Below are 72089 nucleotides of genomic sequence, written 5' to 3' on the forward strand. Positions count from 1 at the left end.
AGGAGGTGGGTGTTCACAAGTGGAGGGAGGGAAGGAAGTGGGAGGGTATGCACGAGGTTATGAAGAGGAGGAAGGCGACAATGCACAGACCCACTGAAAGGTTTGAATTGACAACCATATGCTGACCAGGAGAACAACGGTCTAAAAGGAGGCCATTCAGCCCATCAAGTCCATGTTGGTGCTCTATAATGAAATAATTCAGTCCCATTCCCCCACTTGATCCCCATTATCCCTGCCAGTTTATTTCCCTATAGTGTTAATCCAATTTCCTTTGAAATTATTGATTGTCTCCACTTAACCTTGTGAGCAGCAAGTTCCAGGTCATTACCATTCGGTGCGTTCGAAACTTCTTCCTTACAGCACCCCCTGTATCTCTTGCACTAAACCTTCAATCTGTGTCCCAAAGTTGCCCAACAAACGGCCCATGGGCCAGAATCCGCTCTAGGTTTTCATCCAGCATGCCAGTCCTCTGTGACGGATAGCAGGCTGCCTGTGGTTCTTCTGTACGTGTACGTCAGGTGGAGGGGTAGGCGGGACTCTGTCTGAAGGATGGTGCAAGCCTGTCTGTGATTGGTCACTGTCAATGACTGACAGTGGGCTGCCTGGGTGGGTGAGCATTGATTGGCGGCTCACGGCACAGGCAAGTTGAGATCGGCCACCCCTGCTATTTTAGCGCAGTTCAGGAAGTGGGCGAGAATGGGAGCGAGGAGCGGTGAACCACGTACAGGGAGTGGGCAGCAGTGAACTATGTGCTGGGAGTGGGGAACCATGAGTGGGGAGCAAGAGAGACACAGAGAGAGAGGGGGGAGGGTGACACGGGGAGGGAGGTCCCTCTGTCCCTGCACATTCTTTAGAATTGTGCCATTAAGTCCCCAAGACAAGGCTGAAGCATTCGCAACCATCATCAACCAGAAGTGCCAAGTGGATGATCCATCTCGGCGCCATCTTGGGGTCCCCAGCATCACAGATGCCAATCTGCATAGAATGTAGTCTGGGTGGGGAACTTCAAAGTCCACCACCATGAGTGGCTCGGTAGCACCAATACTGAATGAGCTGGACAAGACCTAAAGAACATATCTGCCAGACTGGGTATGCAGCAGGTGGTGAGAGAACCAATAAGGGGAACAAACTACTTGACCTCACCGTCACCAATCTGCCTGTCACAGACACATCTGTCCATGACAGTATTGGTAGGAGTGACCATCGCACAGTCCTTGTGGAGACAAAGTCCATTGGATACCCTCCATTGTGTTGTGAGGCACTACCACCGTGCTAAATGGGATAGATTTCGAACAGATCTAGCAATGCAAAACTGGGCATCCATGAGGCGCTGTGGGCCATCAGCAGTAGCAGAATTGTACTCAACCATAATCTGTAACCTCATGACCCAACATATCCCCCACTCTACCATACAGCCGTGGGATCAACTCTAGTTCACTAAGGTGTGGGAGAACATGCCAGGAGCAGCACCAGGCATTCCTACAAATCAGATGCCAGTCTGGTGAAGCTACAACACAAGACTACATGTATGTTAAACAGCAGAAATAGCATGTGATAGACAGAGCTAAGCAATCACAAAACCAACGGATCAGATCTAAGCTCTGCAGTATTGTCAAATCCAGTGAATGGTGGTGGACAATTAAACAACTAACTAGAGGAGGAGGCTCCACAAATATCCCCATCCTCAACGATGGGGGAGCCCAGCACATCAGTGAAAAGAAAAGGCTGAAGCATTTGCAACAATCTTCAGCCAGAAGTGTCGAGTTGATCCATCGCGGCCTCCTCCTGAAGTCCAAATGGATTTTTTTAATATTCATTTGTGGGATGTGGGGTCATTGGCTAGCCCAGCATTTATTGCCCATCCATATTTGCCCTTGAACTGAGTGGCTTGCTAGGCCATTTCAGAGAGCATTTAAGAGTCATCCGCGTTGCTGTGGGTCTGGTCCAAACATGGACAAAAGAGCTGAACTCCAGAGGTGAGGTGAGAGTGACTGCCCTTGACATCAAGGCAGCATTTGACCGAGTATGGCATCAAGGAGCCCGAGCAATACTAGAGTCAATGGGAATCAGGGGGAAATCTCTCCTCTGGTTGAAGTCATCCCTAGCACAAAGGAAGATGGTTATGGTTGTTGGAGTCAATTATCTCAGCTCCAGGACATCACTGCAGGAGTTCCTCAGGGTAGTGTCCGAGGCCCAACCATCTTCAGCTGCTTCATCAATGACCTTCCTTCAATCATAAGGTCAGAAGTGGGGATGTTCTCTGATGATTGCACAATGTTCAGCACCATTCACGACTCCTCAGATACTGAAGCTGCCCATGCCTGCATGCAGCAAGACCTGGACAACGTTTAGGCTTGGGCTAGAACACAGAACAAAGAACAAAGAAAATTACAGCACAGGAACAGGCCCTTCGGCCCTCCAAGCCTGCGCCGATCCAGATCCTCTATCTAAACATGTCGCCTATTTAATAAGGGTCTGTATCTCTTTTCTTCCTGCCCATTCATGTATCTGTCCAGATACATCTTAAAAGACGCCATCGTGCCCGCATCTACCACCTCCGCTGGCAACGCGTTCCATGCATCCACCACCCTCTGCGTAAAGAACTTTGCACGCATATCCCCCCTAAACTTTTCCCCTTTCACTTTGAACTCGTGTCCTCTAGTAATTGAATCCCCCACTCTGGGGGGGAAAAAGCCTCTTGCTATCCACCCTGTCTATACCTCTCATGATTTTGTACACCTCAATCAGGTCCCCCCTCAACCTCCGTCTTTCTAATGAAAATAATCCTAATCTGCTCAACCTCTCTTCATAGCTAGCGCCCTCCATACCAGGCAACATCCTGGTGAACCTCCTCTGCACCCTCTCCAAAGCATCCACATCCTTTTGGTAATGTGGCGACCAGAACTGTACGCAGTATTCCAAATGTGGCCGAACCAAAGTCTTATACAACTGTAACATGACCTGCCAACTCTTGTACTCAATACCCCGTCCGATGAAGGAAAGCATGCCGTATGCCTTCTTGACCACTCTATTGACCTGCGTTGCCACCTTCAGGGAACAGTGGACCTGAACACCCAAATCTCTATGGACATCAATTTTCCCCAGGACTTTTCCATTTACTGTATAGTTCACTCTTGAATTGGATCTTCCAAAATGCATCACCTCGCATTTGCCCTGATTGAACTCCATCTGCCATTTCTCTGCCCAACTCTCCAATCTATCTATATTCTGCTGTATTCTCTGACAGTCCCCTTCACTATCTGCTACTCCACCAATCTTAGTGTCGTCTGCAAACTTGCTAATCAGTCCACCTATACTTTCCTCCAAATCATTAATGTATATCACAAACAACAGTGGTCCCAGCACGGATCCCTGTGGAACACCACTGGTCACACGTCTCCATTTTGAAAAACTCCCTTCTACTGCTACTCTCTGTCTCCTGTTGCCCAGCCAGTTCTTTATCCATCTAGCTAGTACACCTTGGACCCCAAGCGCCTTCACTTTCTCCATCAGCCTGCCATGGGGAACCTTATCAAACGCCTTACTGAAGTCCATGTATATGACATCGACAGCCCTTCCCTCATCAATCAACTTTGTCACTTCCTCAAAGAATTCTATTAAGCTGATAAATGGCAAGTAACATTTGTGCCACACAAGTGCCAGGCAATGACCATCTCCAACAAGAGGGCGGCACAGTGGCCTCACAGCTCCAGGGACCCGGGTTTGATTCTGGGTACTGCCTGTGCGGACTTTGCAAGTTCTCCCTGTGATCGCGTGGGTTTTCACCAGGTGCTCCGGTTTCCTCCCACAGCCAAAGGCTTGCAGGTTGATAGGTAAATTGGCCGTTGTAAATTGCCCCTAGTGTAGGTAGGTGGTAGGGAATATGGGATTACTGCAGGGTTAGTATAAATGGGTGGTTGTTGGTCAGCACAGACTCGGTGGGCCAAAGGGCCTGTTTCAGTGCTGTATCTCGAAATAAAATAAGAGAGAATCTAACCATCTCCCCTTGACATTCAACGGCATTACGATCACTGAATCCCCCAATATCAACATCCTAGGGGCTACCATTGACCAGAAACTGAACTGGAATAGTCATATAAATACCGTGGCTACAAGAGCAGGTCAGAGGTTAGGAATCCGGCGGTGAGTAACGCACCTCCTGACTCCCCAAAGCCTGTCCACCATCTACAAGGCACAAGTCAGGAGTGTGATGGATTACTCTCCACTTGCTTGGATAAGTGCAGCTCCAACAACAGTCAGGAAGTTCAACACTGTCCAGGACAAAGCAGCCCACTTGATTGGCACTCCATCCATCAGCATTCACTCCCTTCACCACCGACGCACAGTGACAGCAGTGTGTACCATCTACAAGATGCACTGCAGCAACGCACCAAGGCTCTTTCGACAGCACCTTCCAAACCCGCGACCTCCACCAACCAGATGGACAAGGGCAGCAGATGCATGGGAACACCCCCACCTGCAAGTTCCCCTCCAAGTCACACACCATCCTGACTTGGAACTATATCGCCGTTCCTTCACTGTCGCTGGGTCAAAATCCTGGAACTCCCTTCCTAACAGCACTGTGGGTGTACCTACCCCACATGGACTGCAGAGGTTCAAGAAGGCAGCTCACCACCACCTTCTCAAGGGCAATTAGGTTTGGACAATAAATACTGGCAATGCCAATGATGCCCACATTCCTTGAAGAAATAATAAAGTTACAAAGGCTGGGAACAGATTATTCAAAGATATTTGACATTTTGGAAGGATAGGAAGAAAGGAAGAGGAGTGGGTAGCTCTGTTAATAAAAGGTGAGATCAGTACAGTCATGAACAATGATCTTGGCTCAGAAGATCAGGATGTAGAATCTGTTTGGGGGGAGACAAGAAATAGCAATGGAAAGAAGTCACTGATGGGAGTAGTTTACAGGCCCCCGAACAGTATCTGCACTGTAGAATAGAGTATAAATCAAGAAATAATGAGGGCTTTTAAGAAATGCACTGTAATAATTGTGGGCAACTTTAATCTTATTTAGATTGGGCAAATCAAATTGGCAAAAGTAGCCTGGAGGACGAGTTCATCGAGTGTATTCGGGACAGTTCTTAGAACAGTACATTGCGGAACCAGGGAAGTCAGGAAACAGGCTATTTTAGATCTGGTGATGTGTACTGAGACACATGAGACCTGATAATAAAGGAACTACCAGGGAAGAGTGATCATAACATGAGAATTTCACATTCAGTTTGAGGGTGAGAAATCTGGATCTAAAACTAGTGGCTTAAACTTAAATAAAGCCAATTATGAAGACAGAGTTGGCTAAAGTAGACTGGGAAAATAGATTTAAAGCTAAGATGGTGGATAGGGATGGCCATTTGAAGGAAATAAACTTGCAGTGCAATGGAGATCAAATGGGGAGTGGGAGTGACTGGATAGCTATTTGAAGAGCCAGCATGGACTCGTTGGGCAGAATGGTCTCCTTCTGTGCCATAAATGACATTTGAAGAGATATTTCATAATTCTCGACAGAGATGTATTCCATTGAGATAGAAAGACTCTACAAGAAGGATAAAACAACCATAGTTAACCAAGGAAGTTAAGGGTGGTATCAGATTGAAAGAAAAGGCATACAATGTTACAAAGATTAGTGGTAGGCCAGAAGATTGGGAGAATTTTAGAAACCAGCAAAGGATGACTAAAAAGAATAAAGAGGGAGAAAGTAGATTATGAGAGTAAACTTGCAAGAAATATAAAACCGACAGAAAGAGTTTCTACAAGTATATAAAAAGGAAACGAGTAGAATTAGAATTAGAACATTACAGCGCAGTACAGGCCCTTCGGCCCTCGATGTTGCGCCGACCTGTGAAACCATCTGACCTACACTATTCCATTTTCATCCATATGTCTATCCAATGACCACTTAAATGCCCTTAAAGTTGGCGAATTTACTACTGCTGCAGGCAGGGCGTTCCACGCCCCTACTACTCTCTGAGTAAAGAAACTACCTCCCTCTGACATCTGTCCTATATCTATCACCCCTCAACTTAAAGCCATGTCCCCTCGTGTTTGCCATCACCATCCGAGGAAAAGGACTCTCACTATCCACCCTATCTAACCCTCTGATTATCTTATATGTCTCTATTAAGTCACCTCTCCTCCTCCTTCTCTCCAACGAAAACAAACTCAAGTCCCTCAGCCTTTCCTCGTAAGACCTTCCCTCCATACCAGGCAACATCCTAGTAAATCTCCTCTGCACCCTTTCCATAGCTTCCACATCCTTCCTATAATGCGGTGACCAGAACTGCACGCAATACTCCAGGTGCGGTCTCACCAGAGTTTTGTACAGCTGCAGTATGACCTCGTGGCTCCGAAACTCGATCCCCCTACTAATAAAAGCTAACACACCATATGCCTTCTTAACAGCCCTATTAACCTGGTTAGCAACCTTCAGGGATTTATGCACCTGGACACCAAGATCTCTCTGTTCATCTACACTACCAAGAATCTTCCCATTAGCCCAGTACTCTGCATTCCTGTTACTCCTTCCAAAGTGAATCACCTCACACTTTTCCGCATTAAACTCCATTTGCCATCTCTCAGCCCAGCTCTGCAGCCTATCTATGTCCCTCTGTACCCTACAACATCCTTCGGCACTATCCACAACTCCACCGACCTTAGTGTCATCTGCAAATTTACTAACCCACCCTTCTACACCCTCTTCCAGGTCATTTATAAAAATGACAAACAGCAGTGGCCCCAAAACAGATCCTTGCGGTACACCACTAGTAACTAAACTCCAGGATGAACATTTGCCATCAACCACCACCCTCTGTCTTCTTTCAGCTAGCCAATTTCTGATCCAAAGCTCTAAATCACCTTCAACCCCATACTTCCGTATTTTCTGCAATAGCCTACAGTGGGGAACCTTATCAAACGCCTTACTGAAATCCATATACACCACATCCACTGCTTTACCCTCATCCACCTGTTTGGTCACCTTCTCGAAAAACTCAATAAGGTTTGTGAGGCATGACCTACCCGTCACAAAACCGTGCTGACTATCTCTAATGAACTTATTCTTTTCAAGATAATTATAAATCCTGTCTCTTATAACCTTTTCCAACATTTTACCCACAACCGAAGTAAGGCTCACAGGTCTATAATTACCAGGGCTGTCTCTACTCCCCTTCTTGAACAAGGGGACAACATTTACTATCCTCCAGTCTTCCGGCACTATACCTGTCGACAATGACGACATAAAGATCAAGGACAAAGGCTCTGCAATCTCCTCCCTAGCTTCCCAGAGAATCCTAGGATAAATCCCATCTGGCCCAGGGGACTTATCTATTTTCACACTTTCCAAAATTGCTAACACCTCCTCCTTGTGAACCTCAATCCCATCTAGCCTAGTAGCCTGAATCTCAGTATTCTCAACAACATTTTCTTTCTCCACTGTAAATACTGACGAAAAATATTCATTTAACAAAAGTAGCTAAAGTAAATGTTGGTCCCTTACAGGATGAGACTGGGGAATTAATAATGGAAAATAAAGAAATGGCAGAGACTTTGAGCAAATATTTTGCATCTGTCTTCACAGTAGAAGGCACAAATAGCATCCCAATAATAGCAGAGAATTAGGGGTAAAAGGGAGCGAGGAACTTATACAATGGGACTAAAGGCTGACAAGTCTCCTGGACCCGATGGCCTGCATCCTTGGGTCTTAAAAGAAGTGGCTGCAGAGATAGTGCATGTATTGGTTGTAATCTTCTAAAATTCTCTTTGCTTGAAGAGCTGAAATTCTGATAGCAGGTCAGATGCTTTCCAGTTGATGGTCGGGAACTGTGCTGTCATTCTTGTAATGACTCATTGCTGTTGCTCTCAAGAAATCTCCTTCTGTATAGGCAAAGAGAAATAACTGCCTGCAGTTCCACTTGTGAACAGGCTTGGAGGGTATGGTGCTATCTCCTGCTATGCAGGCAGACAGAGAGCTGACTGCAATTCCACTTGAAGGATGTGGGGCTGTTGCCTGATCCACATGCTTTTGTTAGGCCCTGCCCACAAAGCAGTCAGCATGGGACGAGGCTCTGCAATGGCAGACACAGCTTTTTTACTTCTGGCTGGAGCAACTTGCAGCGAGCTTGGACAATGTGATCCTGGACCGACTTGCTTCTTGTTTTGACCACTGGTTCGACAATTTTAAAATCTGGTAGTCACAGTTTTAAGGAGACTGCCTTTTTCTGTGTGTGGCTGTTCCTGTCTTTGGGCTGGTTCCTCTCCACGCCCTTGTGCTATCCACTTTTCAACTTCAAATTTTTAAAGTTCTGCAACATGGTTTGATCATCAAATGCACGCCATTGCCACCATATTGCATTTTGTCTTAACCTTTGCATTAGCTGCTACTACACACAAAGTACTGACCACTCAAGACGGGATCAGTAATGTAGTAACATGGTCTCTTTATTTAAGGCTGGTTCTGCATGTACAGACAGATCTTCACTGTACAGATACTTTCTTAAGCCTGCCCTTAACCCAGAGGTCACATTGTGTGTTACATCACAGATCTTACACTGGCAAGATAACAAAGACACACCTCTTAAAGGTGTACACAGACAACAGTCACTGCACAAGATAAGAGAGATAAGATTGTTGGGGGGGATATATGAGGATTGGCCACGTCACAGGAAGAAGAGAGTCAGGATAAATGGGGCATATTCAGGTTGGCAAACTGTAACCAGTGGAGTGCCACAGGGATCAGTGCTGGGACCTCAACTATTTACCATCTATATTAATAACCTGGATGAAGGGACTGAGTGTATTGTAGACAAATTTGCATTTGATACAAAGATAGAACAAAGAACAAAGAACAGTACAGCACAGGAACAGGCCATTCGGCCCTCCAAGCCTGCGCCGATCTTGATGCCTGCCTAAACTAAAACCTTCTGCACTTCCGGGGACCATATCCCTCTATTCCCATCCTATTCATGGATTTGTCAAGATGCCTCTTAAACGTCTCTATGGTACCTGCTTTCACCACCTCCCCCGGCAGCAAGTTCCAGGCACTCACCACCCTCTGTGTAAAGAACTTGCCTCGCACATCCCCTCTAAACATTGCCCCTCTCACCTTAAACCTATGTCAGCTAGTAACTGACTCTTCCACCCTGGGAAAAAGCTTCTGACTATCCACTCTGTCCATGCCGCTTATAACTTTGTAAACCTCTATCATGTCACCCCTCCACCTCTGTCGTTCCAGTAAAAACAATCTGAGTTCATTCAACCACTCCTCATAGCTAATGCCCTCCAGACCAGGCAACATCCTGGTAAACCTCTTCTGTACCCTCTCCAAAGCCTCCAGGTCCTTCTGGTAGTGTGGCGACCAGAATTGCACACAATATTTTAAGTGCGGCCTAACTAAAGTTCTGTACAGCTGCAGCATGACTTGCCAATTTTTATACTCTATGCCCCGACCGATGAAGGCAAGCATGCTGTATGCCTTCTGACTACCTTATCCACCTGCGTTGTCACTTTCAGTGACCTGTGGGCCTGTACGCCCAGATCTCTCTGCCTGTCAATACTCCTAAGGGTTCTGCCATTTACTGTATACTTCCCACCTGCATTAGACCTTCCAAAATGCATTACATCACATTTGTCCGGATTAAACTCCATCTGCCATTTCTCCGCCCAAGTCTCCAACCGATTTATATCCTGCTGTATCCTCTGACAATCCTCATCACTGTCCGCAACTCCACCAACCTTTGTGTCGTCCGCAAACTTACTATCAGTCTGCCATGTGGGACCTTGTCAAAGGCTTTACTGAAGTCCATGCAGACAACATCCACTGCCCTTCCTTCACCAATCATCTTTGTCACTTCCTCAAAAAACGCAATCAAATTAGTGAGACACGACCTCCCCTTCACAAAACCATGCTGCCTCTCGCTAATAAGTCCATTTGTTTCCAAATGGGAGTAAATCCTGTCCCGAAGAATCCTCTCTAATAATTTCCCGACCACTGATGTAAGGCTCACCGGCCTATAATTTCTTGGATTATCCTTGCTACCCTTCTTAAACAAAGGAACAACATTGGCTATTCTCCAGTCCTCTGGGACCTCACCTGTAGCCAATGAGGATGCAATGATTTCTGTCAAGGACCCAGCAATTTCGTCCCTTGCCTCCCTCAGTGCCAGGGGACTTATCTACCTTAATGCTTTGCAAGACACCCAACACCTCCTCCTTTTTGATAATGAGATGACTGAGGCTATCTACACTCCCTTCCCTAGGCTCATCATCCACCAAGTCCTTCTCCTTGGTGAATACTGATGCAAAGTACTCATTTAGCACCTCGCCCATTTCCTCTGGCTCCACACATAGATTCCCTTCTCTGTCCTTGAGTGGGCCAACCCTTTCCCTGGTTACCCTCTTGCTCTTTATATACATATAAAAAGCCTTGGGATTTTCCTTAATCCTGTTTGCCAATGACTTTTCATGACCCCTTTTAGCCCTCCTGACTCCTTGCTTAAGTTCCTTCCTACTGTCTTTATATTCCTCAAGGGATTCGTCTGTTCCTAGCCTTCCAGCCCTTACAAATCCTTCCTTTTTCTTTTTGATGAGGCTCACAATATCCCGCATTATCCAAGGTTCCCTAAACTTGCCAAACCTATCCTTCTTCCTCACAGGAACGTGCTGGTCCTGAATTCTAATCAACTGACATTTGAAAGACTCCCACATGTCAGATGTTGATTTACCCTCAAACAGCCGCCCCCAATCTACATTCTTCAGTTCCTGCCTAATATTGTTATCATTAGCCTTCCCCCAATTTAGCACCTTCCCCCGAGGACTACTCTTATCCTTATCCACAAGTACCTTAAAACTTATGGAATTATGGTCACTGTTCCCGAAATGCTCCCCCACTGAAACTTCGACCACCTGACCGGGCTCATTCCCCAATACCAGGTCCAGTACGGCCCCATCTCTAGTTGGACTATCTACGTATTGTTTCAAGAAGCCCTCCTGGATGCTCCTTACAAATTCTGCCCCATCCAAGCGCCTAGCACTATGTGAGTCCCAGTCAATATAGGGGAAGTTAATATAGGTGGAAATGCAAGTTGTGACGAGGATATACAGAGTCTGTAAAGAAATACAGATAGGTTAAGTGAGTGTGCAAACATTTGTCAGCTGGAATATAATGTGGGAAAATGTGAGGTTACCCACTTCGGTCGTCCATGTCTCCGTTATAAAGACGTCTGCAAACGCGACATGAAATCGTGTGACATTGATCACAAGTCGTGGGAGTCAGTTGCCAGCATTCGCCAGAGCTGGCGGGCAGCCATAAAGACAGGGCTAAATTGTGGCGAGTCGAAGAGACTTAGTAGTTGGCAGGAAAAAAGACAGAGGCGCAAGGGGAGAGCCAACTGTGCAACAGCCCCAACAAACAAATTTCTCTGCAGCACCTGTGGAAGAGCCTGTCACTCCAGAATTGGCCTTTATAGCCACTCCAGGCGCTGCTTCACAAACCACTGACCACCTCCAGGCGCGTATCCATTGTCTCTCGAGATAAGGAGGCCCAAAAGAAAGAAAGACCCACTTCGGTAGGAAGAATAGAAAAGCATAATATTATTTAAATCAAGAGCGAGTGCAGAGTGCTGTGGTACAAAGGGATCTGGCAGTCCTCATACATGAATCACAAAAAGAATGCAGGTACAGCAAGTAATTAGGAAGGTAAATAGAAGGTTGGCCTTTATTGTAAGGGGGATGGAGTATAAAAGTAAGGAAGTATTTTCGTATGAAAAGTACTGTGCAAGTCATAGAATGATACAACTCAGAAGGAGGCCATTCGGCCCATCGTCCCTGTGCTGACTCTTTGAAAGAGCTTTCCAATTAGTCCCACTCCCCTGCCCTGCAAATTTCTCCTTTTCCAGAATTAATCCAATTTCCTTTTGAAAGTTGCTACAACTGTTCTGGACATTGGTGAGACCACACCCAGAATACTGTATACAGTTTTGCTTTCCTTATTTAAGGAGGGATATACTTGCTTTGGAAACAGTTCAGAGAGATTCACTAGGCTGATTCCTGCATGGGGATGGTGACGTAGTGGTAATATCACTGAGCTAGTAATCCAGAGACCCAGGCTAATTCCCTGGGGACACGGGTTCAAATCACACCATGGCAGCTGACGGAACTTAAATTCAATTAATTAATTAAAAATATGGAATTGGAAGCTGGTCTCAGTAATGGTGCCATGAAATTATTATTGATTGTTGTAAAAACCCATCTAGTTAACTAATGTCCTGCAGGGATGGAAATCTGCTGTCCTTACCTGGTCTGGCCTACATGTAACTCCAGACCCACAGCAAATGTGGTTGACTCTTAACTGCCCTCTGAAATGGCCTTGCAAGCCACTCAGTTGTCAAAGGCAATTAGGGATGGGCAATAAATGCTGACCTTGCCAGTGACGCCCAGATCCCATGAAAGAATAAAATAAAATGAAGGGGTTGTCTTATAAGGAAAGGTTGAGCAGGTTGGGCCTATACTCACTGGAGTTCAGAAGAACGAGAGGTGATCTTATTGAAACACGTAAGATTCTGAGGGGTCTTGACAGGATAGATGCTGAGAGGGTGTTTCCCCTCATGGGGGAATCTAGAACAAGGGGGCACAGCTTAAAAATAAGGAGTCTCCCTTTTAAGACAGAGATGAGGAGGAATTTCTTCTCTCAGAGGGTTGTTAATCTTTGGAATTCTCTACCCCAGAGAGCAGTGGAGGCTCGGTCATTGATTTTTGATTTATAGGAGAATCAAAGATTATGAAGAAGAGGCAGCAACGTGGAGTTGAGGCCAAGATCATATTCACCATGATTGTATTGAATGGTGGAGCAGGCTCGAGGGGCTGAATGGCCTACTCTTGCTCCTATTTCTTAGCTCTCCCACTCACATCTTTTTGTTTCTTCATTTCTCCCTGTTGCCTTCCCCATCATCCCTTTGTCATTTAATCTCTCCTGCCTTCCACTCTATTACAAACCTTTCCTTTTGTTTTCTCTCACCATTCCCTGCTTAAAATCTGTTAAATATCAAATTTTTCTTGTTCTGATGAAAAGCCATTGACCTGAAATGTTAACTCTGTTTCTCTCTTTACAGATGCTGCCAATCCTGCTGAGTGTTTCCAGAATTCTCTCTTCATAGTTCAAATTTTTAGTTTCTACAGCATTTTGCTCTTGCAATTGCAACCAACTTGAGCTGGTCATGATTCATGCTGTTAATTCCAGATGTCTTCATTTTCTGGTCAATACCCTCCTGCAAAAACTCAAGTGAGCATCAATCGTTGAGTGACTCTATCTGCATTACTGCCATCTTCTGCGGCCCACAATTTGCAAGTTTGTTTTTAACTCAAACCTTTGGTTGTGAGGTTTTAATTTTGCATTCCTTTTCTTGTTGTTGCTCTTTTTCCTGTCTGATCCCTATTTCTGTTCCCTGTGCTCGATGCTGTTTCATTGTGTGAGCAGGAGAGGGAACGCTTTACTGATGAAGACTTTGTTAAGTGGCACCCTGCCCAGAACTGTAATATGATCACACTGGCTAGGAGTCAAACACTCCCTTTGAACACTTTAAATAGAACAAACAAAGAACAAAGAACAGTACAGCACAGGAACAGGCATTTCGGCCCTCCAAGCCTGCGCCGATCTTGATGCCTGCCTAAACTAAAACCTTCTGCACTTGCGGGGACCGTATCCCTCTATTCCCATCCTATTCATGTATTTGTCAAGATGTCTCTTAAACGTCGCTATTGTATCTGCTTCCACCACCTCCCCCGGCAGCAAGTTCCAGGCACTCACCACCCTCTGTGTAAAGAACTTGCCTCGCACATCCCCTCTAAACTTTGCCCCTCTCACCTTAAACCTATGTCCCCTAGTAACTGACTCTTCCACCCTGGGAAAAAGCTTCTGACTATCCACTCTGTCCGTGCCGCTCATAACTTTGTAAACCTCTATCATGTCGCCCCTCCACCTCCGTCGTTCCAGTGAAAACAATCCGAGTTTATCCAACTTCTTTGGATTAACAGAACCAGGGAAAGACTGGAAGAAAGACAGAAACAGTTTGTTTGAAAATCTGTGTAAAGTTGCTGAGCGATAGAGGCAGAAAATAGTGAGGAATGTTGTGATTTTTTTATTGGTAACCAAGGGAGGCAACGAGGTCATAGTTCAGGACAGCCTTTTTCTTTTTGGCCTCCTTGTCTCAAGAGACAATGGGTAAGTGCCTGGAGGTGGTCACTGGTTTGTGGAGCAGCGTCTGGAGTGGCTATAAAGGCCAATTCTAGAGTGAAAGACTCTTCCACAGGCACTGCAGATAAAATTGGTTGTCGGGGCTGTTACACAGTTGGCTCTCTCCTTGCACTTCTGTCTATTTTCCTGCCAACTGCTAAATCTCTTCGACTCGCCACGCTTTAGCCCCGCCTTTATGGCTGCCCGCCAGCTCTGGCGATCGCTGGCAACTGACTCCCACGACTTGTGATCAATGTCACAGGACTTCATGTCGCGTTTGCAGACGTCTTTAAAGCGGAGACATGGACGGCCGGTGGGTCTGATACCAGTGACGAGCTCGCTGTACAATGTGTCTTTGGAGATCCTGCCATCTTCCATGCGGTTCACATGGCCAAGCCATCTCAAGCGCCGCTGACTCAGTAGGGTGTATATGGTGGGGATGTTGGCCGCCTCGAGGACTTCTGTGTTGGAGATATGGTCCTGCCACTTGATGCCAAGTATTCTCCGTAGACAGCGAAGATGGAATGAATTGAGACGTCGCTCTTGGCTGACATACGTTGTCTAGGCCTCGCTGCCGTAGAGCAAGGTACTGAGGACACAGGCTTGATACACTCGGACTTTTGTGTTCCGTGTCAGTGCGCCATTTTCCCACACTGGCCAGTCTGGACATAGCAGTGGAAGCCTTACCCATGCGCTTGTTGATTTCTGCATCTAGAGACAGGTTACTGGTGATAGTTGAGCCTAGGTAGGTGAACTCTTGAACCACTTCCAGAGCATGGTCGCCGATATTGATGGATGGAGCATTTCTGACGTCCTGCCCCATGATGTTCATTTTCTTGAGGCTGATGGTTAGGCCAAATTCGTTGCAGGCAGCCGCAATCCTGTCGATGAGTCTCTGCAGACACTCTTCAGTGTGAGATGTTAAAGCAGCATCGTCAGCAAAGAGGAGTTCCCTGATGAGGACTTTCTGTACTTTGGTCCACAAAATTATAAAAGGTGAGATAGAAACAAGGTTAACGGAGAGGGTCACATGACAGGAGTGGTTTACAAAGGTCTATGGATTGCAGTGTGAGGATTTTGTTTTCACAATGGTGAGTTCAGGTTTTGAAATGTTTTTGGCAAAGAAGAGTTGCAAGTCACAGAGTTCCAGTATCAACAAAGCAGAGAATTGCCAGACAGAATTTCCATAACACTTCCAGCTCAAAACAAATTCATTATATAAAAGGCTTTTCAATATTTTTATATGAAAGGTACTGTGCAAGTCATAGAATGATACAACTCAGAAGGAGGCCATTCGGCCCATCGTCCCTGTGCTGACTCTTTGAAAGAGCTTTCCAATTAGTCCCACTCCCCTGCCCTGCAAATTTCTCCTTTTCCAGAATTAATCCAATTCCCTTTTGAAAGTTACTATTGAATCTGCTTCCACCGCCCTTTCAGGCAGCGCGTTCCAGATCACAACAACTCACTGTGTGAAACAAATTTTCCTCATGTCACCTCTCGTTCTTTTGTCAATTACCTTAAATCTGTGTCCTCTGCTTATGTCCCATCTGCCACTGAAAACAGTTTCTCCTTATTCCCTCTAAAAACGGTCCTTGGTTTTGAGCATCTTTATCAAATCTGGTAGTGATTAGATTAGTGGTGTGTCCTGGGATCTGTACTGAAGCCTTAGCTCTTCACTCCATTTATAAAAGACTTTGATGAAGGAATAGACAGCGATTAAGCATCTGATTAGCAAAAAGCAAACACCACAAACAGCAATGGGATAATGACCAGTTAATCTGTTTTTTATGACATTGATTGAGGGATAATGATTGGCTGTGACACCAGAAATAAGTCCCCTGTTCTTAAAAAGTCATAGGATTATTACAGCACAGAAGGAGACCATTTGGTCCATCAAGTCCATACTGGCTCTCTGTAGAGCACGCCAGTCAGTCCCATTCCCCTGCTCTATCCCTGTAGCCCTGCAAGTTTATTTCCCTCAAGCGTCCAACCAATTTCCTTTCAAAGTCATTGATTGTCTCTGCTTCCAGCACCCTTGTGGGCAATGAGTTCCAGGTCATTACCACTTACAGCATAAAAAAAGTTCTTCCTCACAGCCCTCCTGTATCTTTTGTAAATCTGTGTCCCCGAGTCCTTATATGACCAGCAAATGGGAACAGCTTTTCTTTGTCTACTTATCTAAACCTGTCATAATCTTGTACACCTCGATCAAATCTCCCCTCAATCTCCTTTTCTCCAAGGAGAACAACCCCAGCTTCTCCAACCTAACCTTGTAGCTAAATTCACTCATCCCCCTCATCCCTCGAGCCAGTTTGGTAAATCTCCTCTGCACCCTCTCAAGGACCCTCAGATCCTTCCTAAAGTGTGGTGACCAGAACTGAACACAATACTCTAGTTGGGGCCTAACCAGAAATGTATAAAGGTTCAGCATAACTTCCCTGTTTTGTACTCAATACCTCTATTTATGAAACCCAAGATCCTATATGCTTTACTAACTACTCTCTTGATATGCCCTGTCACCTTCAAAGATCGATGCACATGCACCCCCAGGTTCCTCTGTTCCTGTACACTGTTTAGAACTGTGCCATTAAGTATATATTTCCTCTCCCTACCTCTTCTGACAAAATGCTTCACCTCACACCTGTCTATATTAAATTCCATCTGCCACCTGTCTGCCCATTCCACTAGCCTGTCTATGTCCTGTTGCAGGCAGTTCACATCATCCTCACTAATTGCCACTCCTCCAGGTTTGGTGTCATCGGAAAATGTTGAAATTCTACTCTGTATTCCAAGATCCAAGATCCAAGATCCAAGATCCAAAAAAAGCAGTGGTCCCAGCACTGACCCTTGGGGAACACCACTGTCTACCATCCTCCAGTCTGAAAAACAACCATTTCCCATGACTCCCTGTTTTCTGTTCTTAAGCCAATTTTTTTATTCATGCTGACACTGACCCTCTTATTCCATGAGCCTCAGTTTTGTTCACCAGCCGTTTATATGTTACTTTGTCAAACACTTTCTTAAAATCCATGCAGATAACATCCATTACTTTCCCTTCAATCTTCTATGTTACTTCATCAAAAAATCAAGTAGATTAGTCAAATATCTATGTGCCCTTTACAAATCCGTGCTGGCTCTCCTTAAGTAACTCAAACCTCTCCAAGTGCTTGTTGATATTTTCCCTGATTATTGTTTCTAAAACCTTACCCACCACTGATGTTAAACTAACTGGCCTGTAGTTGCTAGGAATATCCTTACACCCTTTATTGAATAAGGATGTCACATTTGCCACTTTGTAATCCTCTGGCACCTCCCCCATATCTGGGGAAGATTGGAAGTTTATGGCAACCCCTTCCATTATCTCAACCCCCAGTTCCCTTAGCAACCTGGGATACAAGCCATCTGAACTAGGCGATTTATTCACTCTGAGCATAACTAGTCTTTCCAGTTCACCCTGCCTATCAATTTTCACCCCATCCATTAACTCTACCATCTCCACTTCTACCAATATTTGATCAGCATCCTCTTCCTTTGTAAACACCAATACAAAGTACTCATTACGTATTCTAGCCTTGCTCTGTGCCTCTAAGCATATGTCACCCTCTTTTCCCTAATAGACCCCACATCACCTCTTACCACCCATTTACAATTTAAATGCCAGTAGAAGATTTTTCTGTTAACTACCATTCTATTCTCATATTCTCTCTTTGCCAGTCTTACTTTCCCCTTCATCTCCCCTCTCAACTTAATAGTATTTGCCTGGTTCTCGCTTAAAGAATTCACCTGACGTGCATCATACACCCTCTTTTTTTGGTTCATCATATTCTCTGTGTCCCTCATCATCCAAGGAGCCCTGGCTTTGGTTCCCTTACCTTTCCCCCTTGTTGGAATGTACCGAACCTGTACCTGAAACATCTCCTTCTTAAAGATCACCCATTGTTCAGTTACAGTTTTTCCTGTCAGTCTTTGGTTTCATTTTATCCTGGCTATAGGCTCACCCTATTGAAGTTAGCCCTCTTCCAATTTAGAAGTTCTACTTTAGATTGTTCCTTACTCTTCAATACGATCATGGCTGATCATCCACTTCAATGCCTTTTTCCCACACTATCCCCATATCCCTTTATTTCATTGGTATTTAGAAATTTGTCAATCTCTGCTTTAAACATACTCAATGACTGAGCTACTACAGCCCTCTGGGGTAGAGAATTCCAAAGATTCACAACCCTCTGAGTAAAGAAATTTCTCCTCATCTCTTCCACCTTATTTTGAAATGATGTCCCCTGGTTCTAGACTCCCCAACCAGGGGAAACATCATACCTGCAGCTACCCTGTCTATCCCTTTCAGTATTTTGTAGGTTTCAGTGAGATCACCTCTCATTCTTCAAAACTCGAGAGAATACAGGTCCAGTTTCCCCAATCTCTCTTCACAGGACAGTCTCACCATCCCGGAACAAGTCTGGTGAGCCTTCGTTGCACTCCCTCTATGGCAATAATATCCTTCCTAAGATACGGGGACCAAACCTGCACACAGTACTCCAGGTGCAGTCTAACCAAGGTTCTGTACAATTGAAGCAAGACTTCACTATTCCTATACTCAAATCCTCCTGTGATAAAGACTAACATGCCATTAGCCTTTCTAATTGCTTGCTGCACCTGCATGTTGGCTTTCAGTGACTTATTGACAAGGACACCCAGGTCCCTTTGTACATCTACACTTTCTAATCTCTTACCATTTAACTAATACTCTGCACATCTATTCCTCCTACCAAAGTGGATAACCTCGCATTTTTCCACATTATATTCCATTTGCCATGTTCTTGCCCACTCACTAAGTCTTTCCAAATCCCCTTGAAGCCGCTTTGCATCTTTCTCTCAACACACATTCCCACCTAGTTTTGTGTCATCTGCGAACTTGGAAATACTACATTTGGTCCCCACATCCGAATCATTGATATATATTGTGAACAGCTAGGGCCCAAGCACTGATCCCTGCGGTACCCCACTAGTCACAGCCTGCCGAAGAGAGAATGGCCCATTTATTCCTACTTTCTGCCTGTTAACCAATCCTTAATCCATTACTAATCTAAACGTTATGATACAATGATCACTCTTACCCAAATGTTCCCCCACAGACACTTGACCCACCTCATTCCCCAGCACCAGATCCAGCAATGCCACCTTCCTAATTGGACCGAGAACACACTGGTCAAGGAAATTCTCCCAACCACATTTCAGAAATTCCTCTCCCTCCTTATCTTTACTCTAACATTATTGAAATCGATATTTGGGTAATTAAGGTCCCTCAGTATCACCACCACATACTTCCTGCACATCTCTGTGATTTCCCTGCAGATTTGCTCCTCTATCTCTGTCTCACTATTTGGAGACCAATAGAATACCCCTAGTAATGTGATGAAACCCTTTTCGCTTCTCAACTCTAACCAAATGGTTTCTGTCTTTACCCCCTCAATGACAACCCCTTTGTTCAACACTACAATGTCTTGTTGGAACTGCACCCATCCAGGCAAGTGGAGACTATTCCATCACACTCCTGACATGTGCCTTGTAGATGGTGCACAGGCTTTGGGGAGTCAGGACGTGCGTTACTCACCACAGGATTCCTAGCCTCTGACCTGCTCTTGTAGCCATGGTATTTATATGGCGACTCCAGTTCAGTTTTTGGTCAATGGTAGCCCCTAGGATGTTGATAGTGGGGGATTCAGCGATGGTAATGCCATTGAATGTCCAGGGGAGATGGTTAGATTCTCTCTTGTTGGAGATGGTCATTGCCCAGCACTTGTGTGGAGCGAATGTTACTTGCCACTTATCAGCCCAAGCCTGGATATTGTCCAGGTCTTGCTGCATTTCTACATGGACTGCTTCAGTATCTGAGGAGTCACGAATGGTGCTGAACATTGTGCAATCATCAGCGAACATCCCCACTTCTGACCTTATGATTGAAGGAAGGTCATTGATGAAGCAGCTGAAGATGGTTGGGCCTAAGACACTATCCTGAGGAACTCCAGCAGTGATGTCCTGGAGCTGAGATGATTGACCTCCAACAACCACAACCATCTTCCTTTGTGCTAGATATGACTCCAGCCAGCGGAGGGTTTTCCCCTGATTCCCATTGACTCCAGTTTTGCTAGGGCTCCTTGATGCCATAGTCGGTCAAATGCTGCCTTGATGTCAAGGGCAGTCACTCTCACCTCATCTCTTGAATTCAGCTCTTTTGTCCATGTTTGAACAAAGGCTGTACTGAGGTCAGGAGCTGAGTGGCCCTGGCGGAACCCAAACAGAGCATCACTGAGCAGATTATTAGTTTAGTTTAGAGATACAGCACTGAAACAGACCCTTCGGCCCACCGAGTCTGTGCCGACCATCAACCACCCATTTATACTAATCCTACACTAATTCCATATTCCTACCACATCCCCACCTGTCCCTATATTTCCCTACCACCTACCTATACTAGGGACAATTTATAATGGCCAATTTACCTATCAACCCACAAGTCTTTGGCATGTGGGAGGAAACCGGAGCACCCGGAGGAAACCCACGCAGACACAGGCAGAACTTGCAAACTCCACACAGGCAGTACCCAGAATTGAACCCGGGTCGCTGGAGCTGTGAGGCTGCGGTGCTAACCACTGCGCCACTGTGCCGCTAAGCAAGTGCAGCTTGATGGCACTGTTGATGACACCTTCCATCACTTTACTGATGATTGAGAGTAGACTGATGGGGCGGTAATTGGCCGGGTTAGACTTGTCCTGCTTTTTGTGTACAGGACATATCTGGGCAATTTTCCACATTTCTGGGTAGATGCCAGTGTTGTAGCTGTACTGGAACAGCTTGGCTAGGGGCACGGCAAGTTCTGGAGCACAGGTCTTCAGTACTATTGCTGGAATGCTGTCAGGGCCCATAGCCTTTGCAGTATCCAGTGCCTTCAGTTGTTTCTTGATATCACGCGGAGTGAATCGAATTGGCTGAAGTCTGGCATCTGTGATGCTGGGGACTTCAGGAGGAGGCCAAGATGGATCATCAACTTGGCACTTCTGGCTGAAGATTGTTGCAAATGCTTCAGCCTTATCTTTCACACTGATGTGCTGGACTCCCACATCATTGAGGATGGGGATATTTGTGGAGCCACCTCCTCCAGTTAGTTGTTTAATTGTTCACCACCAGTCATGACACTGTGTGCGCTTTCTCAACCATTCTTTGTATTCCTCCTCTGTGTGCTCCTATATAATATAATAATACTACTTCCTTCTCTAGTACTATTCAACACACACAATCCTTTATGCAACTTATTCCTATTTTATACTTCTATATGCTGGTGTCCATCCCTCTCCCAATTTAGTTTAAACCCTCCCCAACCACACTAGCGAACCTTCCTGTGAGGTCATTGGTCCCAGTCCTGTTGAGGTGTAACCCGTTCCTTTTGAATAAGTGCCTCCTGCCCCAGAACTGGTCCCAATATCCCAAGAATCTGAAGCCCTCCCTCCTACACCATGCCTCAAGCCACGCATTGTTCCGCCCTATCCTCCTATTTCTACTCTCACTGGGGTGTTGCACTGGGAGCAATCCAGAGATTACTACCTGAGGTCCTACTTTGTAACTTCCTCCTTAGCTTTTGAAAGGGTGACTGTGGGCCCTCAATACCTGCTCTCTCTCTGGTCATTGGTACTGACATGCACCACAACTTCTCTCCACTGCTGAATATTCTGCACCATTTCTGTGATGTCCTTTACACTGGCATGAACATGAAAACACATTATGCTGGACTCACAATGACAGTTATAGGAATGCCTGCCTGTTCCCCAACCATTGAATCTCCTATAATGGCTGCATTTTTACTCTTTGCTGTTCCATTCTGTGCAGTTCCTTGCCCATTGGTGTCATGGTCTGGATTGCACTCCTTCAGGATAATGTCACTCCCAGCAGTCTTCAAAGCAGTGTACCTGTTTGAGAGCGGCACACACCCTAAAGACTCCTGCCTATTCCTACTGTGAGAAACGTAGCCCACTTGATAATAATTTACACCAAGTCAAACTCTGAAGAAGTAAGTTTATTTAACGGTCTTGCAAGATCGGGTGTCCTACAAGCAGGCACACCGATCAACATATTCAGTTCATGTTTATACAATACAAATCCATTTGTCCACGCCTTTATTTTACATTATTGGTTATAACGTATTATGACACTAACCTATCCTATGGTTGCTACAGTCTCCTCCTCTGTTTACTTCTCCCCCTACTCTAACTTTCTAGCCCCTAACTCTTGTTTTTGTTTTACCTTATTTGGCTCTCCATTATGTGTTTTAACTTGCAGCTGTCAGCCTTTATCTTCGTGGGGCAGTTTCTTATTCACTGCATCCTTTGTTCTAACCCTTGCTGTTTCTCTGTTATCTGCCTAAGCACAATTTTTAAGTGATGTACTGTCCCAAGGTCTGTACTTACATACCCTTATCAATTCTCTTTGTCAGTGATGTACTGTCTTAAGGTCTCCACTGACATATCCTTATCAGTTCTCTTTTTCAGTGATTTCATTATGTTGTGCACAAATGACTTCTTGGTAACTTTCCACAAGCTGTAGAAACAACATTTCAGTATTTCTTATTCTCACAATTCTCCCTTTTCTTTTACTTAATCCTTGTTGTTTTCTACATACTGCGGAGGGTTCTCATATGTCCTCTCAAATCCTCTGAGCATTATTTCAGCCGTCTTTTCAATGTCTGTATCTCCGTTGATACTATCCACTTTGTCATTACCTAACAGGTATATACTCTCTTCCTGGCCTCTTTGTATTGACATCTGCTTCGTCAAAGCTGTCTCAATCAATCGCTGTGTCAGCCCTCTTACACAAGGAATAATACAACACCCGATGGTTATTAGTATTCCGACAACCATGATCAGGGAGGTAAAAACCGAGATTATCATGCCGTTCCATTTTCCAAACCAGGATTCAAGCCACCCCGTCAGGGAAGTGTCTGCTCCTGAATTTTCGGCCATCTCCTCTGCTAAAGTTGTTAACCCTTGCAGTGCTCGGGTGATTGAACCATCGGGTGCTGTGTTATTTGGGATAAATGTGCAACATTTCCCTCCTAACATTATACACACTCCTCCTTTTTCTGCTAAGATCATATCTAGAGCCAGTCGATTTTCCCAAGCCATTCTACTAGTGGCATCTAATTGTTCAGCTATACCTTTTACCGCATCTCTGGTATAATTTATAAATCTTTGTTGGTTGTAATAAATATAATTTATCCAATCTACATTTTTGTTAATAGTGACCCACCAAAACAAAGACTCGAAACCGGCGGTTATTTGGTTTCGGGCCTTGAATTCATCAGGTACCCCTCTTGGGACCCCTATGGAATCCAAGTACACCTGGTCGTCAAAAGAGTTCGCTATCGCTTCCCTTTTACCCCTTTCCCTCGTTATTATCTTTTGTTTCTCAAATGCCAAGGTGAATGGTATTGCCAATTGAACAATTGCGCACGTCCCCTTCCACTGGGAGGGTAGGGTCTGTCTCAGGATTTTTCCTCCGCAATACCACCATAAATCCGCTCTGGGAACATTCAATGATGAGTAGTTCCCTCCCCTGACTCTTCCAGTTACATCCTCAGTCTCTATGCATGACTTCAACTCTCCCATATTTCTGGTTAGCTCCGCACCGTGTCGACGTACGCATGATGTGTGATTCACACTGGTGGCTAAAAATGAAGGGGGAGTCCTTGAATCCTTTTTCTCTCGGGGAGGGAACATTATTGACAAGGATATGCAAGTTTGAATACCCCAAGCCGTCTTATCCTGATATAGGGCTAACATGCATTCCATGCCCTTTCGGTCACGCTCCCACCCCAGCGGGAAAGGTACTACTTGAGCTATCGGTCTACCAGATGCACAAGCATAGCAATTGTTTTTGTTCAAACTTTTTACAGGTAATTTTATCCATTCTACCCAGGCATTTGTGTCCCCGTAACCGGTTTCTATCTCAATTGTCTTTCTCAGGTCTTTTACCTCTATTATTTTTACTATGTTAGGGTCATTATGAGAGGTCCCTTTTAGTTTGTTAGATGGTTTACCAGTCTTATCTATTGTTACCTGAAAACAACATTTTAATTCACCTTTCTTTTTCCCTTCTCTAACTGTTACTCCAAACACCTTGTTGTCTAAGTGGAAGTGGGTAATACAAAAACATCCAACCCATTTTATTTCCTGGCTACTTTTGAAAAGAAAGAGAGAAGGCACACAATATTACAGACAGTATTTCCGCGCTCGCGCCGCTATATAAAAAAAAGTTTGTTACTCAAAGTCTTTTTAGCTTTAGTTTCAATGGTTCTTCTGTTAATTCGTTTGTCCAAGTTCCTTCCTCGGCCGGGGGTTGTACCGGCCCCTTGATTCTTGTGTAGTGGGTCCAACCTCTTTCTGCCGTTCTTATGGCTGTTTCAGTGGTTAGGAGAGTCTGGTATGGTCTTTCCCAGTTCAGTTGTAGTTTAGTCTCTTTCCATGATTTCACCAGAACCCAATCTCCTGGTTGGATCTTGTGCACTGCAAATTCGAGAGGTGGGGTCTGTGCTAACAGGCCTTGCTTCCTGAGGAATGACAATGAGGAAGACAACGCCAGTATATAGTTCTTTAGAAACGAATCTTTAGTTTCTAAGGTTGGCATCTCGCCCCTGGTTCCCATATAGGGTAATTCGAATAGCATTTCATAGGGGGACAGTCCCACATCTTTTCTAGGGGCTGTCCGAATTCTGAGTATCACTATAGGTAAACATTTTGTCCAGGGTAACCTTGTTTCAAGTATCAGTTTGGACAGGTGTTTCTTTAAGGTCTGATTCATTCTTTCCACCCGCCCTGAAGAGGGAGGGTGCCAAGGGGTATGGAAGTCCCATTGGATTCCCAATCCCCTAACTATTTCTTGTAATAGCTTCGAGGTAAAATGACTTCCTTGGTCTGAAGTGCTGTGGCTGCCACAGCTTGCACACACTCTGGCCATCCCTTTTAGCTATTTCATTGTGGTTTCTGCCACTTAAAATCAAAGCTCAGCAAAGCTACTATTCTTAACTTTGTTATATTTCCCATTAAGCATAGTGCCATGCCTTTCTGCTCACTTCCACATTCCCCCCTTTTATCATTCTATGATAACCTTCTCTCTCTACTGATCAACTTATATATGATTATATATATATTCACTAGGATTATGTGGATCCATTTACTCAAATAACATTTAAACAGTATAATATAAAAGCAAATATAAAAAACTCAGCAACTGCTGAATCAGAAGGGTAGGCTGAGCCACCCTCTAACAAGGGGGTGTGTATTAGCCTGGTCGGTATGTTTTTCATTCTAACTTTGTCATGTCTGGGTGATAAGAAGAGTGCTGTTGAAGTATAATGTCTCGCTCTCTCTCTCTCTCTCTCTCTGTACCAGCTGCAAGGCCAAGTTGCCTCTGCAGCCCTAAAGTTATGAAGTCATTTCTGATAAGCTGTCCCTCCCTACAGCACTGAAGCTAGCTTGTTAGCAGTACATGACTGATTAATTGTTTCAGGGTAGGCTGAGCCACCGTCTAACAAGGGGGCGTGTATTAGCCTGGTCGGTATGTTTTTCATTCTAACTTTCCCCTAGGATTGTCATGTCCGGGTGATAAGAAGAGTGCTGTTGAAGTATAATGTCTCTCTCTCTCTCTCGCTGTACCAGCTGCAAGGCCAAGTTGCCTCTGCAGCCCTGAAGTTATGAAGTCAGCTAGCTTGTTAGCAATACATGACTGATTAATTGTTTCATCTTAAATGTTCCCATGTAATTCTGTTCTTAAAAATTCTAAAATCTAAATTCTGTTCTCACAGTCCCCCTTTTGATTCTTCAAAACCTGTGTAAAAATCATTCTCTTGATCCCACCTAGGTGCCTTTAATGGTCTCTATTTGTCTAGAAACAGCCTTCAACACCCAGAGGGGTCGCACTCAATACGTCGCCTGCTTGTGCCATAAGAGGGGCCTGCGGTAACTCTGTTAAGGCATACGTTTTGCAGGGGCTTCAACTACTTGTTTACAACAATGCCTTTTACTATCAGATTTCTAAGGTCTTTCATCTGGCCCTATGGCCGATATTATTGTTCTGCCACTGCGGGTCTTGATTAGGGTATTTCTGTTCAGCTGGTTCATTTCCCCCTACCCCGGGAGGGTTTTCTCTTTCCCAAATTTTCAGGGGTCTTCTACGAGGACTTTCATTTCCTTTTTAAACACTCTTACCTCTCCTGACGTTAATGGTGCACTAACAAATCCAATTTCATTATTTCCTATTGGTACCTCTCTCAAGGGCATCATTGTCTTAGGAGACTCTCTGTCTCTATCGTCGTCGTTATCGTCGGGTTTAGGGGTGGTCCTTCTTGCTGTCCTTAGATCATATTTGGGTCTTTTTCTCCTTGGTTTTTGACTCTAAATCCCAATACTCCAACATCCGTCCCAATGGACTTTCTGGAGGGATGTTGCCGGCAGACTTTCCTTGTCTCCCATCGTCTTCCTTTTTAGACGATTTATTTCCCATGGTTAACTGAAGGGTCTTGTACCCTACAGTATTCACCTCCTAGCTGAAGGGTCTTATACCTTACGGTATTCACCTCCTAACTGAAGGGTCTTGTACCCTACGGTATTCACCTCCTAGCTGAAGGGTCTTATACCATACAGTACTCACCTCCTAGCTGAAGGGTCTTATACTGCCCCACAGTATTCACCTCCTAACTGAAGGGTCTTGTACCCTACGGTATTCACCTCCTAGCTGAAGGGTCTTATACCCTACAGTACTCACCTCCTAGCTGAAGGGTCTTATACTGCCCCACAGTATTCAACTCCTAACTGAAGGGTCTTGTACCCTACGGTACTCACCTCCTAGCTGAAGGGTCTTATACTGCAGTACTGAGAAGGTCTTATCCTACAGTTAACCAGTATTCACCTCCTAACTGAAGGGTCTTATACCTTACGGTATTCACCTCCTAGCTGAAGGGTCTTATACTGCCCCACAGTATTCAACTCCTAACTGAAGGGTCTTGTACCATACAGTACTCAACTCCTAGCTGAAGGGTCTTATACTGCAGGACTGTAAAATTCACTCCTCAAGGACTTTTAGTACTTAGAAGGTCTTATCCCACAGTTAACCAGTATTCACCTCCTAACTGAAGGGTCTTATACCTTACGGTATTCACCTCCTAGCTGAAGGGTCTTATACTGCCCCACAGTATTCACCTCCTAACTGAAGGGTCTTGTACCATACAGTACTCACCTCCTAGCTGAAGGGTCTTATACTGCCCCACAGTATTCACCTCCTAACTGAAGGGTCTTGTACCCTACGGTATTCACCTCCTAGCTGAAGGGTCTTATACCTTACGGTATTCACCTCCTAACTGAAGGGTCTTATACCATACAGTACTCACCTCCTAGCTGAAGGGTCTTATACTGCAGGACTGTAAAATTCACTCCTCAAGGACTTTTGGTACTTAGAAGGTCTTATCCTACAGTTAACCATAAGTCACCAAGATAATACTTAAAAGTCGTTTTTCTTACCTTGGTCCGTGCACGGAGTTGCCTGACTTCACGTGTGTACCTGCCGCACTAAATACTCGTTCAGAGTGACTTCCCTAGGATCATTTTCAGTCGATTACTCGGGTCCGCTACCAACGAGAGAAACGAGACCGTTTTTAAATTAACAGGACGCGTCTTCTCGTCTGTCGTCGGCCGCGGTCCCTGCAATGATGAAGAGATCCCGGACGAGCCCCCAATTGTGAGAAACGTAGCCCACTTGATAATAATTTACACCAAGTCAAACTCTGAAGAAGTAAGTTTATTTAACGGTCTTGCAAGATCGGGTGTCCTACAAGCAGGCACACCGATCAACATATTCAGTTCATGTTTATACAATACAAATCCATTTGTCCACGCCTTTATTTTACATTATTGGTTATAACGTATTATGACACTAACCTATCCTATGGTTGCTACAGTCTCCTCCTCTGTTTACTTCTCCCCCTACTCTAACTTTCTAGCCCCTAACTCTTGTTTTTGTTTTACCTTATTTGGCTCTCCATTATGTGTTTTAACTTGCAGCTGTCAGCCTTTATCTTCGTGGGGCAGTTTCTTATTCACTACATCCTTTGTTCTAACTCTTGCTGTTTCTCTGTTATCTGCCTAAGCACAATTTTTAAGTGATGTACTGTCCCAAGGTCTCCACTTACATACCCTTATCAGTTCACTTTGTCAGTGATGTACTGTCCCAAGGTCTCCACTGACATATCCTTATCAGTTCTCTTTTTCAGTGATTTCATTATGTTGTGCACAAATGACTTCTTGGTAACTTTCCACAAGCTGTAGAAACAACATTTCAGTATTTCTTATTCTCACACTACTCTTCTGAATGACTACCTACCTAGTACCCTGAACTCCTCCTGCCTGTGAGGTAACCACCTCCTGGACTATACAATCCAGGAAACTCTCAGCCTCCCTGATGTGACTTCTTTGAAATCATGGGATTCAGCGACCTGAGAGCAGACAGGGCTCCTTGATCTAATGCCTCATCTGAAAGACAGCATTTCTGATAGTGCTGCATTTCCTCAATGCTGCACTGGGAGCGTTAGCCTAGATTTTTCATAGTCAAATCCCTGGAGTGGGATTTGAAGCCACAGCCTTCTGACTCAGGTGAGTATATGACTGACTCCCGGTGCCACGTGCCAGTGAGTATAGGAATAGGGGGATAAAGCAGATGAATGCGCGGCTGAGGAGATGGTGCAGGAGGAAGGGCTTTAGTTTCCTGGATCACTGGGCCTGTTTCTGATGAAGGTGGAACCTGTATAAGTTGGACGGGTTGCACCTGATCCGGAACGGGACCAACATCCTTGATGGGAGGTTTGCTAGTGCTGTTCGGGGTTTAAACTAATTTGGCAGGGGGATGGAATACAGAGTGGAGGTACAGTAGGGGGTGATGCTCAGTCAAATATAGAAGAGAAACTGAGTCAGTCTGGAAGGCAGAGCAAATATAGAACTGTTAAGGCACAAGTGAAAAATGCAAGGCTGGATTACATCTATTTTAATGCAAGATGTCTTACAAGTAAAGCACATGATATTACTGCTATCACAGAGACATGGTTGAGGGAAGGGCAGGACTGGCAGCTCAATGTTCCAGGGTATAGAATCTTCAGGCGTGACAGGGGGTGGGGTGACATTGCACTGTTGACCAAGGAATCAATTACTGCAGTAAGGAGGGATGATTTTTCAGAAGGTTCCTCAAATGAGGGTAGAACTTCAAAACAAAAACGGAGGCAATCACCTGGTTGGGAGTGTACTACAGGCCTCCAAACAGTCAGGGAGAGGTAGAGGAGCAGATATATTGGCAAATCTCAAAGAGGTGTAAAAATGATAGAATAATAATAGTAGGGGATTTCAACTTCCCCAATATCAACTGGAGTAGTCTTAGTGCAAAAGGCTTAAAGGGGGTGGAATTCTTAAAGTGCATACAGGAGAGCTTTTTGAGCCAGTACGTAGAAAGTCCTACAGGAGAAGGGGCAGTACTGGACCTAATCCGAGGGAATGAAACTAGACAAGTGGTAGAAGTGTCAGTGGGGGAGCATTTCAGGGGTAGTGACCATAATGCTAAGATTTATGGAAAAGGACAAAGATGGACCGAAAATAAAGGAACTGAATTGGGGAAGGCCGATTTCAATATGATAAAACAGGATCTGGCCAAAGTTGACTGGGAGCAGCTACTTGTAGGAAAGTCTACATCAGACCAGTGGGAGTCATTCAAAGAGGAAATTGAGAGTTCAGAGCCAACGTGTACCCATTAAGGTGAAGGGCAGGACTTACAAGTCCAGGGATAAGGAAAAAAAAAAAAGGAGGCTTATGGCAGATTCGGAGTGCTAACAGCAGAGGCACTAGAGTATAGAAAGTGTAGGGGGTATTGAAAAAAAGTAATTAGGAGAGCGAAGAGGGGCCACGAAAAAACACTGGCAGGCAAGATAAAGGAAACTCCTAAGGCGTTTTATAAGTATATTGAGGGCAAGAGGATAACCAGGGAAAGAGTAGAGCCCATTACGGACCAAAGTGGCAATCTGGGTGTGGAGCCAGATGACGAGGTTTTAAATGATTATTTTTCATCTGTGTTCACTATGGAGAAGGACGATGTAGGTGTAGAGATCAGAGAGAGGGATTGAGATATACTTGAACATATTAGCATTGAAAGGGAGGAAGTATTAGCTTAAAAGTGGATAAATCCCCAGGCCCAGATGAGACATATCCCAGGATGTGAAGCAAGGGAAAAGATAGCAGGGGCTCTGACACAATTTTCAAATCCTCTTTGGCCACAAGAGAGGTACCAGAGGATGAATGTGGTACCATTATTCAAGGGTAGCAGGGATAAACCAGGTAATTACAGGCTGGTGAGTCTATCAGTAATTGGGAAACTAATGGAAAAGATTCTGAGGAACAGGATTGATCTCCACTTGGAGATGCAGGGATTAATCAGGCATACTCAGCTTGGCTTTGTCAGGGGGAAGATCATATCTAACTACCTTGATTGACTAGATGTGTAGATGAGGGTAAAGCAGTAGATGTTGTCTATATGGATTTCAGTAAGGCTTTTGATAAGGTATCACATGGGAGATTGGTTAAGAAAGTGAGAGCCCATGGGATCCAGGTCAATTTGGATCCAAAATTGGCTTGTGGCAGGAGGCAGAGGGTGATGGTTGAGGGTTGTTTTTGCAATTGGAAGCCTGTGACCAGTGGTGTACCACAGGGATCAGTGCTGGGACCCTTGCTGTTTGTAGTGTACATTAATGATTTAGATGTGATTATAGGAGGTATGATCAGTAAGTTCACAGATGACATGAAAATTGGTGGTGTTGTAAATAGTGAGGAGGAAACCATTAGATTACAAGACGATATAGATGGGCTGGTAAGAAGGACACAGCAGTGGCAAATGGAATTTAATCCTGAGAAGTGTGAGGTAATGCATTTTGGGAGGTCTAACAAGGCAAGGGAATATACAATGAATGGTCAGACCCCAGGAAGTTTAAAAAAAATCCAGACAGTGGTTGGAATCTGAAACATTGCCTGAAGGGGTGGTCGAGGCAGCAACCCCTAAACATTTAAGTATTTAGAGGAGCATTTGTAACACCATAGCATTACAAGGCTATGAGCCAACAGTTGGAAAACAGGATATGAATAGATAGGTGCTTGACAGCCAGCACAGAGACTATGGGCTGAAGGGCCTGTTTCTGTGCTGTACAACTGCCTGAGCCACAGCTGACGTGAAGAAACCAGATCTAAAAGGGTTCAAGTAGGAAGACAGGTTAGCAGAGATGAGGCTTGTACTCCTTCCAGTAACATGTTTTGGTTGTGGGGGAGAAAAGAAAGGAGAGAAAGGAGGGGCCAGGAAGAAATGCAGAACAAGGGGGGGGAAAAATAACCTCAAAAAAAGCCAGGCTGTTGAGATGATGTCAGGAAGCACTTTAGAGGAGAGTAGAAATCTGGAGCTCTCCAAACAGCTGTGGAGGCTGGGGGTCTAATTATAAACTTTAATCAGAATGATAAATTTGATTTAGACAAGGGTAGCAAGAGGAATAGAACCAAGAGCAGAAGAAATGGAGTTGAAATACAGCAGTCATTATCTAATTGAACAGGCTCAAGGGATAAATGGCCTCCACTGACTTCAATCTACATGATACCACTGCCATATTGAATAGTCAGTGGGCAGGGCATTTAGTTAACAAACATTTTGCATTTTGGGCAGGAATGGTGCAAGGAGTGGGTAATCCCAGAACAATGTTAAAAATTTAACACTAGTTTTAATTTGCAAGATAACACCATTGTAAAATTTATTCAAATATTGTACAAAGCATTATAGAAACTGCTGACTGTAGCAGTGAGATTTTGTTTTACAAGATATTTGGAAATGTTTGTGTAGCCTCAATTATATCCGAGAACTACATTATCCCAACACCAGTCAGAACAAAGGAAAAAAGTTATGGTTAATTCTCATGTGAATATTCACTATTCATCTTCAAGTGAAGCATTCCATCCTCAGTGACGGTGACTGGGAATCACCCCGGCAACCAACAATCCAAACACGATCACAAACACAAGGAGCGACAGAAATGTAGCAGCCACATTCAGGATTTTGGATGTCGAGCTGTAATGTTCAGCCTCAGAAGCATCTCCCACAACTTTACGATCCCTGGACTGTAAATGAATGAGAAAGATGGTGAAAATTTCAGTGACTGGCATGACCAAATTTCTGTGACATCTCCCACGAGATATACTGACCCCAAAATGCCTCCTGTTAAACACCCACCTCCAAAACTCCCACTGACGCTCAGTGACAGCAGTGTGTACCATCTACCAGATACACTGCAGCAATTCATCAAGTCTTTCAACAGCACCTTCCAAACCCACAACCTCTACCATTTAGAAGGACAAGGGCAGCAAATACATGGGAACACCACCTGCAAGTTCCCCTCCAAGTCACACCATCTGACCTAGAACTATATCATCGTTCCTTCACTGTCACTGGGTCAAAATCCTGGAACTCCCTTCCTAACAGCACTGTGGGTGTACCTACCCCCCATGGACTGCAGCAGTTCAAGGAGGCAGCTCATCACCACCTTCTCAAGGGAAATTAGGGATAGGCAATAAGTGCTGGCCTGGCCAGTGACACCAACATCCTGAGAACAAGTTTTTAAAAAAATTGATAGAGCATCCCTGCCCCACCCTGGCCATGAAATAGGGTAAATAAAAACCAAGAAATGCTAGAAATACTCAGCCTGTCTTGCAGCATCAGTGGAAAGAAGCAGAGTTAATGTTGCAGGTCAGTGACCCTTCATCAGAACTGGCAAATATCAGAAATGTCATCTGTTTTAAGCAAATAAAGCAGGGGCAGGACAAGTGATAAAAGTGAAGGTGTTCTGTGACCTTGTCCCATCAACTGATCAGGTGGTCATGGAGCAAAGGCAAACATTTTGTGGCAAAAGACAAAGTGTTAGTCATAGAGTCAGAGTTATATAGCACAGAAACAGGCCCTTTGGCCCATTGTGTCTGTACTGGCCATCAAGCACCTAACTATTCTAATCCCATTTTCCAGCACTTGGCCTGTAGCCTTGTCTGCTATGCAGTTTCAAGTGCTCATCTAAATACTTCAATGTTGTGATGGTTTCTACCTCTACCACCCCTTCAGGCAGCATGTTAGTGCAGAGAGGATGTTAGTTGACAAAAATAAACAGCCCTGGCCCAAAGTACAACCATGAAAAAAGTAGGTAGGCACAGTAGAAACAAACTAAAATGAAGCAAAAAAGTGAAAAGGGGGGGGCCCTGTCATGCTGTGAAATGATTGAACTCAATGTTCAGTCCGGCAGGCTGTAATGTGCCTAATCGGTAAATGAGATGCTGTTCCTCAAGCTTGTGTTGATGTTCACTGGAACACTGCAGCAATCCCAGGACAGATGTGACCATGGGGTGGGGTGGGAAAGGAAGTGTTGAAATGGTCAACAACCAGAAGCTCAGTCATGCTTACAGACTGAGCAGAGATATTCCACAAAGTGGTCACCCAGTCTGCATCTGCAGTATTTTGCTTTTGTAACAGTGAATCTCTGCTCTGAAGGTTTGATCTGCTGACAGACGAGTTTGCACGAGCTCATTATTAGAGACCAATAACTGATGAAGAACAAAGGAATAGTAGAAGTCATCCATAGTGCCCTGTGATTCTATTCCATTCATCATCATGGTGAACCTTTTACATCAACTCCACACATTATCCCCAGATCCCTCAATTTCCTTAGTGCAGTGGGGTCCAGAGATCCACAAAATGTAAAATGCAAGCCTGGAGGAGAGCAGAGAGTTGTTGCCACATGTACAGCATTGAATGGGTTGGCATCAGAGGAGGCAGCACACAATAGATAGACTGCAGTGAGAAGCTTACTAGTACTATTAAAACTACTTCATGTGCATCCAACAGCATTAGAAATTTAGACAGCAGTCTGATTACTAATCCATTTGAAAAGGGATCTCAACTGTGGAGAACCACTTCACTTCAGCCTTGCAATTCATCAATGAGCATCCAAGACATCTGCAGTACAGAATTCCAAACGTGTAACCCAAGAAAGAAATTTCTCATCTGTCCAAAATGGCAGTGCCTTATCTCAAGACTACGATCTAGTTCTAGACTCTGGGAGGGAGGAACTTTATCTACCTGCGCAAACACGGAATTGTATACTTTTCAAATGAGATCAGACATTAGTGTTTGAAATGCTGAACATAAAATGATTTCCATTTTACAAAGCCTGCCCAGCACTCCCAGGTGAGTGCTTACACCTGGCTTGAGAACAAGCTTTTGGCCTGTCTGCCCCCACACTGTATGCAGCCTCAAGAAACAGACTCCCTGCACCACACACTTTCTGCACTGTAATCAGTGTTGGTCACCTGGCTCTGGAAGCAGAGTAGAGACTGCTGTACTCAACAGCCAACGTACAAGATTCACAATTAGGGCTGGGGTGAATCTCAGTTCTTGAAGGGGAAAGGACAATACATCAGGCCTTGAAATTGTCCTGTGGAATATTAGATTAGAATATTAGCTCAAGTGCTTGGTGGAAATTCTGCTGCATTAGTGGGGCTGCTAGATAAATGGGATCATTTCAGACAATGGGAAGCAGGAGTTACTCAGCTGACTTTAAACTTCCATTTTTCTGGAAAATGATGGACAGTTCACACATCACAGAATGATGTAGTACATAGTCATTCAGCCCATCATACTTGTACCAGCCCTGGCTAAACTATCCAATCCAACCCACTTCCCTGTTTTCCCCATAGCCCTGAAGGTATTTCTTGTCCCATTGGGTAGCCCCAGCTGGAGTATTGCATCTAATTCCAGGCACCACATTTTTGAAAGGACGTCAAGGCCTTGGAGAGGGTGCAGAGGAGATTTACTACAATAGTTCCAGGGAGGAGAATAATGTGGAGAGATTGGAGAAGCTGGGATTGTTCTCTTTAGAGTAAAAGATTTAAGTAGTAAAAACAAGAAATGCTGGAACCACTCAGCAGGTCTGGCAGCATCTGTGGAAAGAGAAGCAGAGTTAACATTTCTGGTCAGTGACCCTTCATCGGAGCAGTTCCAAAGAAGGGTTACAGACCCAAAACCTTAACTCTGCTTCCCTTTCCACAGATGCTGCCAGACCTGCTGAGTAGTTCCAGCATTTCTTGTTTTTAACTTCAGATTTCCAGCATCTGCAGTATTTTGCTTTTATTTTAGCTGAGATTTAAGGAGGTGTTCAAAATAATGAACAGTTTGACTCGAATAAATGAGAAACTGGCAGGAGGGTCAGTAATCAGATGACAGATTTAAAATGGCAATTGGCAAAAGAATCAGACCTTTGGACAAAAGTGTTGTGATCTGGAACACAGTCTGAAAGGGCAGTGGAAGCAGATTCAATAACTTTTAAAGAGGGCAAACACTTGAAGGGGAAAATTTTGCAGGACGATAAAAGGAAAGAGCAGGGAAAGTGGAATTAATTGGATAGCTCTTTTAAAGAGCCAGCACAGGCACAATGGGCCAAATGGCCTCCTAAACTGGATCATGGAATATTCCATGAGCTGTTAATACTAGACTTTGGTCAAGGTCAGTGAAACATGTTCCTGCTGAATAGAAACACTTGTGAAACTGGGCTCTGGGCCAAACGCTTCACTGGAAGTGACCACATTGTCCTGCTGTGTATTTCTCTCAGGTACACCCTCCCCATTTACACTGTATAGTCAGAGATTTTGTCCAAACACAGGAGCGAGGATTTGAGAACAACGTCTCAGCAAATCCGGTTAAACTAATCTGCAGAGCTGCTTTAAATATAGAATGAGTGAGTTAGCGTGTACAGGAGTCCCAGATTACACACTGTCAGACAAAAACAAAATCACTAAAACAACTTTTTGTATATTGGATCCGATGATTTAACTTAAAGTTAAAAACTCACCTTAACTGAAAAGATCAAAGCCAGGAATCCAAGGCAACAGAAGTTACAATAAACCAAGTTGAAGAGAGACCAGAGTAAATGGTCTTTAACAGGTCGGGTACGAACTCCCATAGTCACCGTACTCGTGGGTACATTGATGACGGAATGAGGCCCCTGAAAAGAGCTGAACTCACTATTTATAATAGGCTGGTTCATTTTGTTTTCGATGCTAGGTTACAACTGGCAATGAAAGGAGCAGGAAATACTGCTCCTTATAAATATGCAAACACAGCAGGAGCAGACCAATGAAAATCCTCGCCCTATTATCGCCAATATGCAACTGTTTAATAAATGATCATTGGCCCTTCAATGTTTTAAGGGGCGGGCTCAAATCATTTACTTAAGAATCGTTAACTGTGCGCAAAATTTTCCTTCAATGCCGAGAACGAGTCTACAAATCTTTTCTCACAGGCGCAAGAAGTTCAGCAAATCCCAGAAGATTAAACAGGCAGAGTTAACTATATTAGTCCACTCCAATAGGAACAAAGAACAAAGAAAATTACAGCACAGGAACAGGCCCTTCGGCCCTCCAAGCCTGCGCGGATCCAGATCCTCTCTCTAAACATGTTGCTTATTTTCTAAGGGTCTGTATCTCTTTGCTTCCTGCCCATTCATGTATCTGTCTAGATACATCTTAAAAGACGCTATTGTGTTCGCATTTACCACCTCCGCTGGTAATGCGTTCCAGGCACCCACCACCCTCTGCGTAAAGAACTTTCCACGCATATTCCCCCTAAACTTTTCCCCTTTCACTTTGAACTCGTGTCCCCTAGTAATTGAATCCCCCACTCTGGGAAAAAGCTTCTTGCTATCCACCCTGTCTATACCTCTCATGATTTTGTACACCTCAATCAGGTCCCCCCTCAACCTCCGTCTTTCTATGAAAATAATCCTAATCTACTCAACCTCTCTTCATAGCTAGCGCCCTCCATACCAGGCAACATCCTGGTGAAACTCCTCTGCACCCTCTCCAAAGCATCCACATCCTTTTGGTAATGTGGCGACCAGAACTGCACGCAGTATTCCAAATGTGGCCAAACCAAAGTCCTATACAACTGTAACATGACCTGCCAACTCTTGTACTCAATACCCCGTCCGATGAAGGAAAGCATGCCGTATGCATCGAGTAATCGACCATATATCCCTAACCTCAACATCCGTCATGTCCCTCTCCTCGGTGAATACCGATGCAAAGTACTCGTTTAAAATCTCACCCATTTTCTCTGACTCCACGCATAACTTTCCTCCTTTGTCCTTGAGTGGGCCAATCCTTTCTCTAGTTACCCTCTTTCTCCTTATATATGAATAAAAGGCTTTGGGATTTTCCTTAACCCTGTTTGCTAAAGATATTTCATGACCCCTTTTAGCCCTCTTAATTCCTCGTTTCAGATTGGTCCTACATTCCCGATATTCTTTCAAAGCTTCGTCTTTCTTCAGCCGCCTAGACCTTATGTATGCTTCCTTTTTCCTCTTAGCTAGTCTCACAATTTCACCTGTCATCCATGGTTCCCTAATCTTGCCATTTCTGTCCCTCATTTTCACGGGAACATGTCTCTCCTGCATGCTAATCAACCTCTCTTTAAAAGCCTCCCGCATATCACACGTGGATTTATCTTCAACATCACAACATTCTCTATAATAGCCTCAGACCTATCACAACAACATAAACTGTATGACCTGTTTAGGGCCAATCACTCAGTGCTCAATCCTGTGAAACAAACTCCATTCCTGCTGGAAAATGTCACTTCACCAACAGACTCCAGTTGATCAGCTTTTCAATCTCCTTCCCTGTAAACAGAATCTTCCGCTGTTGCCTGTTCTGCCATTCAATGAGACCATGGCTGATCTGTGACCTCACTCCAATCCCCGCCCCCTGCCTTTGCTTTGGCAAACAGATACAGCAATGAATGATTGACCACTTGTGGAATAGAAATGACTGAATTGCTCTACAGAGAACATGCATGGACTCAATGGGCCAAATGACCCCCTTCTTTGCCATTATGACTCTATGACCACACTCCCATTGCATTTCCCTTTATCAAGGTGTCAGCCTTGCTATCTGTTTCCTTTCCCTTGGCTCCTGGGAACTGGTATTTTCTTGTTAAATAACCATTCTTACATTGCATGCTGATTATTCAGCTCCAGAGTCATTGACTAATGAGACATAACTTTCCCTTTCTACTCTTTCATCCAATGTTTGTGTTACTGCATGGTAGCAGCAGACCTAACCCTCTTCCTCTTCTCCCTCTTAGCTCCTTGATCAGTTGTTGGAGACTGAGAATTGGATGCATTCACTCAACTGTTAGAGTATTTAGGGAGTCCTCTAGTATATTCACCAGTTGCTTATTAGGATAAATGCTTAATTAGAAAATGTATCTGTGAAGATAACACTATCTTATAATCTCAAAAATGAGATGCTCTGCCAAATGATTTTTTAATCCATTGGCTGGAAACCTGAATTAAATTTTTAAAAAGGAATAACAAACAGATCAAAAGGTGACCCGAGAAGCTAAAATGGCCACCGAAATTTGCATCAAAATTCCTTGCTTTCCAATGCATCGAGAGGGCGTCGAATTGTCTGGCTAGTCCCCTCCAGAACAATGACTTGTGAAGTTTGGAGTGAATCACCTGGCCAATCTCCATTAACAAGACATTAAAGACAATCTTGGGACATTAAACTGGTTGAGACAGACCACTCAAAGGTAATTACTTGAACAATGGGACCTTGATTGAGAGAAGGGGAATTCCTAGACATGAACTAATTAAGTTGCAAGAGGGAATACACTGAGCTATCATGTGACAGGCCTACCATCTGTGTGTTTTAAACTGGCTGTTCTTTCTCTGCAGCAGACAAGCAATGGACACTGATCAGAAGAGAGCCAAGTGGAGTCCCTCTCTCTCTCTCCCCAATCCACCTGACAAGTTTCAAACCCTGCCTGCTAGCTGTAACCACCTAAGTCTATCATTGCTGCAGACAGAGACCCCATGAAGGAAACCATTCACATCGCTATTCTCCAGGAAAACCCCCAATCTGCTGGCCACCTCTACAAGCCGGGAACCTCAGGACCACCGAGTTCATCCGGGGGACCACCAAGTCAAACTCAACAGACTGTATACTCCTTTTTATTGTTCTGGACTCCAATCCAATCTATCCTTCCCCACTCTGTAACCTATATGTGTGTGTCTGTGAAAGTTGTATTGAAATTCTGGAATGGGAGGATGTCATTTACCCCCTTGGGGTTGATCTGCCATTTAGTGAGAGCATGTCTGATATGTATCTTAATTCGATTTACTTGCCTTGACTCCATATCCCTTAATACCCTTGACCAGTAAAAATCTATCAATCTCAGATTTAAAATTATAAATTGAGCTAGCATCTATTGCTTTTTGTGTTAGAGAATTCATCACTTCTACCCGCCTTTGAAGAAATGTTTCCAAACTTCTCTCCTGTGAAGGTGTACATCAGTCGATGTAGTATACTTGGATTTACAAAAGGCATTCACTTGATAAAGTGCCAAACAAAAGGTTAATACACAAGATAATGACTCAAAGAACAAAGAACAGTACAGCGCAGGAACAGGCCATTCGGCCCTCCAAGCCTGCGCCGATCTTGATGCCTGCCTAAACTAACACCTTCTGCACTTCCGGGGCCCATATCCCTCTATTCCCATCCTATTCATGTATTTGTCAAGATGTCTCTTAAACGTCTCTATCGTATCTGGTTCCACCACCTCCCCTGGCAGCAAGTTCCAGGCACTCATCACCCTCTGTGTAAAGAACTTGCCTCGCACATCCCCTCTAAACTTTGCCCTTTCACCTTAAACCTATGTCCCCTAGTAACTGACTCTTCCACCCTGGGAAAAAGCTTCTGACTATCCACTCTGTCCATGCCGCTCATAACTTTGTAAACCTCTATCATGTCACCCCTCCACCTCCGTCGTTCCAGTGAAAACAATCCGAGTTTATCCAACCTCTCCTCATAGCTAATGCCCTCCAGACCAGGCAACATCCTGGTAAACCTCCTCTGTACCCTCTCCAAAGCCTCCACATCCTTCTGGTAGTGTGGCGACCAGAATTGCACGCAATATTCGAAGTGTGGCCTAACTAAGGTTCTGTACAGCTGCAGCATGACTTGCCAAGGAGTTGGGGATAATATATTAGCATGGATAGAGGATTAGTTAATGGACAGGAAGCAGAGAGTAGTGATAAATGGAGCATTTTCAAGTTGGCAGGCTGTAAGTAGTGGAGTGCTGCAAGGATCAGTTCTTGGGCCTCAGCTATTTACAATTTACATCAATGACTTAGATGAAAAGTCAGAGAGTAATGTATCCATGTTTGCTGATGATACAAAGCTAGGTGGGAATGTAAGCTGTGAGGAGGACACACGGAGACATAGACAGGTTAAGTGAGTGGGCAACAAGGTGGCAGATAGAGTGTAATGTGGGACAGTGTGAGGTTATTTACTTTGGTAATAAGAATAGAAAAGCAGAATATATTTTAAAAGTTTTGAAACTTGTCAATGTTGATATTCAGAGAGACTTGGGTATTCTCGTAAAGGGAACACAGAAAATTAGATTGGTAGGAGAGAGAAAGGGCAAGAGAAAGAGAAGAAAAGGAGAAAGGGAATACCAGCGTAAGCAGCTGGAACTAAAAAAAAAGTGGCCTTGATGCCAGGGAAAGTTCTGATGAGGAAGAATCTGACTCCAACCCAGGACCCAGTGGGGAGCTATTTAAATTTGTGCAAGCCCTCCTGAAGTTTGAGGAAAGGGATATAGAGGCATTTTTCATTTCTTTTGAAAAGATAGCTAAACAGATGAGGTGACCAAAAGAAAACTGGACACTGCTCATGCAATGCAGGTTGATAGGCAGAGCTCATGAGGTTTATGCTATGCTTTCTGGGGAGGTTTCTGCAGATTATGAGGCTATTCTCATGGCTTATGAGTTGGTCCCTGAAGTTTACAGGCAGAAATTTCAGAAACTCCAGAAACAGCCTTATTTAGAATTTGAGAGCGTAAAGCAAATTAACTTTGATCACTGGATGCAGACACTAAAGGTAGAGGCCACATATGAGACCCTTAGTGAAATAATTCTCCTGGAGGAATGTAAAAATTCACTCCCTCTGTTAATAAGTATCCATGTAGAGATACAAGAGGTTTCAACAGCCAGACAGGCAGCTGAGATGGCTGATGATTATGAGCTTGTCCACTAGTCCAAACCCTTTTTCCGTCACACCCACCCCCCCCAAACCCAAGGTGGATAGAAGATGGGAGGGTGAAAAGAATGCAAGTAGCCAGGGATGAGAGGGGACAGCTGGGAACATACCGGGATCTCCTCCTCAGGCAAGAAAGGAAAGTTCTGAGGGTGGGAGTGAGGTCCGGAGGACTAAGTGTTTCCATTGCCACAAGGTGGGACACTTCCATATTTGCTGGAAGTTATGGGATAAACCCATGGGACTTATTGTGGTATACAAGGCCAATGTAGTGAAAGGGACCCTGACCGAGAGTACAACAGATCGGGCTGTAGCTCTGACTGCAGCTGTAAGGCCAAGTACAAAAACCAATGTGAGTGCAGGGATTGTGAATAAGATACCTGAGAGTTATAGGGAATTCTCGTCGAAAGAAAAAGTAACTCCTTATCCCTCAAGTGAGGAAGGTAAACCGATAGTTATATTTAGGGATACAGGAGCCACCCAAACTCTTTTGCTGGAGAAAGGCATAACATTTCCATCAGATAGCGCATTGAATGCCAAGGTTTTAGTGAATGGTATCAGCGGGGAATATATACCCATACCTTTGTATCGGGTGCACCTGGAGTGTGACCTAATGTCTGGAACATTAACTGTAGGAGTTGTCCATAGTTTGCCTGTACACGGAGTTGACCTACTTCTGGGGAATGATTTGGCCGAAGCGAAGGTAGTAGCTTCTCCAGTAGTCACGGAAAAACCAAGTGAAGTCAAAGAGGCAGAACAGTTGCAGGAAAAGGTTCCGGGAATTTTTCCTTCATGTGTAGTAACCCGAGCAATGGCTGAACAAGTTCCATTGTCGGAGGTAAAATTGGCATCACAGACAGATAGCCGAATATCTGAAACTTTCTTTGCGGATTTGGATAATCCAAAGGAAATGTTCACTGAGTCTTCTCTGATCGAGGCTCAGCAAGCCGATCCAGAGTTAGGTAAGGTGGCACAATCGGCTCAAACCAAAGCTGAGGCAGAGGGAGTTCAGGAATGCTACTATATTAAAAATGAGATTCTGATGAGGAAGTGGAGACCTCTTCACAGACCTGCGACGAAGAATGGATGGTTGTTCATTAGATAGTGGTACTGCCCATGTATCGCCGGGAAATATTAAGGAAAGGCCATGAAATTCCTACAGCGGGACATGTGAGCATTCGGAAGACCCAATCACATAGAAGTGGACATTATTACTGGCCAGGTCTTCACAAGGACGTGGTGCAGTTTTGTAAAACGTGCTATATGTGCCATACTGTGGGAAAACTGTAACCTGCTAAAAAACCAGCACCTCTAATTCCCATAGCCATTTTTGAGGAACCATTTAGTAGGGTGTTGGTAGACTGTGTGGGACCTTTACCAAAAACAAAAGCAGGACAATAATATATACTCACTATTTTGGATATGGCTACTCGGTTCCCAGAGGCCATTCCCTTGAGAACAATTTCTGCTGAGTTGGTGGTAGAGAAGTTAACCCAGTTCTTCACTTGATATGGATTACCGATTGAGATTCAGTCAGATCAGGGTTCCAATTTTTTGTCTAAAATTTTTCAGGCAATTATGAATAAGTTGGGTATAACACAGTTAAAGTCCTCAGAATATCAGCCACAGACACAAGGTGTTTTAGAGCAGTACCATCGGACCCTCAAAATGATCAGGGTATACTGTCATGAATATCCCCATGATTAGGACAAAGACCTGGAATTTCTTTTGTTTGCCACCAGGGATTCACCGAATGAGTCTACTGGTTTTAGTCCCTTTGAATTAGTTTATGGACACGAGGTAAGAGATCCTCTGAAACTAATCAAGGAGAGGTTTTTAGAACAGAGGGACGAACCTTCCATGCGAGATTATTTTTTAAAATTCATTCATGGGATGTGGGTGTCACTGGCCAGGCCAGCATTTATTGCCCATCCCCTAATTTCCCTTGAGAAGGTAGTGGTGAGCTGCCTTCTTGAACCGCTGTAGTTCATGGGGTGTTGGTGCTGTTAGGAAGGGAGTTCCAGGATTTTGACCCAGCGACACTGAAGGAACGGCGATACAGTTCCAAGTCAGGATAGTGTGTGGCTTGGAGGAGAACTTGCGGGTGGTGGTGTTCCCATGCATCTGTTGCCCTTGTCCTTCTAGGTGGTAGAGGTTGCGGGTTTGGAAGGTGCTGTTGAAGGAGCCATGGTGAGTTATGTATCCGTGTTCCATGAGCAGCTCATGAGAGCTTTGCAAAGTGGCTCAGGAACTCCAAACAACCATGAAGAAATGGGCAAACAAGCATGCCAAGACCTGAACATTTCAGCCACGGGATGATGTGTTCGTATTACAGCCTTTACAGGGTGAACCGCTGAAAGCACAGTTTAGTGCTCCATATAGAGTAGACAAAAGGATTGGTTAAGTAAATTATTTGATTGACACCCCAGATCACCGGAAAAAGAATCGGCTGTGCCACATCAATATGTTGAAACATAATCACTGCCCGGAGGAGGATAAGCAAGTACAGGAATGTCAGGTAGTAGGGACAGTGAAGGACGAAAGGCAGAAGGAGGCCTAGACAATTCTCAAATTGAACCTCCTACTATCCGGTTAGCTCATACTAAATTGTTAGGGAGATTGTACACTATGCTTTCATATTTAGATGCAGCACACCGAGAAAACCAAAACTCACAACAATTAAAAGAGTCTGTAGGGACAAACCAGGATGTACAACCTTAGCCATACATGATGTGGAAGAACATATAGAACATAGAACATACAGCACAGAACAGGCCCTTCGGCCCACAATGTTGTGCCGATCCTTTGTCCTCTGTCAAGGACAATTTAATCTATACCCCATCATTCTCCTTTATCCATATACCTATCCAAAAGCCTTTTGAAAGTCCCTAAAGTTTCTGACTCAACAACTTCCCCGGGCAAGGCATTCCATGCCTCGACCACTCTCTGGGTAAAGAACCTTCCCCTGACATCCCCCTTATATCTCCCACCCTTCACCTTAAATTTATGACCCCTTGTAACGCTTTGCTCCACCCGGGGAAAAAGTTTCTGACTGTCTACCCTATCTATTCCCCTGATCATCTTATAAACCTCTATCATGTCACCCCTCATCCTTCTCCTTTCTAATGAGAAGAGGCCTAGAATGTTCAGCCTTTCCTCGTAAGACTTATTCTCCATTCCAGGCAACATCCTGGTAAATCTCCTCTGCACCCTCTCCAAGGCTTCCACATCCTTCCTAAAATGAGGCGACCAGAACTGCACACAGTACTCCAAATGAGGCCTTACCAAGGTCCTGTACAGCTGCATCATCACCTCACGGCTCTTAAATTCAATCCCTCTGCTAATGAACGCTAACACCCCATATGCCTTCTTCACAGCCCTATCCACTTGAGTTGCAACTTTCAATGATCTATGCACATAGACCCCAAGGTCTCTCTGCTCCTCCACATGCCCAAGAACCCTACCGTTAACCCAGTATTTTGCATTCATGTTTGTCCTTCCAAAATGGACGACCTCACACTTTTCAGGGTTAAACTCCAGAGAATCCTCTCTGATAAAACAGCATCCTTATCGCTTAAGTCCAGAGAAACCGGCTCGTGTGAAAACAGAAATCCAATACACATTGAAAAATTGCCTAATTAAAACCAATCAAAACAGCTGGAGTTCCCCAGTCATGTTGTTGACTAAGCCTGATGGTTCAACTAGATTTTGCATAGACTACAGAAAGGTTAATGCAGTAACAAAGGCAGACACCTACCCAATTCCTCGCTTGGCAGACTGTATTGACAGAGTTGGCAGTGCCACGTTTCTTACCAAAATAGATTTGTTAAAAGGATATTGGCAGGTTCCTTTAACACCTGAAGCTAAAGAAATATCAGTCTTTGTTATACCAGACTGTCTTTTCCAATGCTGAGTGATGCCATTCAGGCTAAAAATGCTCCAGGAACTTTCCAGAAACTAAAGAACCATGTGGTAGCCATAGTTCCTAACTATGTGGTTTACCTTGATGATGTGCTGGTATACAGTGACACTTGGAAGGACCACTTGGAACAATTAGAATCTCTGTTTAGAAAATTACAGTGAGCTGATTTGGTGATAAACCTTGCCAAAATTTAATTTGCAGAAGTGTGGGTAACCTACCTCAGGCATATAGTAGGGCAAGGACAAGTGTTGCCAAGAACAGTGAAAGTACAAGTATTGGTGGAGTTCCCGATCCCTGAGACTGAATGAGAAATCATGAGGTTTTTGGAGATGTTTGATTTCTACTGCAAGTTTGTATAAAATTTCCGCATTTTAGCTGCTCCAATGACGGATTTGCTACAAAAGAAAGCCAAGGTAATGTGATCAGGGGTGTGCCAAGCATCTTTTGAGAGGCTGAAAGCAATTTTGATCAATGAACCAGTGTTGCCTGCCCCAAATTTCACTAAGCCCTTCAAGGTAGCAATTGATGCGAGTGACCTGGGGGTCGGTGCAGTCCTGTTACAAAAAGATGAATCGGACATAGAAAGGCCCATGGGATACTTTTCCAAAAAGCTAAATCAATACCAAAAGAGATACTCTGCAGTGGAAAAAGAAACCCTGGGCTTACTACTTAAATATTTTGATGTGTATGTCTACCACAGCTGTGGGGAGACACTTGTATATACTGATCATAGCCTTTGTGGAAAAATTCAAAAACCAGAATACCAGACTATTTCGATGGAGTTTACTTTGCAGCCCTATCACTTAAAGATTTTCCACATTGTGCGGAAAAACAATATAATTGCTGATGCTTTGTCTAGAATTTAACTTTGCTGTGATTTATCTGAGTGCAAAGATGGTATAGGGCATAACTGTATTAGTTACAAATGGCCTACTTCTTCTCCGAATTCATATGTTTGTATGTTCGTATGGGTAAAACATTTAAATATATGTTGTGACCAGTGGAGTTGTGGAACTAGAGAAAGACAGTGCATTCCTCCAACCTTGGTCATAACAGTTTCATCATCTAAGTCAATAACATAGACTGTAAATAGCTGAGGCCTCAGCACTGATCCTTGCAGCACTCCACTAGTTACAGCCTGCCAACTTGAAAGTTCCATATCTATTCCTACTCTCTGTTTCCTGTCCATTAACCAATCTTCTATCCATGTTAATATATTACCCCCAACTCTATGAGCCCTTATCTTGCGTATTAACTGTTTGTGTGGCACCTTATTTAATTTCTCTGGAAATCTAGATATTCTACAATTCCTGGTTCCCCTATCTACCCTACTAGATACATCCTAAAATACACTAATAATTTGTCAGATGTGAGTTCCTTTTTGTAAAACTATGTTGACTCTGCCTAATCATACCATGATTTTCTAAGTGCCTTGTTAACATCTCTTTAGTAACAGATTCCAGCATTTTTCTGATGACTGATGTCAGGCTAATTGGCCTGTAGTTCCCCATTTTCTCTCTCCCTCCTTTAGTGAACAGTGGGGTTACTTCCAACCCACTGGAACCATTCTAGAATCTAGGAATTCTGGAAGATTAAAATCTGTGCATCCACTATCTCTGCAGCTACCTCTTTTAGAATCCAGGCAGGATTTATCAGCTTTTATTCTTTTCAAATTTTTAAAATTCATTCATGGGATGTGGGCATCGCTGGCTAGGCCAGCATTTATTGCCCATCCCTAATTGCCATTGAGAAGGTGGTGGTGAGCTGCCTTCTTGAACTGCTGCAGTCCTTGTGAGGTAGGTACACCCACAGTGCTGTTAGGAAGGGAGTTCCAGGATTTTGACCCAGCGACAGTGAAGGAACGGCGATATAGTTCCAAGTCAGGATGGTGTGTGACTTGGAGGGGAACTTGCAGGTGGTGATGTTCCCATGCATTTGTTTCCCTTGTCCTTCTAGTTGGTAGAGGTCGCGGGTTTGGAAGGTGCTGTCTAAGGAGCCTTGGTGCATTGCTGCAGTGCATCTTGTAGATGGTACACACTGCTGCCACTGTGCATCGGTGGTGGAGGGAGTGAATGTTTGTAGATGGGGTGCCAATCAAGCGGGCTGCTTTGTCCTGGATGTTGTCAAGCCTCTTGAGTGTTGTTGGAACTGCACCCATCCAGGCAAGTGGAGAATATTCCATCACATCCTGACTTGTGCCTTGTAGATGGTGGACAGGCTTTGGGGAGTCAGGAGTCTGAGCCTCTGACCTGCTCTTGTAGCCATGGTATTTATATGGTTACTCCAGTTCAGTTTCTGGTCAATGGTAAGCCCCTAGGATGTTGACAGTGGGGGATTCAGTGATGGTAATGCCATTGAATGTCAAGGGGAGATGGTTAGATTCTCTTTTGTTGGAGATGGTCATTGCCTGGCACTTGTGTGGCACGAATGTTACTTGCCACTTATCATCCCAAGCCTGGATATTGTTCGGTTGTTGTTGCCTTTCTACACGGACTGCTTCAGTATCTGAGGAGTCACGAATGGTGCTGAACATTGTGCAATCATCAGCAAACTTCTCTACTTCTGACCTTAAATAAAATCAAAATACTGCAGAGGCTGGAAATCTGAAATAAAAACAAGAAATGCTGGAAATACTCAGCAGGTCTGGTAGCATCTGTGGAGAGAGAAGCCGAGTTAACGTTTCAGATCAGTGGTCCACTTCTGACCTTATGTTACAACCAGGTGAGAAAGAGGTCTAGGGTTTCCTCTCAGCCTTCACCTGGTCTTACCGTAATAGGGTTTAACTTTAAGCACTCTGTGTTTTTAGCTCCCCCTTGGTGAATCCTTGTTCACCACTTTACAATTATAAGGCAAAGAAACCAGCACAAACAGGTTTTCTTAGTTTTAAAGAAGAAAAGTTGAAATTTATTAAACTTGAACTTAAACTCTAATTCGGTTGACTTCTACAGATACACGACATGCCCACGCTAGCATGCACACGCGATACATGCATACAAATAGAGACAGAAAAGAACAGAAGAAAAATAAAGTGGAAAAGTTTGAGGCAATATCTGAAGAGTTTTTGTTGCGGTTCCTCAAGCTCACTGTAGAGTCCTTGATTGTAGGTAGATCTTGCTTTTCGTTGGGTCCCAGTATTCTTTGTAAACCTTGTTCACTGTCGGAGACTTTTCTCTCTTGGGGTTCATCTGTCTTCAGTGGATTCAGAGGCTTGTGAGAAAGAGATGGGAGCAGACAGGAGAGATCTTCTCAGTCCAGGAGCAAATACACTCTCTGTTCAAACTGTTTGTACAATTCAGAAAAACCCAGGTTCTCTTTCTCTTTCTCTTTTGGGCCTCCTTATCTCGAGAGACAATGGATACGCGCCTGGAGGTGGTCAGTGGTTTGTGAAGCAGCGCCTGGAGTGGCTATAAAGGCCAATTCTGGAGTGACAGGCTCTTCCACAGGTGCTGCAGAGAAATTTGTTTGTTGGGGCTGTTGCACAGTTGGCTCTCCCCTTGCGCCTCTGTCTTTTTTCCTGCCAACTACTAAGTCTCTTCGACTCGCCACAATTTAGCCCTGTCTTTATGGCTGCCCGCCAGCTCTGGCGAATGCTGGCAACTGACTCCCACGACTTGTGATCAATGTCACACGATTTCATGTCGCGTTTGCAGACGTCTTTATAACGGAGACATGGACGGCCGGTGGGTCTGATACCAGTGGCGAGCTCGCTGTACAATGTGTCTTTGGGGATCCTGCCATCTTCCATGCGGCTCACATGGCCAAGCCATCTCAAGCGCCGCTGACTCAGTAGTGTGTATAAGCTGGGGATGTTGGCCGCTTCAAGGACTTCTGTGTTGGAAATATAGTCCTGCCACCTGATGCCAAGTATTCTCCGAAGGCAGCGAAGATGGAATGAATTGAGACGTCGCTCTTGGCTGGCATACGTTGTCCAGGCCTCGCTGCCGTAGAGCAAGGTACTGAGGACACAGGCCTGATACACTCGGACTTTTGTGTTCCGTGTCAGTGCGCCATTTTCCCACACTCTCTTGGCCAGTCTGAACATAGCAGTGGAAGCCTTACCCATGCGCTTGTTGATTTCTGCATCTAGAGACAGGTTACTGGTGATAGTTGAGCCTAGGTAGGTGAACTCTTGAACCACTTCCAGAGCATGGTCGCCAATATTGATGGATGGAGCATTTCTGACATCCTGCCCCATGATGTTCGTTTTCTTGAGGCTGATGGTTAGGCCAGATTCATTGCAGGCAGACGCAAACCTGTCGATGAGACTCTGCAGGCATTCTTCAGTGTGAGATGTTAAAGCAGCATCGTCAGCAAAGAGGAGTTCTCTGATGAGGACTTTCCGTACTTTGGACTTCGCTCTTAGACGGGCAAGGTTGAACAACCTGCCCCCTGATCTTGTGTGGAGGAAAATTCCTTCTTCAGAGGATTTGAACGCATGTGAAAGCAGCAGTGAGAAGAAAATTCCAAAAAGTGTGGGTGCGAGAACACAGCCCTGTTTCACACCACTCAGGATAGGAAAGGGCTCTGATGAGGAGCCACCATGTTGAATTGTGCCTTTCATATTGTCATGGAATGAGGTGATGATACTTAGTAGCTTTGGTGGACATCCGATCTTTTCTAGTAGTCTGAAGAGACCACGTCTGCTGACGAGGTCAAAGGCTTTGGTGAGATCAATGAAAGCAATGTAGAGGGGCATCTGTTGTTCACGGCATTTCTCCTGTATCTGACGAAGGGAGAACAGCATGTCAATAGTCGATCTCTCTGCACGAAAGCCACACTGTGCCTCAGGGTAGACGCGCTCGGCCAGCTTCTGGAGCCTGTTCAGAGCGACTCGAGCAAAGACTTTCCCCACTATGCTGAGCAGGGAGATTCCACGGTAGTTGTTGCAGTCACCGCGGTCACCTTTGTTTTTATAGAGGGTGATGATGTTGGCATCGCGCATGTCCTGGGGTACTGCTCCCTCGTCCCAGCACAGGCATAGCAGTTCATGTAGTGCTGAGAGTATAGCAGGCTTGGCACTCTTGATTATTTCAGGGGTAATGCTGTCCTTCCCAGGGGCTTTTCCGCTGGCTAGGGAATCAATGGCATCACTGAGTTCCGATTTGGTTGGCTGTATGTCCAGCTCATCCATGACTGGTAGAGGCTGGGCTGCATTGAGGGCAGTCTCAGTGACAGCATTCTCCCTGGAGTACAGTTCTAGGTAGTGCTCAACCCAGCGGTCCATCTGTTTGCGTTGGTCAGTGATTATGTCCCCCGATTTAGATTTGAGGGGGGTGATCTTCTTGATGGTTACCCAGCAGGTTAGTCATGTGACTAACTGGTCTGACCACATCTTGGATTGTATCACCTTAGCAGTCTCTGGAATGCTCCCCTTACACATAATACCTGGTGATCAAGGTCCATCATGGGTTGAATGTGTCAGGGAATGGTCCTTTGTCCTTCCAATCACCGTCTGTTAATATGTAAATGTCTTTTCTAGCCATGGCTGATCTGCTTAACAAGTCCTTTCTTCACTCCAGTAACAGTTTAAAATCAATGTTCATGACAAAATTAATGTATCTCATTCGTGGCAGTTGGGGGCCTTGCATGACACCTCCACACCCAACGGAATGAAATGCGATTTGAGAAAAGACACATTTCATTAAATGGGTCAAGAGAAATTATAAGATCCAGAAAAAACCCATGCATTTCTGTCATTCATTCACAAATCCTAAAACTCATTAAAATCACCCCTTTTTTGGCATCCCAATAAACATGTGGTTCTTTTTTGGGGAAGTTTCCCTTCCGTTTGCCCATTTCCCGTGGCTGCCTCGGGTCTTTGCTCCTGCTGAGGTAATTTTTTTTCAGGGGAGTCAGTAGTGGGTGGGTTGATCCTGAACTTCCTTTCAGTGCTTTGCTGAGTCATGCAAAGGCTTTTGACTTTGGGGGATGGGTGGTTCTCTTTGGTTCTGACTGTGGGGGAGGATTCTTTACTAATCTCCCCATTGTCCCAGAGGACACTCCTGCCTGCAGATATTTGTGCAGACTCTACTGCAGTCCCCTATGGCACTTTGACTAGGTGAGGCATCACCCTCATAGTTTCTCTGCCCCCTAGAGGTCTTTCTTTGTCTCTGCAGGTTCCTGTAAATGCTGTTAGCAACTCTGGTGGGGTGCTTCTAGTGGCTGCATTTACGTAGTAGGATGTGGGGTCTAACTTTTCACATTTTGTGGGGTTGGCTGAGCAGACAGTAGGGGTTTTTATCTGGGATTCTTCCCGCAATTCCTTTACCCTGCCCTCTTGGTCACCTTTTCCCCTTCTCTTTCTAACCTTTTGCCAGCCTTGTGCCTGCCTGTCCCCTTTTGTTCTCAGTGGGGGTCCCTCACAGTTCACCAGCCCTCTGCTGGAGGGTCCTCCTAACACCAGTACAGGACGTAGGAGTGCAGATTTCACTGTAGGCTGGTGTTTCCCCTCAACCTGGCACATGTGACAACTCCTGCAGTACTCCACCACATCTTTGTGGAGTTTTGGCCAGTCAAACCGCTGTCTTATGCGGACTTTGGTCTTTTGTATACCGGCATGTACAACCACTGTAGTCTTGTGGGCCCTTCTTAATATTTCTGTCCGGTACCTCTGCGGCACCACTAACTGGTGAACTACTGTCCACTCCTTGCTCTCTGGTCTGTGAGGAGAACTCTATTTCCTCATCAGTACCTCATTTTTCAAAAAGTAGCAATCAGGGACTCCCTCGGCTTCATTTTCAGACTGGGCAGCCTGTGCTAATTCTCGCAATACTGGGTTGGCTTGCTGAGCCTCAGCTAGGGAAAATCCATTTAATTCATTCCCTGGGTCTCCTAACTTTCCAAAGAAAGTCTCAGACAGACAGACCTGGTCATCTGCCTGCAGTGCCAATTCAGTCTCCTCTGGAGGAGCTGGTTTGATCATGGTCTGATCCACTACATATTCAGGGACACTGCGGGGGACTGTCCCCTGTCACTGCCCTGTCTCTCTGACCTCCTGCGGTCTTTCTTTCACTACTGGGGAGGTGGGGGGGCTACCACCTTCACCCCTGCCAGATCATTACCTAGGAGCAGGTCAACCCCGTCCACAGGCAAACTAGGGACAATTCCTACGGTCACCGGTCCCGAAACTAGGTCACACTCCAGGTGTACCCAGTGTACAGGTACAGGCATACACTGCCCTCCAATACCATTCACCACCATTCTGGTATTCACTGCACTCTCTGGGGGAAAGGTCAGGCCTTTTCCCAGTAAAAGTGATCTAGTGGCCTCTGTGTCCCTGAGATTACTATGGCCTTGCTTGCCCCACTCGAGGGGTATGGGGTTACTTTCCCTTCAGACACAAAACACTGATAATTTTCAGGATTCCTATTAAATTTTCTTGCATTTGCAGTGGTAGATTTCCTTGGTCTCACTTTTACTGCAGTTAAAACCACAGCTTGTTCTGCTGTGATTTCTATCAGGGTCACTTCTTCATTGAGCGAGTGTGCCCTGATTAACCCTTACAGGTTTTCCCTTTAGTTTCCAGCAGTCAGATTTTAAATGCCCTGCCTTATTACAATGGAAGCACACAGATCTCCGGGTCTCACTCTTGCTCACAGCACCTTCCTTTTTGGCTGGAGGAGGGCCCCCTGCGTCTCCTGCCTTTCTTTCTCTCCCAGGACTGTTTGGGATTCTATCACCTTCCCACCCTTTGTCCTTTTCAGATTTGTGGGGGTGATTAGGAAAGGCTCCCCCTGAGAAACCTTATAAACTAATAAGAAGTGCTTCTAACACTTATAAACTAATCGGCCAGAACGGCCGCTTGCTGTGCTCTCTGGACCTGCTGCTCCTCTACATGGGTCTTTATTGAGAGTGGGAGAGAGTTTTTAAATTCCTCTACAGAATTACTTCTTTTAGATTCTCATCACTGAACTGTACTTTAAGAGCCCTCAGCCACTGGTCAAAAGCCAGCTGCTTACTTCTTTCAAACTCCAGATAAGTTTGATTAGCTTGCTTCTTGAGGGTTTTAGTGATAAGCTTTGGGTACTAATTCATATGCCCCGAGGAGAGCACTTTTTGTCAGTTCATAATTTGATGAACTCTCATCTAACAACAGGGAATAAACCTCATGGGTTTTTCCAGTTAGCTTGCTTTGCAGGAAAAGAGGCCAGGTCTCAGCTGGCCAATTTAGCTGCCTTGCCTGTTTCTCAAAGGACACAAAAAACACTTCCACATCATCCTCATTGAATCTTGGAATTAGTTGAGTTAGTTTTAACAATTCTGTACCCAACCCTGAATTATGCTGCTCCATATTGGTCATGCTTTCATTGAGGCTATTCTGTCTCCCCCTAATTAACTCAAGCCGCTTCAGCTCTCTTTCTTCACATTCCTTCCGGAATATTCTTTCTCTCTACCTCTCCTGCCTTTTATTTTCTTCATGTCCCTTCTGGAAGGCTCTCTCTTTCTCACTCTCCTGCCTCCCTCTCTCTTTTTCCTCTCTCTCTCTTTCTTTCTCCTCAAATTCAAGTTTCCTTTGTTCCAGTTGTATCCTTGCTAGCAGTACCCTGTCTGGGTCTGCTTCTAACACTGTTTCTGCATCTTCAGATTCAAGGGAAAAATGGTTGGTCACTAGCCTACGAGTTCAGACTTCCTCACCTTGCCCCGTACAGCGATCCCACACTGCTCAGCCATTTTCCTCAACTCCTCCATATACAGTGCTTTGAACTTATCCCAAGTTACTTCACCCTGGCTTGGAGAGCTACTCACTTCAGTTACAGACATGTTAGTATTCAAGCACACGCAACCACCAGAAAACCTGTATGGAAATCTTGCTCTTTTTTGATTGGGAACAATTTGACTTCCCACTTCCAATTTCTCTCATTTGTCTGTGGGTCAATTCCAGATGCTAGCCCCCAAATTTCTGTTACAACCAGGTGAGAATGGGGTCTAGGGGTTCCCTCTCAGCCTTCACCTGGTCTTACCGTAATAGGGTTTAATTTTAAACACACCGTGTTTTTAGCTCCCTCTTGGTGAATCCTTGTTCACCGCTTTCCAATTATAAGGCAAAGAAACCAGCACAAACAGGCTTTCTTAGGTTTAAAGAAGAAAAGTTGAAATTTATTAAACTTGAATTTAAACTCTAATTTGGTTGACACCCACAGATACATGACACGCCCACGCTTGCATGCATAGTGATAAGCACATGCAAATAGAGACAGAAAAGAGCAGAAGGAAAATAAAGTGGAAAAGGTTGAGGCAATATCTGAAGAGTTTTTGTTGCAGTTCCTCAAGCTTACTGTAGCGCCCTTGATTGTAGGTAGATCTTGCTTTTCGTTGGGTCCCAGTATTCTTCATAAACCTTGTTCGCTGTAGGAGACTTTTCTCTTTTGGGGTTCATCTGTCTTCAGTGGATTCAGAGGCTTGTGAGAAAGAGATGGGAGCAGACAGGAGAGATCTTCTCAGTCCAGGAGCAAATACACTCTCTGTTCAAACTGTTTGTACAATTCAGAAAAACCCAGGTTACCCAGCAGGTTAGTCATGTGACTAACTGGTCTGACATCTTGGATTTTCCCACACTCTCTTGGCCAGTCTGGACATAGCAGTGGAAGCCTTACCCATGCGCTTGTTGATTTCTGCATCTAGAGACAGGTTACTGGTGATAGTTGAGCCTAGGTAGGTGAACTCTTGAACCACTTCCAGAGCGTGGTCGCCAATATTGATGGATGGAGCATTTCTGACGTCCTGCCCCATGATGTTCGTTTTCTTGAGGCTGATGGTTAGGCCAAATTCATTGCAGGCAGACGCAAACCTGTCGATGAGACTCTGCAGGCACTCTTCAGTGTGAGATGTTAAAGCAGCATCGTCAGCAAAGAGGAGTTCTCTGATGAGGACTTTCCGTACTTTGGACTTCGCTCTTAGACGGGCAAGGTTGAACAACCTGCCCCCTGATCTTGTGTGGAGGAAAATTCCTTCTTCAGAGGATTTGAACGCATGTGAAAGCAGCAGGGAGAAGAAAATCCCAAACAGTGTAGGTGCGAGAACACAGCCCTGTTTCACACCACTCAGGATAGGAAAGTGGTCTGATGAGGAGCCACCATGTTGAATTGTGCCTTTCATATTGTCATGGAATGAGGTGATGATACTTAGTAGCTTTGGTGGACATCCGATCTTTTCTCGTAGTCTGAAGAGACCACGTCTGCTGACGAGGTCAAAGGCTTTGGTGAGATCAATGAAAGCAATGTCGAGGGGCATCTGTTGTTCGCGGCATTTCTCCTGTATCTGACGAAGGAAGAATAGCATATCAATGGTGGATCTCTCTGCACGAAAGCCACACTGTGCCTCAGGGTAGACGCGCTCGGCCAGCTTCTGGAGCCTGTTTAGAGCGACTCGAGCAAAGACCACTGCGCCACTGTGCCGCCCAATTCCTCACAAGTGTCTTTCATATTACCTTTTTGCAGCAACTACTATTGTTTTTTGGGAAGTGGGTAGCTCAGTTGGCTAGATGTGGATAGCATGTGGATGTGGATAGCATGTGCGTCAGAACAGCATCAATAGCACAGGCTCAAATGCTGCTCTGGTCTGAGAAAGGCAATGGGAAATCACCTCATATACTCTCTTCCCCAGTCAGGCTCAATTTTACCTTGTGGAGAAAAGGAGCAGAGTACCAGACCTTGGACAGAGCATCAGCATGGCATTCTCTTTTCTACCTTCCTTGTTTATCTCTTCCTGTCCCTGGGATCTACACTATTCTGTGCGCTACTGTAAGCTCTTCCGTTACCTTGATGCCATCATGGCTCTGTTACAGGTTAAGGGAGAGCTCTTTCCCTGAGGGATATATACTGGTCCTGTATGAAGCTAAATTCTCTTTTGAACACTTCCCACTGCACCAAGGTCCTGCATTAGATCTTCCAATGTGAGGTAATGCATTTTGGAAGGTCTAATGCAGGTGGGAAGTATACAGTAAATGGCAGAATCCTTAGGAGTATTGACAGGCAGAGAGATCTGGGCGTACAGGTCCACAGGTCACTGAAAGTGGCAACGCAGGTGGATAAGGTAGTCAAGAAGGCATACGGCATGCTTGCCTTCATCGGTCAGGGCATTGAGTATAAAAACTGGCAAGTCATTCTGCAGCTGTACAGAACTTTAGTTAGGCCACACTTAGAATATTGCGTGCAGTTCTGGTCGCCACACTACCAGAAGGACGTGGAGGCTTTGGAGAGGGTACAGAGGAGGTTTACCAGGATGTTGCCTGGTCTGGAGTGCATTAGCTATGAGGAGAGGTTGGATAAACTCGGATTGTTTTCACTGGAACGACGGAGGTGGAGGGGCGACATGATAGAGGTTTACAAAGTTATGAGTGGCATGGACAGAGTGGATAGTCAGAAGCTTTTTCCCAGGGTGGAAGAGTCAGTTACTAGGGGACATAGGTTTAAGGTGCGAGGGGCAAAGTTTAGAGGGGATGTGCGAGGCAAGTTTTTTAGACAGAGGGTGGTGAGTGCCTGGAACTTGCTGCCGGGGGAGGTGGTGGAAGCAGGTATGATAGCGACGTTTAAAAGACATCTTGACAAATATATGAATAGGAAGGGAATAGAGGGATATGGGCCCCGGAAGTGCAGAAGGTGTTAGTTTAGGCAGGCATCAAGATTGGCGCAGGCTTGGAGGGCCGAATGGCCTGTTCCTGTGCTGTACTGTTCTTTGTTCTTTGTTCTCACCCTGTATCCCATATGTTCGAACCTTCTGGACCAGCCTACCATCCGGGACCTTGTCAAAGGCCTTGCGAAAGTCCATGTAGACAACGTCCATTGCCCTGCCCTCATCAATCCTCTTGGTCACCTCCTCGAAAAACTCAATCAAATTCGTGAGACATGATTTCCCACGCACAAAGCCATACTGACTATCCCTAATCAGACCTTGCCTTTCCAGATGCATATAAATCCTGTCTCAGAATCCCTTCCAATAACTTTCCCACCACTGATGTAAGGCTCACTGGCCTGTAGTTCCCTGGCTTATCCCTGCTGCCCTTCTTAAATAAAGGCACAACATTAGCTATCCTCCAGTCTTCCAGTACCTCACCTGTGGCTAACGATGATACAAAAATCTCTGCCAGGGCCCCACCAATCTCCACCCTTGCTTCCCATAGCATCCTAGGATACACCTGGTCAGGCCCTGGGGATTTTCCACCTTAAAGCGCTTCAAAACCTCCAACAAAACCTCCTTTGTAATGTTGATATGCTCCAGGATATCGCTGTTCCCTCCCTTGAACTCATTAGCTTCCATGACCTTCTCCACGGTAAATGCGGACGAGAAGTATTCATTTAAGACCTCGCCCATTTCCTGTGGCTCCACACATAAATTGCCACACTGATCCTTTGCTACCCTTTTACTCTTAATATACTTATAGAATCTTTTAGGATTCTCCTTTATCTTATCTGCCAGGGAAATCTCATGGCCCCTTTTTGCCCTCCTAATTTCCTTCTTAAGTGTAGTCCTACATCCCCAATACTCCTCGAGGGACTCGCTTGATCCCAGCTGCCAGGTAAATCCACATGTGATATGTGGGAGGCTTTTAAAGAGAGGTTGATTAGCGTGCAGGAGAGACATGTTCCTGTGAAAATGAGGGATAGAAATGGCAAGATTAGGGAACCATGGATGACAGGTGAAATTGTGAGACTAGCTAAGAGGAAAAAGGAAGCATACATAAGGTGTAGGCGGCTGATGAAAGACGAAGCTTTGAAAGAATATCGGGAATGTCGGACCAATCTGAAACGAGGAATTAAGAGGGCTAAAAGGGGTCATGAAATATCTTTAGCAAACAGGGTTAAGGAAAATCCCAAAGCCTTTTATTCATATATAAGGAGAAAGAGGGTAACTAGAGAAAGGATTGGCCCACTCAAGGACAAAGGAGGAATGTTATGCTTGGACTCAGAGAAAATGGGTGAGATTCTAAACGAGTACTTTGCATCGGTATTCACCGAGGAGAGGGACATGACGGATGTTGAGGTTAGGAACAGATGTCTGATTACTCTAAGTCAAGTTCGCATAAGGAGGGAGGAAGTGTTGGGTATTCTAAAGGGCATTAAGGTGGACAAGTCCCCAGGTCCGGATGGGATCTATCCCAGGTTACTGAGGGAAGCGAGAGAGGAAATAGCTGGGGCCTTAACAGATATCTTTGCAGCATCCTTAAACACGGGTGAGGTCCCGGAGGACTGGAGAATTGCTAATGTTGTCCCCTTGTTTAAGAAGGGTAGCAGGGATAATCCAGGTAATTATAGACCGGTGAGCCTGACGTCAGTGGTAGGGAAGCTGCTGGAGAAGATACTGAGGGATAGGATCTATTCCCATTTGGAAGAAAATGGGCTGATCAGTGATAGGCAACATGGTTTTGTGCAGGGAAGGTCATGTCTTACCAACTTAATAGAATTCTTTGAGGAAGTGACAAAGTTGATTGATGAGGGAAGGGCTGTCGATGTCATATACATGGACTTCAGTAAGGCGTTTGATAAGGTTCCCCATGGCAGGCTGATGGAGAAAGTGAAGGCGCTTGGGGTCCAAGGTGTACTAGCTAGATGGATAAAGAACTGGCTGGGCAACAGGAGACAGAGAGTAGCAGTAGAGGGGAGTTTCTCAAAATGGAGACGTGTGACCAGTGGTGTTCCACAGGGATCCGTGCTGGGACCACTGTTGTTTGTGATATACATTAATGATTTGGAGGAAAGTATAGGTGGACTGATTAGCAAGTTTGCAGACGACACTAAGATTGGTGGAGTAGCAGATAGTGAAGGGGACTGTCAGAGAATACAGCAGAATATAGATAGATTGGAGAGTTGGGCAGAGAAATGGCAGATGGAGTTCAATCAGGGCAAATGCGAGGTGATGCATTTTGGAAGATCCAATTCAAGAGTGAACTATACAGAAAAGTCCTGGGGAAAATTGATGTCCAGAGAGATTTGGGTGTTCAGGTCCACTGTTCCCTGAAGGTGGCAACGCAGGTAAATAGAGTGGTCAAGAAGGCATACGGCATGCTTTCCTTCATCGGACGGGGCATTGAGTACAAGAGTTGGCAGGTCATGTTACAGTTGTATAGGACTTTGGTTCGGCCACATTTGGAATACTGCGTACAGTTCTGGTCGCCACATTATCAAAAGGATGTGGATGCTTTGGAGAGGGTGCAGAGGAGGTTCACCAGGATGTTGCCTGGTATGGAGGGCGCTCGCTATGAAGAGAGGTTGAGTAGATTAGGATTATTTTCATTAGAAAGACGGAGGTTGAGGGGGGACCTGATTGAGGTGTACAAAATCATGAGAGGTATAGACAGGGTGGACAGCAAGAGGCTTTTTCCCAGAGTGGGGGTTTCAATTACTAGAGGACACGAGTTCAAAGTGAAAGGGGAAATGTTTAGGGGGGATATGCGTGGAAAGTTCTTTACGCAGAGGGTGGTGGGCACCTGAAACGCGTTGCCAGCGGAGGTGGTAGGCGCGGGCACGATGGAGTCTTTTAAGATGTATCTAGACAGATACATGAATGGGCAGGAAGAAAAGAGATACAGAACCTTAGAAAATAGGCGACATGTTTAGAGAGAGGATCTGGATCGGCGCATGCTTGGAGGGCCGAAGGGCCTGTTCCTGTGCTGTAATTATCTTTGTTCTTTGTTCTTTGTTTATACCTGACATATGCCTCCTTCTTTGTCCTGACCAGACCCTCAATATCCCTCGTCAATCAAGGTTCCCTAAACTTGCCAGCCTTGCCCTTCTATCTAACAGGAACATGCTGGCCCTGAACTCTTCCTATCTCACTTTTGAAAGCCTCCCACTTGCCAGACGTCCCTTTACCTGTAAACAGCCTCTCCCATTCAACTTTTGAGAGTTCCTGTCTGATGCCATAGAAATGAGCCTTCCCCCAATTTAGGACTTCAACCCGAGGACCAGTCCTATCCTTTTCCATAACTATCTTGAAGCTAATAGAGTTATGGTCACTGGTCCCAAAGTGCTCCCCACTGACACATCAACCACCTGCCCATCCTCATTTCCTAACAGGAGGTCAAGTGTAGCCCCTTCTCTAGTAGGGCCATCCACATACTGCTTCAGAAACTATCCTGGACACACTTAACAAATTCTTCCCCATCTGTTCCCTCAGCACTAAGACAGTCCCAGTCAATATTAGGGAAGTTAAAATCTTGATGCCATACTCGATTAAATGCTACCTTGATATCAAGGGCAGTCACTCTCACTTGAGTTCAGCAGTTTTGTCCAAAGCTGTGAAGAGGTCAGGAGCCAAGTGGTCCTGGCGGAAACCAAACTGAGCATCAGTGGGCAGGATATTGCTAAGTGCCACTTGATAATACTGTCGATGACACCTTCCATCACTTTCCTGATGATTGAGAGTAGACTGATAGGGCAGTAATTGGCCGGGTTCATTTTTATCCTGCTTTTTGTGTACAGGACATACCTGGGCAATTTTCCACATTGTCAGGTAGATGCCAGCGTTGTAGCTGCACTGGAACAGCTTGGCTAGGGACATGACACGTCGTGAAGCACAGGTCTTCAGTACTATTATGATATTATTCCATATGATGATCACTGTTAGATAAATGTTCCCTTAATGAGAATTACTAACTTTGTCTAGCTCGTTATGCATTGCCAAATCTAGAATTGCCAGCCCTCTTGTTGGCTCTAGAACACATTGTTCCGGGAAACTACCTTGAATTGACTCAAGAAATTCACCACTTTTCTGACTTGTGTGTCTCTGCTCTGCCTAATCTACAGGAAAAGCAAAGTCTCCCATTAAAATAACTTTGCTTTTGTTACAAGCTTCTGAATTAATTTCTGAATTAATGAATTCTGTCACTTCACTGCATCATCTCGGATGCCTGTAAACAGTTCCCATTATTATTTTAAGTGCTGTTTTATTCCTCAATTCTAACCATGGAGTTGCTGCCAATTGCTTTCCCTAACCTATATTCTCTCATACCAATATTGTAATATATTTAATCAATAAGACTGCCCCTCCTCCTCCTTCCAGTTTCCCAATCCTTAATTCTAAAGCCTTTATAATTTTGAGAATGAATAATAAAATATTGTCTCCTTCAGCCTGTGATACTGGTGACTTTTTCCAATTTCTTTATAACAGGCAGGGGGAGAATACCTGTCGAGATACACATTTTCAAGACGGGACGGGGAGGGGCAGGGTCACAAATGCCCCCTACATGTGGTTGCAAGATGCTTACATCATCTTCTCCCTTCCTCTAGCCCCTGGTAAAAGATCCCTAAAGCTGGTTAAAGGCACTGACCCCAGCTGTCCAGTAATAATGATTTTACTGAAGAAGTTTAGGTGGAAGGTCATTCCGACCACTTATGCACCTTTAAGATGCTTCCGCGGAATTGCCTTGTGGTTTCTGAGCTGTGCACAGTGCATGGCTGGGAGGTTCCAGGGTTCACACCACTGGGGATGCCCCAAACAAAGGGACATGTGTTGCAGCAAAGACCAGGATCATCTGAGACAAAGAAATACGGAAACTTCGAATCCCGATTCCTGGAGCTGGGAAACATGTTTAAAGTGGTTTCTTAGAAACACAGGAACAGGGCAGGCCATTCAATGAGATCATGACTGATCTGCAATTTTACTCTGTATACGTGCCTTTGTCCCATATCCATTAATACTGATTGTTAACAAAAATCTATCAAACTCAGATTTAAAATTAACAATTAATCCAGCATCAATTGCTGTTTCCAGAAGAACATTCAAACTTCTACCACCCTTTGTGCGTTGAAGGGCTGAATCTTCTGTGCTCGCCACCGAGATTGGCAGCGGGTGAATAAAATGGCAGTTTGCCCGTGCCGGCTGCACGTCACCGAGCTGCCGCAATCTTCCATGCCGCGGCTCATTTGAATACCCGGTTCGGGCCATCCCACTCTGCACCCCCCCCACCCTGATTACGTGGAGGGGGCGAGCTGTGCGTGCCCAGCTCTGGCATCAGCTGCCTGTGTGTAGGCACTGACGCCATTTTTAAAGGGCTGTAAGCGTTACCGGCAGATTTAAATACTTAAAGATAAAGCAAATAAAAACAATTAAATCCATTTATTTTGCCCCTCTCCCACCCCACAATAACCATAAAATGATTAATTTTCCTTTTTCCCCCCAAAACACTTACCTGTATAATCTGACCTTCCTTTCCCCCAAAACTTCATAAACATTTAATCTCCACCATCCCCTACACCAATGATATCACTTTGATCTCATTCCCCCCTCCACTCCTGCACTGAGAAACTTACCTCCTCCCCACTCCCCACCAGTGTTCTGCCTCGTTTCCCCGGATAGGGATCCGAAGGTGCGGGAGTGCCGACCACTGGGCTGAAGATTGCAGCGAGAACTTAGGTGGCAACGTAAGTATATTAATTAATTAATTAAAATTTATTTGAATATGCAAATTGGGGTCCTGTGGCTGAGCAGCAGGGGGCGCCACCCCGATGCCTCACTGCTGCTGGCAATATCGGGCCGAGCCCTCCCGGAGTCTGGGTGCATGGTGGCCCCGTCCCAGAGCCATCTGCAGGCCCCAACCACCAACCACACCCGCCACAGACCCCGACACCTGAGGGAGAACAAATTCCACCTTGAAGTGTTTCCAGTTTCACTCCTGAAAGGTCTGGCTCTAAGTTTTAGACTCTGCCCCCCAGTCCTAGACTCCCCAACCAGTGGAAACAGTTTCCTCTCTGTCTACCCTGTCTGTTTCCCTTAATATCTTGAAAACTTCGATCTAATCATCCATTAACCTTTTCGATTCCAGGGAATACAACCCTACTTTGTGTAATCTCTCCTCGTAATTTAACCCTTGGAGCCCGGGTATCATTTTGGTAAACCTACACTGCACTCTGTCCAAAGCCAGTATATCCTTCCTAAGGTGTGGTGCCCAGAACTGCTCCCAGTAACTCCAGGTGTAGTTTAACCGGGGCTTTGTATAGCTGAAGCATGACTTCTACCCCATTGTATTCTAGTCCTTGATATATAAAGGTCAGCATTCCATGAGCTTTTTTGATTATTTTCTGTACCTATTCATGACATTTTAATGATCTGTGTACCTGGATCTCCAAGTCTCTTTGGACCTCCACTGTTTCCAGCTTTTCACCATTTAGAAAGTTCCCTGTTCTATCCTTCTTAGGTTTAAAGTGGATGAACGCACATTTGCTTACAGTTTGGCCCAGTCACCAAATCTATTACTATTTAAATCTACCCATATTTATTTTTGCCATTTTGCCTACAGGCACCTGGACTTGCTCCACACAGGGTCAGATTGCTGGTTTCCAATACCCGAGGAGGAATACCAGCAGAGCAGGTATCGAGCTTACTGCTCCAGACAATGTTGTTTCCGTTATCAGGGAGAATAGTTAATGTTCAATAATAGAGCTTGAGTGCTGGATGTACAACGATCAAATATAGTGATTTTCCCACAAACCACACAACAGCACGACTGTAGGAGTGACTCACTGTCCCAGTCTGAGTGAGTCTCACTGTCCCAGTATCAGAGTCTCACTGTCCCAGTCTCAGAGTCTCACTGTCCCAGTGCGAGTGAGTCTCACTGTCCCAGTGTGAGTGAGTCTTACTGTCCCAGTGCGAGTGAGGCTCACGGTCCCAGTGCGAGTGAGTCTCACTGTCCCAGTGTGAGTGAGTCTTACTGTCCCAGTGCGAGTGAGGCTCACGGTCCCAGTGTGAGTGAGTCTCACTGTCTCAGTGTGAGTGAGGCTCACGGTCCCAGTGTGAGGGAGTCTCACTGTCCCAGTGTGAGTGAGTCTCACTGTCCCATTCTCAGAGTCTCACTGTCCCAGTCTCAGAGTCTTACTGTCCCAGTGCGAGTGAGTCTCACTGTCCCAGTGTGAGCGAGTCGCACTGTCCCAGTGTGAGCGAATCTCACTGTCCCAGTGTGAGCGAGTTTCACTGTCCCAGTCTCAGAGTCTCACGATCCCAGTTTCAGAGTCTCACTGTCCCGGTCTCAGAGTCTCACTGTCCCAGTCTCAGAGTCTCACTATCCCAGTATCAGAGTCTCACTGTCCCAGTCTCAGAGTCTCACTGTCCCAGTGTGAGTGAGTCTCACTGTCCCAGTTTGAGTGATTCTCACTGTTCCAGTGTGAAAGAGTCTCACTGTCCCAGTTTGAGTGAGTCTCACAGCCCTAGTTTGAGTGTGTCTCACTGTCCAAGTGTGAGTGAATCTCACTGCCCCAGGGAATCACACTATCCGAGTGTAAGTGAATCTCACTGCCCCAATGTGAGGGTGCCTCACTGTCCCAGTATTAGTGAGTCTCACTGTCCTAGTGTGAATGAATCTCACTGTTCCAGTATAAGTTAATCTCACTGTCCCTGTGTGAGTGAGTCTCACTGCCCCAGTATAAGTTAAGCTCACTGTCCCTGTGTGAGTGAGTCTCACTGCCCCAGTGTGAGTGAATCTCACTGCCCCAGTGTGAGTGAGTCTCACTGTCCCAGTGCGAGTGAGTCTCACGGTCCCAGTGTGAGTGTGTCTCACTGTCCCAGTGTCAGAAACTCACTGCTTCAGTGTGAGAAAGTCTCACTGCCCCTGTGTGAGTGTGTCTCACTGTCCCAGTGTTAGTGAGTCTCACTGTCCCTGTGTGAGTGTGTCTCACTTTCCCAGTGTGAGTGAATCTCACTGTCCCAGTCTGAGTGTGTCTCACTGTCCCAGTGTGAGTGTGGCTCACTGTCCCAGTGTGAGTGAGTCTCACTGCCCCAGTGTGAGTGAATCTTACTGTCCCAGTGTGAGTGAGTCTCACTGTCCCAGTGTGAGTGAATCTCACTGTCCCAGTGTGAGTGAATCTTACTGTCCCAGTGTGAGTGAGTCTCACTGTCCCAGTGTGAGTGAGACTCAGTGACCCAGTGTGAGTGAATCTCACTGTCCCAGTGTGAGTGAATCTTAAAGTCGCAGTGTGAGTGAGTCCCACTGCCCCAGTGTGTGTCAATCTCATAGTCCTAGTGTGAATGAATCTCGCTGTCCCAGTGAATCTCACTATCCCAGTGTGAGTGAATCTCACTTTCCTAGTGAATCGCACTATCCTAGTGTACGTGAATCTCACTGCCCCAATGTGAGTGAGTCTCACTGTCCCAGTTTGAGTAAGTCTCACTGTCCCAGTTTGTGAGTCTCACTGTCCTAGTGTGAATGAATCTCGCTGTCCCAGTGTGAGTGAATCTCACTGCCCCAGTGAATCACACTATCCTAGTGTAAGTGAATGTCACTGCCCCAGTGTGAGTGTGCCTCACTGTCCCAGTATTAGTGAGTCTCACTGTCCTAGTGTGAATGAATCTCACGGTCCCAGTATGAGTTAAACTCACTGTCCCTGTGAGTGAGTCTCACTGTCCCAGTGTGAGTGAATCTCACTGTCCCAGTGTGAGTGAGTCTCACTGCCCCAGTGTGAGTGAATCTCACTGTCCCAGTGTGAGTGAATCATATTCTCCCAGTGTGTGAGTTGCACTGCCCCAGTGTGTGAATCTCACTGTCCCAGTGTGAGTGAATCATATTCTCCCAGTGTGAGTGAGTCTCACTGTCCCAGTGTGAATGAGGCTCACTGTCCCAGTCTCAGAGTCTCACTGTCCCAGTGTGAGTGAATCTCACTGTCCCAGTGTGAGTGAGTCGCACTGCCCCAGTGTGAGTGAGTCTCACTGTCCCAGTGTGAGTGAATCATATTCTCCCAGTGTGAGTGAGTCTCACTGTCCCAGTGTGAATGAGGCTCACTGTCCCAGTCTCAGAGTCTCACTGTCCCAGTGTGAGTGAGTCTCACTGTTCCAGTGTGAGCGAGTCTTACTGTCCCAGTCTCAGAGTCTCACTGTCCCAGTCTCTGAGTCTCACTATCCCAGTATCAGAGTCTCACTGTCCCAGTCTCAGAGTCTCACTGTCCCAGTGTGATTGAGTCTCACTGTCCCAGTGTGACTGAGTCTCACTGTCCCAGTGTGAGTGAGTCTCACTGTCCCAGTGTGAGTGAATCTCACTGTCCCAGTGTCAGTGAGTCTCACTGTCCCTGTGTGTGTGTCTCACTGTCCCAGTGTGAGTGAATCTCACTGTCCCAGTCTGAGTGTGTCTCACTGTCCCAGTGTGAGTGTGTCTCACTGTCCCAGTGTGAGTGAGTCTCACTGCCCCAGTGTGATTGAATCTCACTGTCCCAGTGTGAGTGAATCTTACTGTCCCAGTGTGAGTGAGTCTCACTGTCCCAGTGTGAGTGAGTCTCAGTGACCCAGTGTGAGTGAATCACACTGTCCCAGTGTCAGTCAATCTCATAGTCCCAGTGTGAGTTAATCTCACTGCCCGAGTGTGAGTGTGTCTCACTGTCCCAGTGTGAGTGAGTCTCACTGCCCCAGTGTGACTGAATCTCACAGTCCCAGTGTGAGTGAATCTCGCTGTCCCAGTGAATCTCACTATCCTAGTGTGAGTGAATCCCACTGCCCCAATGTGAGTGAGTCTCACTGTTCCAGTGTGAATGAGTCTCACTGTTCCAGTGTGAGTGAATCTCACTGTCCCAGTGTGAGTGAGACTCACTGTCCCAGTGTGAGTGAGTCTCAGTGACCCAGTGTGAGTGAATCACACTGCCCCAGTGTCAGTCAATCTCATAGTCCCAGTGTGAGTTAATCTCACTGCCCGAGTGTGATTGAATCTTATTGTCCCAGTGTGAGTGAGTCTCACTGCCCCAGTGTGACTGAATCTCACAGTCCCAGTGTGAGTGAATCTCGCTGTCCCAGTGAATCTCACTATCCTAGTGTGAGTGAATCTCACAGTCCCAGTGTGAGTGAATCTCGCTGTCCCAGTGAATCTCACTATCCTAGTGTGAGTGAATCCCACTGCCCCAATGTGAGTGAGTCTCACTGTTCCAGTGTGAATGAGTCTCACTGTTCCAGTGTGAATGAGTCTCACTGTTCCAGTGTGAGTGAATCTCACTGTCCCAGTGTGAGTGAGACTCACAGTCCCAGTGTGAGTGAGTCTCAGTGACCCAGTGTGAGTGAATCACACTGCCGCAGTGTCAGTCAATCTCATAGTCCCAGTGTGAGTTAATCTCACTGCCCGAGTGTGAGTGAATCTTATTGTCCCAGTGTGAGTGAGTCTCACTGCCCCAGTGTGACTGAATCTCACAGTCCCAGTGTGAGTGAATCTCGCTGTCCCAGTGAATCTCACTATCCTAGTGTGAGTGAATCTCACTGTCCCAGTGTGAGTGAATCTCACAGTCCCAGTGTGAGTGAATCTCGCTGTCCCAGTGAATCTCACGATCCTAGTGTGAGTGAATCCCACTGCCCCAATGTGAGTGAGTCTCACTGTCCTAGTTTGAGTGAGTCTCACTGCCCCAGTGTGACTGAATCTCACAGTCCCAGTGTGAGTGAATCTCGCTGTCCCAGTGAATCTCACGATCCTAGTGTGAGTGAATCCCACTGCCCCAATGTGAGTGAGTCTCACTGTCCCAGTTTGAGTAAGTCTCACTGCCCCAGTGTGAGTGAGTCTCACTGTCCCAGTTTGAGTAAGTCTCACTGTCCCAGTTTGAGTGAGTCTCACTGTTACAGTGTCAGTGAATCTCACTGTCCCAGTGCGGTTGAGTCTTACTGCCCCAGTGTGAGTGAATCTCACTGTCCCAGTGTGAGTGAGTGTCACTTTCCCAGTGTGAGTGAATCTCACGGTCCCAGTGTCAGAGTCTCACTGTCCCAGCATGACTGAGTCTCATTGTCGCAGTGTGCGTGAGTCTCACGGTCCCAGTGTGAGTGAGTGTCACTGTCCCAGTGCGAGTGAGTCTCACAGTCCCAGTGTGAGTGAGTGTCACTGTCCCAGTGTGAGTGAGTCTCACTGACCCAGTGTCAGAGTCTCACTGTCCCAGTCTCAGAGACTCACCGTCCCAGTGTGAGCGAGTCTCACTGTCCCAGTCACAGACTCTCACTGTCCCAGTGCATGTGAGTCTCACTGTCCCAGTGCCAGTGAGTCTAACAGTCCCAGTTTGAGTGAGTCTCACTGTCCCAGTTTGAGTAAGTCTTACTGTCCCAGTTGGAGTGAATCTCACTGCCCCAGTGTGAGTGGGTCTCACTTTCCCAGTGTGAGTGAATCTCACTGTCCCAGTCTGAGTGTGTCTCACTGTTCCAGTGTGAGTGAATCTCACTGTCCCAGTGTGAGTGAATCTTATTGTCCCAGTGTGAGTGTGTCTCACTGTCCCAGTGTGAGTGTGTCTCACTGTCCCAGTTTGAGCGAGTCTCACTGTCCCAGTCACAGACTCTCACTGTCCCAGTGCATGTGAGTCTCACTATCCCAGTGTGAGTAAGCCTCATGGCCCCAGTGTGAGTGAATCACTGTGACCCAGTTTCAGTGAGTCTCACTGTCCCAGTTTCAGTAAGTCTCACTGTCCCAGTTTGAGTGAGTCTCACTGTCCCAGTTTGAGTATGTCTAACTGTCCCAGTTTGAGTGAGTCTCACTGTTCTTGTGTGAATGAGTCTCACTGTCCCAGTTTGAGTGAATCTCACTGTCCCAGTGCGGGTGAGTCTCACTGCCCCAGTGTGAGTGAATCTCACTGTCCCAGTGTGAGTGAGTCTCACTGCCCCAGTGTGAGTCTCACTGTCCTAGTTTGAGTAAGTCTCACTGTCCCAGTTTGAGTGAGTCTCACTGTTCCAGTGTGAATGAGTCTCACTGTTCCAGTGTGAGTGAATCACTGTGACCCAGTTTGAGTGAGTCTCACTGCCCCAGTGTGAGTCTCACTGTCCCAGTTTGAGTAAGTCTCACTGTCCCAGTTTGAGTGAGTCTCACTGTTCCAGTGTGAATGAGTCTCACTGTTCCAGTGTGAGTGTGTCTCACTGTCCCAGTGTGAGTGAATCACTGTGACCCAGTTTGAGTGAGTCTCACTGTTCCAGTGTTAATGAGTCTCACTGTTCCAGTGTGAGTGAATCACTGTGACCCAGTTTGAGTGAGTCTCACTGCCCCAGTGTGAGTCTCACTGTCCCAGTTTGAGTAAGTCTCACTGTCCCAGTTTGAGTGAGTCTCACTGTTCCAGTGTGAATGAGTCTCACTGTCCCAGTGTGAGTGTGTCTCACCTGTCCCAGTGTGAGTGAATCTCTCTGTCCCGGTATGAGTGAGTGCCTATGTCCCAGTGTGAATGAATCACTGTGACCCAGTGTGAGTGAGTCCACTGCCCCACTGTGAGTGATTTTCACATGTCCCAGTATGAGTGATTTTACTGTCCCAGTGTGAGTGAATCTTACTGTCCCAGTGAATCTCACTGTCCAGTGTGAATGAGACTCACGGTCCCAGTGTGTGTGTGCCTCACTGTCCTAGTGTGAGTGAATCCCACTGCCCCAGTGTGAGTGAGTCACACTGTCCCAGTTTGAGTGAGTCTCACTGTTCCAGTGTGCATGAGTCTCACTGTTCCAGTGTGAGTGTGTCGCACTGTCCCAGTGTGAGTGAATCACTGTGACCCAGTTTGAGTGAGTCTCACTGTCCCAGTTTGAGTAAGTCTCACTGTCCCAGTTTGAGTGAATCTCACTGCCCCAGTGTGAGTGAGTCTCACTGTCCCAGTTTGAGTAAGTCTCACTGTCCCAGTTTGAGTGAGTCTCACTGTTCCAGTGTGAATGAGTCTCACTGTGCTAGTGTGAGTTAATCTCACTGACCAAGTGTGAGTGAATCTCACTGTCCCAGTGTCAGTGAATCTCACTGTCCCAGTGCGGGTGAGTCTCACTGCCCCAGTGTGAGTGACCTCACTGTCTCAGTGTGAGTGAGTCTCACTGTCCTAGTGTGAGTGAGTCTCACTGTCCCAGTGTGAGTGTGTCTCACTGTCCCAGTGCGAGTGAGTCTCACAGTCCCAGTGTGAGTGACTGTCACTGTCCCAGTGTGAGTGAGTCTCACTGTCCCAGTGTCAGAGTCTCACTGTCCCAGTCTCAGAGACTCACCGTCCCAGTGTGAGCGAGTCTCACTGTCCCAGTCACAGACTCTCACTGTCCCAGTGCATGTAAGTCTCACTATCCCAGTGTGAGTAAGCCTCATGGCCCCAGTGTGAGTGAATCACTGTGACCCAGTTTCAGTGAGTCTCACTGTCCCAGTTTCAGTAAGTCTCACTGTCCCAGTTTGAGTAAGTCTCACTGTCCCAGTTTGAGTGAATCTCACTGCCCCAGTGTGAGTGAATCACTGTGACCCAGTTTCAGTGAGTCTCACTGTCCCAGTTTCAGTAAGTCTCACTGTCCCAGTTTGAGTGAATCTCACTGTCCCAGAGTGAGTGAGTCTCACTGCCCCAGTGTGAGTCTCACTGTCCTAGTTTGAGTAAGTCTCACTGTCCCAGTTTGAGTGAGTCTCACTGTTCCAGTGTGAGTGAATCACTGTGACCCAGTTTGAGTGAGTCTCTCTGCCCCAGTGTGAGTCTCACTGTCCCAGTTTGAGTGAGTCTCACTGTTCCAGTGTGAATGAGTCTCACTGTTCCAGTGTGAGTGAATCACTGTGACCCAGTTTGAGTGAGTCTCACTGCCCCAGTGTGAGTCTCACTGTCCCAGTTTGAGTAAGTCTCACTGTCCCAGTTTGAGTGAGTCTCACTGTTCCAGTGTGAATGAGTCTCACTGTTCCAGTGTGAGTGTGTCTCACTGTCCCAGTGTGAGTGAATCACTGTGACCCAGTTTGAGTGAGTCTCACTGTTCCAGTGTGAATGAGTCTCACTGTTCCAGTGTGAGTGAATCACTGTGACCCAGTTTGAGTGAGTCTCACTGCCCCAGTGTGAGTCTCACTGTCCCAGTTTGAGTAAGTCTCACTGTCCCAGTTTGAGTGAGTCTCACTGTTCCAGTGTGAATGAGTCTCACTGTCCCAGTGTGAGTGTGTCTCACCTGTCCCAGTGTGAATGAATCACTGTGACCCAGTGTGAGTGAGTCCACTGCCCCACTGTGAGTGATTTTCACATGTCCCAGTGTGAGTGAATCACTGTGACCCAGTTTGAGTGAGTCTCTCTGCCCCAGTGTGAGTCTCACTGTCCCAGTTTCAGTGAGTCTCACTGTCCCAGTTTCAGTAAGTCTCACTGTCCCAGTTTGAGTGAATCTCACTGTCCCAGAGTGAGTGAGTCTCACTGCCCCAGTGTGAGTCTCACTGTCCTAGTTTGAGTAAGTCTCACTGTCCTAGTTTGAGTGAGTCTCACTGTTCCAGTGTGAATGAGTCTCACTGTTCCAGTGTGAGTGAATCACTGTGACCCAGTTTGAGTGAGTCTCTCTGCCCCAGTGTGAGTCTCACTGTCCCAGTTTGAGTGAGTCTCACTGTCCCAGTTTGAGTGAGTCTCACTGTTCCAGTGTGAATGAATCACTGTGACCCAGTGTGAGTGAGTCCACTGCCCCACTGTGAGTGATTTTCACATGTCCCAGTGTGAGTGAATCTTACTGTCCCAGTGAATCTCACTATCCAGTGTGAATGAGACTCACGGTCCCAGTGTGTGTTAGTCTCACGGTCCCAGTGTGAGTGAGTCTCACAGTCCCAGTGTGAGTGAGTCTCACTGTCCCAGTTTGAGTGAGTCCCACTGTCCCAGTGTGAGTGAGTCTCCCTGTCCCAGTGTGAGTGAGTCCCGCTGTCCCAGTGTGAGTGTGTCTCACTGTCCTCGTGTGAGTGAGTCTCACTGTCCCAGTGTGAGTGTGTCTCACTGTCCCAGTGTGAGTGAGTCTCACTGCCCCAGTGTGAGTTAATCTCACTGCCCGAGTGTGAGTGAATCTTATTGTCACAGTGTGAGTGAGTCTC

General features: G+C 45.6%; 1 protein-coding gene across 1 annotated transcript; it reads right to left on the reverse strand.

The window, feature by feature from the left end:
* Window positions 1–22301: 22301 nt before the first annotated feature.
* Window positions 22302–33968, reverse strand: LOC137376926 (uncharacterized). The gene is made up of 2 exons (XM_068045881.1): window positions 33797–33968; window positions 22302–24491 (listed from the first exon to the last, which is right to left on the reverse strand). The coding sequence occupies exons 1-2, from the start codon at window positions 33966–33968 to the stop codon at window positions 22888–22890; spliced, it is 1776 nt and encodes a 591-aa protein (XP_067901982.1). The 3' UTR covers window positions 22302–22887.
* Between the last annotated feature and the right edge of the window lie 38121 nt (window positions 33969–72089).

The sequence above is a fragment of the Heterodontus francisci genome, chromosome 14 (assembly GCF_036365525.1).
Source record: "Heterodontus francisci isolate sHetFra1 chromosome 14, sHetFra1.hap1, whole genome shotgun sequence".
Lineage (NCBI taxonomy): Eukaryota > Metazoa > Chordata > Chondrichthyes > Heterodontiformes > Heterodontidae > Heterodontus > Heterodontus francisci.

Bases quoted from the DNA above. Each gene is read 5' to 3' on its own strand.
- LOC137376926 (XM_068045881.1), bottom strand. From the start codon at position 33,968: ATGACTTCTACTATTCCTTTGTTCTTCATCAGTTATTGGTCTCTAATA. The intron at 24,492-33,796 runs GTAAGCATGACT...AATATTGTGTGC, and splicing joins GGAATATCTCTGCTCAGTCT to CTTCTCTCTTTCTTTTCAAA.